Source organism: Tinamus guttatus, unplaced genomic scaffold, assembly GCF_059628265.1.
Source record: "Tinamus guttatus ecotype Peru unplaced genomic scaffold, ASM5962826v1 Tinamus_guttatus_pri_ptg000323l, whole genome shotgun sequence".
Lineage (NCBI taxonomy): Eukaryota > Metazoa > Chordata > Aves > Tinamiformes > Tinamidae > Tinamus > Tinamus guttatus.
In genome coordinates, this window is record NW_028288857.1 from 739741 (window position 1) to 811120 (window position 71380).

The 71380-nt window shown below is 40.2% G+C and overlaps 4 protein-coding genes across 4 annotated transcripts in view; 2 read left to right on the top strand and 2 right to left on the bottom strand.

Annotated features, from left to right (window-relative positions):
- Positions 1–1235: 1235 nt before the first annotated feature.
- On the bottom strand, positions 1236–7830 carry GCSH (glycine cleavage system protein H). Its single transcript, XM_088529054.1, has 5 exons — positions 7692–7830; positions 4132–4211; positions 3279–3342; positions 1961–2092; positions 1236–1365 (listed from the first exon to the last, which is right to left on the bottom strand). Exons 1-5 carry the CDS (start codon positions 7828–7830, stop codon positions 1268–1270), a joined length of 513 nt encoding a protein of 170 aa, XP_088385180.1. The 3' UTR covers positions 1236–1267.
- Positions 7831–8109: 279 nt separating this feature from the next.
- On the bottom strand, positions 8110–43055 carry LOC104565898 (polycystin-1-like protein 2). Its single transcript, XM_088529106.1, is given in 44 exon segments — positions 8110–8220; positions 8939–9070; positions 9630–9731; positions 10161–10371; positions 10871–11031; positions 11422–11549; positions 11999–12132; positions 12396–12723; positions 13644–13829; positions 14436–14576; positions 15117–15213; positions 15633–15864; positions 16631–16856; positions 17533–17749; positions 18285–18525; positions 18527–18569; positions 18572–18855; positions 19337–19483; positions 19675–19853; positions 20065–20166; positions 20892–21122; positions 21545–21738; positions 22159–22384; positions 22656–22790; positions 23818–23944; positions 24739–24863; positions 25353–25535; positions 26577–26702; positions 28020–28214; positions 28958–29103; positions 29311–29508; positions 29965–30106; positions 30642–30762; positions 31439–31646; positions 32329–32446; positions 33220–33269; positions 33792–33890; positions 34304–34708; positions 35388–35617; positions 37282–37429; positions 37867–37977; positions 38419–38604; positions 41936–42100; positions 42668–43055. Coding segments are annotated over 44 exon segments (7659 nt in total).
- An 8301-nt stretch (positions 43056–51356) lies between these two features.
- Positions 51357–64736, top strand: BCO1 (beta-carotene oxygenase 1). The gene is made up of 11 exons (XM_088529062.1): positions 51357–51490; positions 54106–54234; positions 56068–56197; positions 56903–57050; positions 57977–58124; positions 59133–59353; positions 60006–60263; positions 61498–61600; positions 62291–62385; positions 63644–63755; positions 64445–64736. Exons 1-11 carry the CDS (start codon positions 51427–51429, stop codon positions 64615–64617), a joined length of 1581 nt encoding a protein of 526 aa, XP_088385188.1. The 5' UTR covers positions 51357–51426; the 3' UTR covers positions 64618–64736.
- Positions 64737–68255: 3519 nt separating this feature from the next.
- Positions 68256–71380, top strand: part of GAN (gigaxonin) — a 24135-nt gene continuing 21010 nt past the window's right edge. Inside the window, exon 1 of the mRNA XM_088529055.1 lies at positions 68256–68422. Within this exon, the coding sequence (XP_088385181.1) occupies positions 68256–68422 (167 nt within the window). The remainder of the gene's footprint in view (positions 68423–71380) is intronic.

Sequence of the window (71380 nt, forward strand, 5' to 3'; positions counted from 1 at the left end):
TTTTTATATGTTAGAGAGTTTTCAATAGAGGTTTCTGAAAAGCCTGCAATGCATTTCAGCCCATCCAGAAGGGCTGCAGTTTCAAAAACTGCCAGAGGAATTGTAATTATACTTTCATCATCTTACATGGATTAAATAGCATCAAGTTAAATATGCTTGGTTGTAATTCCTGCTGTTTTGTGATTAGCTTCAAACCACTACTGTAAAATTGGATGGGGGAAAAAAAGCTTCAGTGTAGAACTGTTTCACCTGTACATTTTCCCCAAATCCTGGCCTGCAAAACTCAGCCTTGCCCTTAGATGTCGCATCAACTCTGAATGCACGTTTGTGAATCCATTAAATGTTAAGCCTAATGTAGTCCGCTGCTTTAGTTTACTGGTTTAGGAAATAAAAGTTCCAGTTCATTCCCATTATATCCTTATAACAGCAGAGCGCCTACTTGTTCCTAGGAAACAAATTATATGCTGAAGTATTACTGATAACACAGTTTTTTAGAGTATCTGCTGAGATCACCACAATTGCTAGGCTTAAGATGTAAAATTTCTAAATTACTCGTGACGTACATAGTTCTTGCTTAGTCCAGACAAGAAATATGTCCTAAACAATCCACTTGAGAGCCCTGATAAATTGTATCATTGCGTGATTTTTGTATACTAAAAAAGTAAGTCAAAAGACAAGGACTGTACCTTTTGTAAGGGCATAACTATTTTATAAGGTAATAAATGAAGAAGGAACACATACAGGATTCTAGTTCTGTAAAGAAGGCAAATACATAAAAATCCTGCAGAGAGGTAGCTTGCATACCTTCTCTCTTTTGGTATTATCTAGACAAATGTAACTGGGAGGTTAGGGAGACGCTGCTTTTCCACTATCATAGGAGTGATAGAAAAATATTTCAGGTAAAGATGTAGTCCACGATACAAAATAAGTCATGTGTCTATTACAGTGTTACCATATTAATGTACTAAGGCTCTGATATACTAAACTTGATTGTCAAATGACACTTGGGACATACCTATTTTAACAAATCTATTTCTTTTCTTTCCAAAAAAATAGCATATATTGGAAGTCTCAAAGTTAGAAAAATCAGGCAAATTAAAATAAGGAAAAGCCCCAGGTGGTTTGCAGATACTAAACATTTTAGTACTGCAATTATTTGTCTTGTATATGTGATGTATTTTTCAGGTTGCCAAAACTGGATTTTCTCCATTGATTTATGACAAGTTACACTGAAATATTTTGTACAGGTTTATTTCAGTATTCCAGCTCACTCCTCAATGGATTTTATGTATTTCTCATAGGCGTCTTCACTCATCAGTTCATCCAGTTCAGTGGGGTTTTCCACAGTCATCTTGATAAGCCAACCTGTAGTTAAGAAATTAGAGAACAAAAAAAGAAAAACAAACAAAAAAGAGTTGCCAATATCCTACAATAGAGACATTCATGTTACCCCCTAGCAAAATGCTCCCTGGTAGACATAGAAGCACTGCAAGGTCTTGTGCCAGCAAACAGCATTTAGATACATTGTATGCACACTCTTAAGAAATAGCCTGAGTTAGACTAGCTATCCCAAGCAGTACTGTCTCTGTCAGTAACATTAAAGAAAGGCTATTTAGAGAGAGTAAAGTCTGAATACCCTGAGCTGTTACAGGATTAAAAAAAAAAAAAAAAAAAAAAAAAAGAAATGCAATGAAGGGAAAAAAATTAAAGAAAAATTTAAATTCAACTTCAATTTATGTCTGAAAAGAAAACACTGCAAAGAAGTTGACAGCAAAGACAAGACACCAAGAATGCCTTCATGCTATTTTACTGGACTTGAACTATATTCAGTACATTCTATCTTAAGCCTACACACCATTGAATCCGTAGAATTAAAAATCTCCCATCTATCTGTGACAGCAAGAAACACTCTTAAGATCCAGGTGGTATTCTCTATTGAAAGATAAAAATCACATCTTACCATCTTGATAACAAGATTTATTGACGAGCCCTGGATTCTCTGCAAGGGCAGCGTTAATTTCAGTCACTTCCCCGGTGAGAGGAGAATAGAGTTCACTAGCAGCTTTCACACTTTCCAGGGCTCCAAACTCATCTAAAATACAGAATATGATTTAATGCTCCTAGGAGGAATATACATAATGATTTCTGTTTGTAGATAGATATTCTGATGGTGATCTGGCCAATGAAAGAAGTGCCTTTACACTGAACTTGAAAACTTTCTGGCTGAAAAGAGGCTGAAGTCTTCAGTATTAGGACAACAATCAGAAGTACTAAATCTGAAGTTTTTGCTCCTCAGTTATTCTAGGGAACTTGCAGTAGCATCTGGCTACTACAGAATGGATGGATATGCATTATATTTGGCTAGTCCTTTAGTTAAAGCCAACAGCATGATATGGGATGGCATTAGACAGAGCTGCCTCCAGTTCTTGCTGCAACAGGTCTAAATAGGCTTTCTGTGTTCCACTTAAAGTTTTCTCTACAGAACAGATACAGCCATAGTCTAGGAGTCTCGATTTTTATTTTGGAAGCACTCTCAAACGTTACATTTGCACTCACTGGAAACACACACATTAGTGTTCAGGAGCACCACTCTGGAACCATCCCACTGCCCTTTCATTTTTTTTATTTTTATATGCAGTTATGAAAACGATGCCTGGGGCAACAGTAGTCTGAGTAACTCTAAACCACAGAGAAACAAAACGGGCTGTAAGAACATGGAGCTGTCAGAAGACACCTAGGCATAAGCACAGGGAGTGAGAGAACATCTTCTGGGAGCAGTTTCCAAGTTGCTAATGGGTAGAACAACCTATAATTACAGTTGATAGCAGAAATTACTGAGTTTGTATGTTCACAAAAAAAAATAGAGCTTAATATCAATTGTTTTTTACATTGCAAACCGTGAAGTGCATGGTTGCAGAATTACAGCTAAGCCTAAGCCCTATCAAGAAGTTCAAATCAAAACATAAAAATAAGTGGATTTTAAAAACAGAGTACAAATAGAATTATTACAAATATGTATTTCAAATATTTGTTTTTTAATTAGATGCCTTCACAGTTTAAAAGGTAGTCTCTGCTAGTACAAGCAGCCTAGGATTTGTTTAGTTTTATCTTACAGAGTCTGAAAGATGTTGTCTATCTTAGAAATACCTGAGTTAATTTTGTATCCAGAAGATATATAATGTTACTAATAAACATAAAGGTTAATTCATAAAACACTGCTTTGCAAACGCTGAGTGGGGTATTATAATTATTTCATTAGAAACTATAGCTAAACTTACCATGTTTATTCAGCTTGGTCCCAACTTCTGGAAGACTACAATAAACAACATCTCCTAATGCTTCCTTAAAAGAAAAACAAGTGAATCAAAACATACATTAAGAAACTGTATGTGGGAGATATTTGATACAGTAACTTCAGAATGAAGGAAATAAACAATTTTTCTCTCTCCCTTTCTTGCCTCTTGTCTCCCAATTTAGCTCTCAATCTTTCTAAGGGTTAAACATTCATAATGCAAATCACTTCTTAAATTTATATATTTTTAAAAGCAACGAAGACAATGCCCCAAATGCCCAACTGTTGTTTATCTATAACAGTATTAATAACCATAAAGCTGATACAGTTTATTTCAGGCAGGCTGAGAAAAATATCTGCTGATCTCCTTAAAGAAACTGACTACCACTGTCTTGGCTTAAGAAATATATGTGGCACACTGTAGTTCTATTCGTAATTGTTCTTTAGCCAGAGGAGTTGCAGCATATTCAAGTTCAAGGGGAATTTGGCCTCAAAAATACATGTCAACTTCTTTGTATAATCATGTGCTTTAAAAGCCCAGTAAAACTCAAGTGATAAAAGAGGTTTTAAATTCAGCTGAACTATTCAGTTTCTCATCAAGTTCAGCTCTCCATAGGCTTGATCCGAGTGATTAAGAATTTATCAGAGTTTGCTGAAACAGCATCAACTTTACAAACAGTGTTACAGCTCTAAGTCCAAAATCTCAGTCTATACAATACACAAGTAGAATGATAATAATTTTTTAAAAAGTATCCATCCAAAGAGCAAGGACAAGAGTGGGTATGTATAAGTAAATATTGCAGGCTTGGTTTAGGAGGAGGGGAAAAAAAAATCAATACCTGTGCAAAATTGCTGATTCCTACTGTTCCAATACCATTTTCAACTGATATCCACTCATGCTTGTCTGTGAATTTGCGGGCTAAAACGAAACAAACTTGGTATTTCAGAAGTATGTGACATGGTGCTTGCTTAGAATACAATAATACATTTGCGGGGTTAAAACCTGCCTTATTATTATTATTTATGAGGTTAGTTTTTTATCTGTTTTTCCTGGAAAATACTTAAGATAACAGTGCAAATTACAGAAGCACTTTGTTCCATTCACAACATCTGCAGCAGCACAACAGAAACTCTACGGCTATTGCTGATAGCATTAACAGCTCCTGTGTCATCAGTAAAGGTGCAAAAAGAGTAGTTTGAGTTCACAGAAGTGTAAGTCAAAAGTGCACGTGTGCACTTTACTTGCAGTTGCACATCTCCCTGATGACTTTTTCCAACCTGTTCGGTAATTATTTCCACCAACCACTTTGCAAGGACAGCATTAATGACATGCTGGAAAAACATGACCATTCCAACATCTCATTCAAGGTACTGTGTATTTAAATATATCCATGAGTTGCAGGGAAGAGTTGCAGCCTAGCTATTTGAAGCAGTTAGTTGACTGCCCTCCCTGTTCAATGTTGCCCCAGATCTTTGTAAAATTAGGCCAAATTAATATTAGGCCACTTACACAGGTAACTTTTACCTAAGAAAATTTGCTCTCTGCTAATGCTGCTACTATAAAACAACTCAGAATAACTAATGTTGTTCTTGAAATTTAAAGACCCCTGTCTTTTCAGACCCTTGTGACAATCTCACAGTTTTGCATATAATTTAGGTCTGTAAGAGTCATGACAGCTTTTATTATTGAAAGCACCTCATTCTATAAAGCCATATGGATGAACTTCAAGACAGCTAACTGAAACACACTTGTCTTCCCTCACTTGGCATAGAACTTTTCTCACTCTAAGAATTTTCAGCCCGCTTTGTTCTTTTCTCACTTGCAGCAATTCCACTAAGATTCTCTCTTTTCACTTTTCTTCTTTTTAATATTCACTTCTTGCATTTGTCTAAGTAGACAAGGGGTGTTCCTGAACCTGGAGAGCTTCTTGAACTGTGTTTTAATCCTGTGTGATTAGTGACACATCAGTGCTGCTGGACCTTCCTTCGGGTTCCAAAATTCCCCTCTTGGCCTTCACTCCTAAGCTCCTTTAGAGAAACAAAACCTGACAAAGCCTTGCTTATTTTGTAAGCTTGTGCATGAAGGAAAGCAGAAGTGCTTGCTATAGTCCTGTTAAAATGTTTCCACTTTAAATCAGTAATGTTTTGAAATGTTTTAATTGTTGTGACCCTCTCATTAGCTTCTGAATAGGAACTTCTAAAATTGTTTATTTTAAAATGGCCTGAGTTTTCTAGACCTACATAGCACAATGCAAATATAGACAATTGTGTATGTCCTTTTCAGGACATTTTACAAAATATTTTGCATGCTCATTTTTCAACACAGTATCAATCAGAAAAAGTGGCAGCTAGCATTATTTAAACCTACATATATTTCTCAGGACATATTCTAATGAACAGGAGAAATCACATATCTTGTAAATCATTTTAGGTCAAGACATTAAATCCATGGATAATAGGAATGTCACTGGAAATAAGTAATGAACCATGAGAACAGACACATTTCAAACCCAAACTGAACACTAATGTTATGTATGCCACAAAGAAGCTAGATAGTACATTTTTATGTAGAATAATAATACTAAATAGGATTCAAGATTAGAAAAGAGAAGAACAGATTCTGCAGGTCGAATTTATAACAAAGCAGGCTGTCAGGACAGCACATAAGAAAAATTCTAACCACGTAACATGTACTGTAAATAAATCCAAGGCCAAATGAGAGTTAATAGGTGATCTCAAAATTTGAACTTTGAATTTATGCAATCGGCACATTAGCTAAATCAGTCTGAATGAATATGAGATGTCAGAGCATACCAAGTTTTTTCTGTAACTATTATTTTTCAGAAAAGCAGCTGAATTTACTCATGAACTTCATGACTTGTTTTGAGTCTAACTAGTGCATTCTAAACTTCAGGTATTATTTAATGTAGTCTGCCTCTATTAAATATTTTATAAAGATATGCCTGAAGAGTGAAGGAAAACTCACACTTCTACAAACAGGCATACAAAAATGTTTCCTCTCTGCCAAAACCAAGGTATGATTTATGTTATCTTTAAGTCATATCTATAAAACGAATGATGGGCATATTAAACAGTTACAGTAATGAAGAAAAGTTTAGCTCTTGATTTATCTGATTTGCAAATAATGACCAATAGAAATATTGTTTCTTTCATTTGCAAAGGCTGCAGGAGACTAGGTTAAAGGCTATCTGAAAGAAAAGAAATGACTTACTCTCAGTAGTAGACAGTGCTTTAATAGTATATGTCTCTCCTCCAGCCCTCCCTTCTCCTTTGTACTTCTGTTGTCTGGAGTACAATGGATTCTCTTTTCAGATTTGCCTTCATTCAAATCAAGGAGTTACTGTCAGAATTAACCGCATAAATGCAAAAATGCGCCAGTGCAAGGGTCTATCTTCTGCCTTAATACTAGTGCAGCTATGCTGCAGGGGCACTCATCAGACTGACCCACCGATGCGAACAGGCCCAAGGCCCTGAAAACCCGACACAGATTTCCTGCCAGCCTAATCCAGCCTGTCCTTGATGTCTGCACGTTTTTGCCTCTCTTGTTGAGGGATTCGGGGCACATCATCAACAGCACAAGCGCTGTTTGAGCACACGAAGGCAAGGAAAAGCTCCCAGGTTGCTCAGTGAAGGTCCTGGCTGGGGCCAAGAGGGGACAGGGGCGCACAATGGAAGGCAGCAGCAGCCGGAGCAGCTAGGACTGCAGCATGGCAACGAGGTCAGTTTTCTGGCATTTCAGGGGAACAAACCAGCTTCTCACGGCATAAGGAATTGGAGGAGCATCAGCGCCAAAGCAAGGGACAGGAGAAACCGCGCTACGGAAGGCAGGGAAAGAGCAATTGCCGCTTTCGGCCGTGGGATCCGGCGCAGGGGCTCAGCCATCTTGCGAGGCTGCGCTCCAGCTCCCACACAGCCAGCGTCCGCCGGCCGGGATGAACCGGCCGAGTGCCCGCGGCCCGAGCAGCGATTCACGGTCGCGTGGTGGCTCTGCAGTAACCTTGGGGCAAGCACAGAACAGCTCCGCGGAGCTCCAACAGCTCCAACGCGGCCTGCTACGCGTACGCCATCTGCGCAGGGCAGCTAAACGGCGCTCCTGGATAGACTCTTGTCACGGGGCGCTGCCCATCCCCGCAGCGCCTGGCAGGTGGGTGTTCAAACGTTATGGGACACGCACTCAGGACAGCACAGTCCCTTAAGAGCTCCGGCCCCGTTACAAGGGTCCGACGCGCGTTAGTCAATTAGAGGTTAGCAGAGAAGCGCAGGCCGCGGCCCCGGCAGCAGCAGCACCGGCTGCGCCCCCAGCGCGGCCCCGTCCCGCCCCGAGCCCCGCAGGCGGCGGCCCCCGCGGGGCCCGCACCCGCCGCTCCGCCGCACTCACCCGCGAGCACCAGCGAGCTGCTCGCCAGGCTCCGGGCCGCGGGGCCCCGCGGCGCCGCCGGCCGCAGCGGCCGCAGCGCGGGCGGCCAGAGGCGCGGCGCCAGCGCGGGCCCGAGCCGCCGCACCGCTCCGCACGCCATCTTTGCCGCGGCGGGGCGGGGCCCGCGCTCCGGGACGGCCCCGGCGCTGCCCGCGCTCCACTAAAGACAGACGCGTGGGAGGCGCGTGGGGGCGGCCGTTTATTGTAGCGTGAGCTCGTGCACACGGTAACAGCAGGACGGTATTGCTCCAAGGGCGCAGCGTCGTGGCTAGAAGCTTATAGTCTAAGGCTACTTTTTAAGGATCAGCTGCCGTTGCCTAAGCTCCTTCAGCTGTGAACAAAGCGGTTTTTCATTGCAGTTCCCAAGTTGTTTTTCACGTTAGTCCTGTTGATCATTAGTGACCGGCTTCTCATCCTTCTTGCATTTAACCCCAAAGAAACTGAAGAGCTTCATTAGCATTAGATCAACAATCTCCTCTTCTTCGGAAGCCTGGAAGAATTACAACAGAAATAAGTTACTAGGGCACCAGAAACCCACAGTCTCTGCTCAAGCTGGAGCAAGTCTCAAGAGAAGCTCTGCACTTGGCATGAAGTGAACCAAGTGTGACTCAAGGCAGAGAGTGAATATCTGCTGAAGCAGAACACCACGATGGTATTTTTATCAGACAAATGTCCCTGATAGTCTGTAGGTGAGCACATATGAAACAGAAGAAATTTCGCTCTGTCAAAGCCTGTGGGAATCCTGCCACCAAAGCCTGGAGATAGCTAGGTTACCCTCCATATGACTGGTGGTATCACTAGGCTGGATTTCATACCATGCTATCAATAGCTTGAATATGTCAGATGCTTAAAGAGATATTTTTAAAAAGAGCTGTATTGTCCTCATGAAGACACTTGGAGTTTTGGCATGGCACTGAGTTTGATGAAGCTAGGACACAAGCCCAAGGCTTTGTTTCATTTTCCTGCATTTAGTATGTGAACATAATATAGACTACGAATAAGTTTTGGTACTAACTCTGAGCAGAGTCATCTAAATGGGAATGGGCAGTGTGAATCTGCAGTATCTGAAGTGCTCTTTGTGCTGAAATGTTGACTTCTCAAGAGCAGGACAGAGTGTACCTGTGTTCATCAGATGTGGAACAGCTAAGTGACCAGTAAGCTCTGCACCAGGAGGTTAAAGAACAGCAGAAGAGCCTGTGTGAACCCACCTGGTAATGCTTCTGCTCCTCGCTGAAGGCAACCAGGATCACCGAAATGAACAAATTCAGCACCACAAATGTCATGAAAATGATGCAGGAGCCAATTAAGAAGGAGCCTAGAATTGGATTGTAGTCCAAGACCTGCAGTATTAATAAGGCAGAGCATCATATTTTGGTTATGACAAAAGGATATACACAGAAGCAGCTTAACACTCAAAAAAGGAGTTTGCCAGTTTGAAAATCTTTGCGGCTAGTAGATTATTTTATATACATGTTGTATTTATATAAATGTACAGTCATTTTTTTTCTCCTTTGGTCATTTTCATACTTTGATCAAAATGATGACTTTTTCTTTGGTCTATAAATATGGGCAATTTATTTATTTTTTATATATTCGTGTCAATATAATGGTGTGAAGATTTCATGTGCAAGTAGCTATGAAAGTATAGATGAAATCTCTGTATGCGTTTACCTAGTTCATTATGAGTACACTCATGTTTGCAATGGGATATGAGCTATATTTCATCCAATGTCCTTTCCTTTTCTCGATGAGAAAGGATGTCTGCTTTAAAAGGTTTTAGAATTTGCAAACTTAGATTCTTGCCTACCACCAATTGAAAGTCTTTCTATTTGCCAGCATTATTATCATCTGAGATGCTAATGACACAAATAATGAACTTCTCCAAGTTAGAGATGGTACCTCCTCATAGTTGAAGATTCCCAGCTGAAGACTGACCATTGTCTCTGCCGAATCGAAGAGAGTTTTGTAAGAGTCGAGCTTCCAGCCAAATATCAGGTTTGTCTGCAGGGAAAGAAAACATATCTAGCACCATAATCAGAGTACTTGCTGCAAACGCAGCTAGTAACTGCTATATTTGGAGAAAGCTCTCCTTGTTTATCACTGGAGCCCTGTGAAGGGTTTTGGTTCTGGCTTGGTTTTGGTATACAAGCGGGGAAAACACCTGACAAGACCGTAAAAGAGGCTACTGTTGCACATACTAAATTTCAATTTGCAAAGAACAGGCAGGTGGATGTTTTAGCTTGTCTTTCACTTGCACCAAAGAATCAGAGTTCAAGCAGTACATTGCAGCCATCAAGCTGCTAACCTAGGATTTAGACAGACAGCTTTGTTTAGTTTTGCATTTCAAACCTGCATTGCTTTCACTATTCAGGAACAAATCATTCAATGCGGGTGCAGAGTGCAGACAACAGAAACCACAGTGATACTCACGGCAATGGAATAGGCCAGGAACATGATTGCAATAACAGTGATGAACCCAGAGATATCACCCCAGGCCCTGCGTAGGGTTGAAGTGATCAGGTTGAGTTTGGGGTTGAGCCTCAGCAGATGCCACAGTTTTACTGTGGACAGAAGTACTAAGAAAGCAATCAGGTAACCCAGCACTGCATCAGCTGTTGCTGTTTCATTAAAGCTTACAGATCTGTTTAGGAAAAAAGAAAAGATTTATTAAACAATGCACATAGATGCCTTTGAACTGCATGAAGAACTACACTGGAAAAGTCAGTCCCTCTAGACGTGGTTTCAGCCTAGGGCTGACTTGAGCTCTTGCCTGAATGTTCCTTTCTGCGCTCCCTGCTGCATGTGCACAAAAAGTCAGCAGGACATGGCAGTTTTATATCAGCATTAGCCGGAGCTGAGAGAGGGTCAAGGATATAACTGAAATGCTGCTGATTTTCAGATAGTCTTTGTGTTTGGAGATACTTAAAACACAACCAAAGGAGGCCCCGATCTAACGCCAAAGCAAAAGATTGTACCAGACACCTGAAAAGGTCCCTTCCTGCCTACATTATTCTGTGATTCTTTCATTTCTTTCTTGTTCAACCATATTTTTTAAAACGATATTATTTCTATTCTGTATGAAACAAGTTTCTGCATTAGCAGCACTGCCAGGGGACGGGCTAGCTAGCAGTAACACTTACTCCTCTTTGTGCTCCTGGTAGTAGCTGATGTCTCGGGTCCCTAGGATTGTCCGCTTCACAAACACGGACAGGGCACTCCAGCTAATCGCTATAATGGCCAGCTCCAGGAGATTCCACTTGCTCTGGAAATATCTCCATTTCAGACTCTTCATAAGTTTTCCCTGTGAAAACAGTTTTGCACTCTTTCCATCTCCAATTCCATATTATAAAATGCACCTCTAAGGATTAGGGCTGTCCCTTCTGCAGTAAAACAGACTACTGCACATCCATGTAACTATGTCTTGCACTGATTTATCTTTTCTTTTTTTCTCAAAAGAACCATTCCTGCCAAGTAAAATATTTAATTTTATAAAATTTAAATTTATATAAAAATGCATAAAGACACAGTGTCTGATTCAGATTCCATGGGGACAAGTCAGCAGCAGCACCACTAAAGTTAAGTACGGGCCTGAGAAATAATTTGTGTATTACCCACTGCAAATGCATTTGTAAATGAGATCAGAACAGAAGCAATACGATACCTGGCACCAGAAGTACCCCTTGGATCTCACCTGTACTACCATGTAGTAGAGAATAAAGAAGAAATAAATCACTTCTGCTGCAATGACGAAGATATGGAGACTATTGGTATATGGGTAAAGCCGGATGCTTTGCAGCTCTGCACTTGTGAAGAAGGCTCCTAAAAATAACAGTATTTATCTCAGTATTCTGATAGTTAGGTCTTTCTGTTTTCATTCAAATGAAAAAAAACTTATTTTTGCTTTTTTGTCTTTATACTGCATTGATTAGCTGAAATAATTAGGAACTAACATTTTCCAGTTCCTATCGTGTACATTTTAGAGATTAAGTTTCAGTACTGTGCTTTCTTCAGCAACAGATGGCTACAGCATGAGCAAACGTGAGCTATTATGGTCTATGTTACTGTGGCACTCCGTAAGTATTATATCTACATCAACCTCTAAATGGTTTGTATATTTTTTTTTATTGATTCTGCCATTATTAGCATTATTAACACGCTTCTGTTTACTGAATAAAGAACCTGGAAAGCACTGACAACATGTAACTATGCCATGTGTAGCTGCATTGCCTGCTGTCTTCTGAAACGTGTAAGTTCAAAAAGGCTCTCACCTAGAGCATTTGTTTCAAACATCAGACTTATAATGCAGAAAAGATTCACGTTGGCGTTGTAGACTGTAAATTCAACGAACACTGCTCTTGTAAAGGCATCTAGCCAGACATTGGTGAAAAGGTACTGGAGAATTCTGCCGAAAAACATATAGCTGGTCATCTAACCCATACGGGAGAGAAACAGTATTACACAGAGGAGTTATTTCCTAATACAGAGCAACATGTTAAGAACATAAATTACATTGAAGCCATCACAATAATATCTACAATAGCCGGGCAAATCCTCAGTGGGAAAACTCAGGATGCTGCCTGAAATTAATCCTAAATAATGTAGGGGAAAGAGCAGCATTCCCACCACAACAGCTTCACTTATAATTTACTTGCATGCACATGGTACCTGGAGGCGTTCTGAGGATCTGTCCCCAGGTGAACCACGTATCCTCCTCCCCGGTAGACGGCAAGTTTGCCCCAGATTGGGTGCCCTCTTAGTTGGGCCTGACTCTGATACTGCCACGCTGAGCTCAAGTCAGAGGAGTTGTGGAAAGCTGAAGCGTTCCAGTGTTCCCCGTAACCTAAGGTGTCTTCAGTTTGGAAGGTGTACGGGGCACGGCATTCCCGAATCGCCTGCTGGAGCTTGGCAGCAATGGGGCATGTGTCTCCTTTCACTCTTACTTGTCGAATTCGGGCACTACCCACTAGCTTGGAATTGCCATCTGTAATGAATCCTGAACAGGACATGGAAATGAGCAGTACTGGCAGTATGACAAAACTCCTACTAATAATTTTTTGTATCATTTATTGTTTTGGCATAGCTTCGGTTTAAAAAAAAATCCACAACACTGTAAGCAAAATTCTTGTGAAAATAAAGCCCTTGTCCCAGTTTGAACTGAGTTCTCATGTAACGTCTGTAGTTCCATCCACAGAGTGCAGTATAATTATCAATCTGTACTTTATAGAGAAGGAAACTGAGAGCTGCAGGAGCAAATTTGCCCATTTAGAGTCACTCAGCAAAACAACTGGGTGCAGCCTGCATTCATCTGGCTGCGCAGGAGGCCTGTGCCCATCTGCTAATGCATTTTAATATTGGCTGTAAAATGTGAGCTGGAAAGTGGGCTGCACTTAGTACTGGCTAGATAGAAACACAGCGATGTTAGGAAATCTGCCTGCATGAACCTAAGCCATGACACTAATAGCTCTCCTGAAGAAAAGCTTTATAGTGCCATCTACCTACCATTCTTTTTCTAATGCAAAAAGAAGCTCATGTGAGCTAGGAGGCATATATCTTAATATCTGCAATGAGTAAAATGTAAAAAATGTAAAATTACAATACCAAACTTGGATTATATCAAACCTAAAATATCAGGTTAAATTAAACCTGGTCAGGCTGGCGGAATCAGAGATTAATTTGGTTATTGTGTTTCAGCGCACAATGTATTGCAGCCCTTCAACTACGCACATCATGGTTAGACAGTGTAGAATTACACACTGATTTTTGTTGTTTACTAAGATGAATAAATCCACAGTAGCCTTGTACACTCATAATCCCCTCCTCCAATGTAATCTGCATGTTCAAGACAGAGGTAAGTATAAAAGATAAAGTTTCAGCTGAAGCTCAAACAATTGGATAGGAACGCAGTGGCTGCACCTTTGTATGAGCCGTAAAGATTTTTGACTAAGGTAGTTCTTGCCCATGTGAAAAAATCCTGGTAACTATAGATATCCTGGAATCCATCTGTAAAGCTGTTCTCAATGTGCTTGTTTAAGTAGTAGGAATTGGGATCTCTCTGTCCATAGGCAACCAATAGCAGCATCCACAAAAATCCCAGATAGGCTGGAAAAGACAAGAAGAGACAGCACATGTGAGCCCAGAATAATAACTGCTACTGCTTAAAGAGCTGCCTTGAAAGACTCTAACCACTGCTAATGAATTTACACAAGCTGCTTGAAAGTGCTGAAGTTTATCACATTTGGAATATGAGTAGTGATCAAGAAAATAAGTGGGAAGGCTGACTGAACATCAACAGCAATGGAGGCTCTGAATGGAACTAGCATGAAGAAGTGAGATGGAACATCTCACTTTCTTCAAGTGAAATTCAAGTTTTGTTTTCTGCGGCTTTTAGAGTAAGCAAGACTGAAGTGTTAGTCACCTGTAGAAAATCTTTGCTCTTAGAAAGATGTCCTCCAATTGCTGTTTTGATTCCAACTTACTTTAAGCACTGACCTCCTCCTTTTGCCCCTTCTAATTTTCATTAGCCCGTCACATTTTTGTAGTTGCACTTTTATTTCCCCTCAGCTCAAATTGCACTGAGCCCACATGACTAGCAGAAAGCTAAAAATTCACTTTTTTTTTTCTTTTTTCAAACTCCAGAGAACATTTTTACTGTGGCAAAATATCGATATGAATAAAGCCAGATGATAAATTATTGATGGATAATACCCAGGATTTCTCTGATGAGGGCAAATGCTTTTTGCTCCTTCATGCAGTTGATTTTCATTTTCTCAACATCTGATGCAGGAGGTGGCTGGTAGATGTTGCTTCTGCTGTCCCGTCTGGCTCCAAAGAGAGGATTTGAATCACCTGCGAGTGAGAACAGGAAAACCTAGAATCATTCAGTAGATCCACTGTGTCTTGCTTTTCTCTTATTTTGCCACTGTAAGGAAATTTTAATGCCTTCTCTTACAAAGAGAGGGGACATGACTTAAACCATCAGTAGGGTAAGGTAACAATGGTGAGGGAAGCAGCCCACCAACCATTAAAGCAGGTTCAGGGTCTAGCCTGGGTATCTCTCTCTTCCTGTTGCTCAGGAAAGATGGGTAACAGGAAGAAAGATATCTCAAAACAGACATACTCAGAGTTTGAGACTGATCAGGGAGAAAACTGTTGAACAACACTCTTTCTCCTTTATGTTTTTTATCTTGGAATCGTTCTTATTAAGTACTCTGCAAAATTTATCCCATCTAGACATATACTGGTCATTTTCCTCTTCATTGCAGTAAGGTTTCTATATATACAAAAATAAGTGGTGAATTCCTGAGTTGACCTATAGGTCATGTATTTGTGCATAAAACAGTCCAAAATACCAGAGAACACTTCACTATCTTTAATCATTTCACACACCTGGGGCACATAAAGACCCATCAATGGCTGTATTTTCTTCATCCTCCTGCTCCACCTTCTTCAGAACCAGAGCAAAAAAAGCAGCAAATCCCAGCACCTGGAAAGAATTAGCTTTTGACTCACTGCATACCTGTTCCACATAAAGAACCTCACGTTCTGATCTGGATCCCTTTGAATGCAGGTACCCAGACCAGGCAGGAGAATTGTGTTTTGTGTTGCTCTTTTGTAGCACAAGCACGTGAACAAGACAACAGTGCACACAGTCCAGCTCACTGAACACTTTTGCCATTTTCCCTGGTCAGAAACTTTATCCTCTATCAAATTCTGGCAAAAGAAGGGGAGACGAAACTAAAGGAATGCAAGCAGAAGACAGTACAACGCTGTAATCTAGCTCTTGTTTTAAGGCCAAGGATTTTTTTTTTGTTTTTAAGTGCTGTGGTTATTTAAAACACCCAACACTCTTCATGAGGTGATGGTAGAATGAGTTATTAGCCAGCAGTTGCACTTGGATCTCACCTTTAAGGGCTGTGTGATGAAAAGACTTTCAAAGAAGGAAATGGCCATGGAGATGAGCCACTTGATGGAGTTCTCCTTGCCATAATGCAGCCCGTAGAGCATAGTAAAGAAGCCGGATACACCACTGGTGGCTGCAACAAGGAACCATGCAATGAACACAAACCACCAGGGCAGCCCCTTGGAAGAAGGGCCTTTCTTGCCATCCCTGGAGAAACTTGGAGTAAGGGACCACCTGGAGAGTCAAGCAGAAGATAAAAAAATAGTTCTGCAGTGGAATAGAAGGTGATGAACAAAACACAGACTTCAGGTGTAGTATGCAACATATTACAATTTAAAATCTCAAACAAAATATTTTAAATTATTTTAACTAATGCAGTTATACAGGATATATGGATAGCAAAAGATACAGAGAGCAAAAATATGGGAAAGTCTGTGGACAAGAGCTAAAATGCAAACAAGTATGATGGGTGTATTACATGCTTAATTCATGCATAATTGAACTTTGAGTTGAAATGCTGACAGAATTAAACACATGAGTGCATTTTCGCTGCTGGATATATCCCTTGTGATCACCATAAAAACCAGAGACATAGTTATTGGTGTTGTTTTCAATATTTCTAACTTAATGATCATACTTTTTCTGAGATATTTTTGTCTGCTCACTATTTTTTCTTTATCCATATGTTTTTATCGACTCCCCTGAGGCTTTGGATCTCAGTGATTGTCTTGAGTATTTTGCTATAATGCAGCACTAAACTGTAGCACTCAATTTGGAGGCAAAAATGACAGAGAGTAATGACCTGTCTTTTGTGTGCAGTACCTAATGCACTGAAATTCTGATTTGCTTGTACTATAGTATAATAATAAGCTTCTACGGCTATAATAATGCTTACCCAGCAAGTGCTATGCAGTAATTACTTTGGGCTCCATCATCCTGGCCGATTTGGAGTTCATGATCTGAATTTATTTTACTGAAAATTGGATGTGAACTAGGTTACCTCTCACTGCTGGATGCTGAGGAGCAGATCTGGCTCTCCAGGAGGTTCTTCATGTGCTGAACCTGCCGAACAGCCTGTGTGTAACTCTGAGGCACCTGAAACTTGTGGGGCCCCAGTAGTTCCAGCTCCATCTCCACGTGCTGGAGCTGCACGTACAAGCAGCGATTGTAGTCACTGTGTTTCAGCCGCTCACACACTCCCTTCTCTGGAGTTGGGCTTCTTTTTTCTGCAATTAAAGAGAAAAAAATCAGCATACCTAGCCATAGATTAAAATAGCATTCAGTACAAAAAGCAACAGAGTTGGAGCCCAAGATCAGCAGTGTGACAATGCACAGTAACATTTGAAGGGACATATACGTGCAACTTCAGTTATGGAGTTTTAATGCTCTTCTGCAAGGAAGTTGGACATACCAGGAGGGAATTTGGTAAGGCAGAGGTCCTAACACCTTAATAAAAAAGTCAGATGATACTGAGTCCTACTTTATTTTTGCCTGTCCATGCAACTTGTAGGCTCACTGGAAAAGCCAAATTCAAGTCTTAATGAAACCAGTGAGATTGTTCACTCGTCTATTATTGTTTAATTTAAAGTAAATCAACACCTAAGATAAGAATCAGACTGAAAAGATTGGTTTTGTTCTTGGTTAGCAAGAACAAAACAAGGGACAAAATGATGTAAAGCAGCTCATATTAGAGAGCCTTGATGCTGTTAGATACTGATCCTTCTCCCAAGCCAGGCTGGTACCTAATATTTCATTCCACAGCATAGGAAATAGATTTCACGGTGTTTTAATTGAATTGCCTTTAAGAGAGAATATAAGAAGAGCTTGGATCATCATATCCTATGGTCATTACCATGTTCATTACACAGGTTTCAGCAGGGCTGTCACATTGTGTCACATTACCTTGCATATCCACAGCACCTATTGTGAGAATTATAGGGTCATCCTTCTTTTTACTGTCATCATAAAACTCGTGTCCAGCTCTATTCTGCTGGCAGATGATGTCCTCAACCAGTGCCAAAAGTGTGTTGATGTTAGTTGCTTTCCCAAGGTCTGATACCGAGGTGAGTGATGGAGTCTTCAGGGCTTTAAACAGGGAGCTGACAATTCTCCTTATGTCCTAGAAAAGACAGCAGCAGCATGGCAGTGACTCTGCAGTGTGTAAACCTGCTGTGATTTGAAGGCGTCACTGCTTGGGAGTGTACAGGTTGCTAACATCTCCAGGGTGGGCCTGGATGTGACAGGCTGATTCCGAAGAGCTCAGCACGGCAGCTTTCAGGATGCAAAACTGACTGATGACCTAAGCCGAGGAAGACTTTGATACATTTTTATCTCCACTAACCTCCTCACTCTTTGCTTGTAACCACTTGAGCACAGTGATCTGGGTCCCACACAGTCGTGCAAGGACCTGCGATGTGCACAGGCAGATCTTGCTGCAGTCAGAGCTCCCCTGCAGGTAGAATGTGCCCTGAAGGTGGATGCCCCTGGCCAGGTCCTCCCTCCCTGGCCATGTGGATGCTTTACCTGGCGCTTTGCCCCAGTCTGTGCTTGGTGGGTAATTGCGGGCAACCCGAAGGGCATCTGACCGGGGAGATTCTTGCTCTTGGGTGGTGCGTGGCGGCAGAGGGCAGTGCAGAGCAGCCCTGGGGACTTGCCTTTGTCACAGCCTCTGGAGTGAGGCGGCCAGCCTGGGTGACGGGCCGGGCGGGAGGCAGGCTTGGCGATACGCGGCCGCACTTCCCTGGCTTCTTCTCTCTCCCCTGTGTGGCTGGCCGGGATCGGGTGTTCCTGAAGATCTGCACAATGAGCAGGTTGATGGGGAACATGAGGAGAGAGCTCTCGAAGCCGATCATCACCTCCTGCCAGGTGAACTCGATCTTACCTGTCAGGATCAGAGAGAGGAGGAGTGAGAATAACCCCATGAACCATCAGATCTCTTATGAAAAATCCCATTTGTTCAACTGTCCTGCTTCTGTATTCTGCTGTCTCTCTTTTTCCCTGCCCAAGCCAGGATTAGGATTATTACCCAAATCCATTTTCTGCTCTGCGGGATCCTTTGGCACTCCCCAGAACATGATGCTCGTCAGCATGGTGCAGAGCAGCAGTGAGAAGCAGCATGACACGCGCTGGGCTCGTGTGAAGGAGCTTCGTGGGGAGCGGCTGAAAACTGAGTACCAGATGTGTCCATCTTGGAAACCCTTGGAAGTCTTCATGAAAAACAAATTGCTGGGAAGGAGGAGATGAAAATCAAGAGGATGCTTAGGAAACAGAAGGAAGAATAAAGCTGCAGTTTGGGGTGCTAACCTGTTGGTGCCTCTAGGCACTATCAGAAGAAATAGTAACTATGAGAAATTACCACATCTCATGGCTTGATTGGCATTGAATAGTCATAACTCCTTATGTCCTTTTCTTTTGGCCATGCCATGGAGGAATAGCTAACCATAAACAGTTTCTGTACAATTTTTCAGAGACATTAAATATAAGGGAAGATAAGGTTGAGTTTTTGTAGATCTTGTTAGACTATCCCCTTTTAATACTAGCATTTCCACTATGGTATTGCCATTTAGGTAACAATCCTTGTCCAGAGTTCTTTGAAATCAGTGAAGGGCATCCTTTATTTTCATTTTGACCCAGTGGTTTTGTATTTTTGCACACTCGCTTTTCAGGCTCCTAAGGGCTCAAAGGTCTATAAAGCAGCAGTATTTACCTGAACTGCTTCATGTCTTGTTCTGTAGCTACTGGGAACACTTTATCGAGGACACACTCTCCAATATCAACGGCTAGCCAAGAGTTACAGAGGAAGTACCATTTCTGGTCCCATGCCAGGTCATGGACCAATACACGATTCACATACCTGCAGGAAAATTGTAGAGCAGTTTAGATTATGATTCGTCCTATTCATCCGTTAAAAAAAAAAAAGAAAGAAACTAACACTTCCTTCCTTTCCAGAATTGTGAAGAGGATGATTGTTATGCGCTAGGAAAGGAAAAATGTTATCGTTATATAAAAAAAGTGCATCTTTAATGTTTTCCAGCATACACTTACCAGGACGGACTGTGTCCTGAATTATCATGCCATAGTCTAATACTCCGCAGTTCTCCAAGAGGGAAGAGAGTGCAGAGCAGGAAAACATCCACTCCCCCGCGCTCAAAGACTGGTGTGTCGGGGTCGCTTAGATGGTGTGGCTCACTCTCTCCTTCCAGGCCGTAGAGGGTGAGAGTCACCTGGAGAACAGAGGGACAGGCTGAAGACCTGCACGTATTGGAATTCTGTGTGATTATTCCTCCAACATACTCTGGCTTCTTCAAATTTAAGGACTTTCTGGCTTAGAAGCTGCATTTGAGCCACCCTGTTTACTAGTCCCTGGCGCTTCGTTATTCATCAGGCTGTATAAGTGCATACATAAATGGCATTAGTGCACAGTTGCTCCAGTACCTTGGAGGTTGTGGCGGCCCCGCGGCGGTGTCCTGTAAACACGGTCACAAGATACCGATACTGAGCCAAGGGGTCGTTGTCTTCCAGGACTGTGATTTTCACCTGCAGAGCGACATAACACGAGCAGCGCGTTAGTAGTTCTCTAGGTACGGCTGCCTTGTCGCTGTGCGTAGGAATTTGTCATCTTGCAAACAGTGCGTACATACTTACCAGGAAACATAGAGTAAAAGGGAAGGGAGTAGGGTTGGTTGAAGACTTCCTATCAAAACAGTTTTAGGATGGTTAATGACATTTGGCACAAAAAAGGGCAAAAAACCCCCCAAAAAACCCACTGTGTTTCCCAGAAGGCTTTTTTCAGTAAAAAATGAAAAAAAAACTTCAAAGCTGTTTTTTTTTTAAGAAAATGTAAATAAAATAATCCTTTTCACTTCTGTTAAGATTTTCCACTATTTTAAGTTATACCTAGAAATAGGGTAGGCAGAAGGACGCAGAAATGAGCAGTGTGGGCACTCTGAATGTTAAACAAAATTTGATTTTATTATAGTTTCATTTTCAAAGTTTAGCAATAACTCCCTGATAGCTGAAGATTTATGAATATTCTAAGGAATGTGCAAGGGATGCCATATATGAATATTCTAAGGAATGTGCTGAGAATGACTCTTGTAACATCCACACTAGCTCTTGCATCACTTTTCACTTAGGGGCTTCAGCTTACAGAAGGATGGGCTACTGTGTCCTAAATGCTTGGAATGACATGTTCTCCACAGGAAGGGCCAGGCAAAGCAGGATTTGACCTAAATACATTCAGTCTTTTTCTGAAGACTTACTTTGGCATCATCCTGGATGTCTTTCCTTCGAGCCCAAATAACTACAAGCACATACACCAGAAAGATGCATCCTACAGTCGTCACCACCACAGGGTTGTCCACGAAAGTACCAAATAGCTCCACAGTTTTGCTAACATCAATGGCATTGGGTATGACAAAGAAGGAGCTCCCAAAGAAGGTCAGGTGGTTGCAGAGGCACTGTGTGCTTCTAGGATTTGTTTTTGGTCCTACCTGAAAACCAGAAGAGTTTCCTGATAAAACATTCTGGACATTTGGTTTCAAAGTATTCAAACTTACCGAGGAAACTGCAGAGATTGCTAAGATTGATCAGTTAGTGGGGAAAAGTGCTCAAATTCCAACAGGTAATATTAATTCTAGTATCTGGTCAGAAATATGCATTATTATACATGTCAGAATGGTTCTTCTTATTTGTATCTTCTTATATGGAAGCACATTCCAAGAAAGTAGTAGAAATGTCATTTTACATTGCACTTTTTTACTTTTTGAAAATTTTACTTCTTGAATTTTTAAAAACATTTCAAAATGAACTTATTTTATGGTCTGAGTTCAAATCTGTTATTTTTCTACAGTGCTGTGGTCAAAAGGGGTTGTTTTAAAATGTATAATATAATGTTTTATTTCTCTTTACTTACATGGCATCCATAGCTACTCCATTTCCCCTGGTGCTCATCCCAAAATACGCAGCGGGATGCAAAGCAAGTGACAGCTATAGTTAGCCTGTCATTGAGTGTAGAATCCATTCCCATATCTAGCACAACCAGGAAATAGTAAGTTCCCTCGCCGAAAAAGAGTTCTTCTGGACTAAGAACCCAGGTGTTTTCCTCACCTTGAACATAAATATTTTGGTTTCAATGTATATAAGGAAATGTTAAATCTGGAAGTATTTGGCTCTATTGCATATAACCAAATAAATTAACAGAACAAAATGAAACAAACAGGGATCAAATAATCCTTAGCAGCACATTGTTCAACGCACATTGTTCACTCTTTGGCTATTAGAGAGGGGATCCTGAAGCAAGGCAGACTGAAACACCCTTGAGAGATTTCTTTCCAGCTGGACTCCTAAACTCATGGTCAGGGCTCATGTTGCCCATAACAAGTGCTAACCCTGTAAACTTCACTTCATATTATCTGTACTAAGTGCCCTTAACTGGCTGTGGATCGTGGGTGTACATCTGGCTTCGTCTTTTGGGCCCATAAGTTCCGAATGAATGAGTGAAAAAGGCCCACTAGCAAGTTGTCTTACCTGCAGTAGTCTTCTTACAGAATAGGTGATGTTTCATATCATAATTAGTTTCGTTTGGACGATATTCGTATCCTAAGTAGAGTATCAGTGGAACATCTTGCTCAGATTCCAGGTGGATCACTATGGATGTGTTTTCTGAAGTGACATTGACTTGGAAAGCACTAAAATTGCCTAAAGTCAAAAGAATCCTGTCTTCCTGACTTCCTGAAAGCCTTGGTAGCATAATCTGTTTTCAGACAGAAAGATATTGAATACAGCAAATTACCTTGTTTCTATTATCCATAAGCACAAATCAGCCACATGGCAAAGAATCTTTTTGTTTGTTTGTTTGTTTCACAACATAGGGAAAATGCAGCCAGTAACCCTGGCTGCTTGCCTAGGCTTCTCTAATGCGTTTAGAGAATAATAATGAAACCCAAGATAACAAAAATGACAGTTCATAAACAAAGGAAGTATACAGGAAAGAGAGGGAGAGGGATAGAAAGTCTGGGGTTTACCTCAATGTTTTCTTTGAGATTGCTGACTGGTATGATCAAGCCATCCAGACCGGTAAGACTTAAACCTCCCACTGTTCCGCTGATATCAAAACTGGTGTCACTGGAGAAAAAGGGGTTTGCTGCAAAGCTCACCATCTATTAGCAAGACATTAGCAATCAGCTTTGGGTTATTGTTAATATTTCATTACATTTGCATTCTGAATTGCTGTATACCTAAGGCTTGATCTCAGACTCAAACAGTAGTCATCTCTGTAGTAGACCAGACACAATCCTTAAAAGTGATTTTTACTGTATCAATATTTATTGCTTTCCATTCATTGTAATCTTTTTGCCTTTTAGATATCAGATCATCAAAAGGCAGTTGTATAATCGCCTCATGAAGAAACTCTTTCAAAGCTAGGAACTAAAATCTATTATGATTGCATGCAGAGCATGTCTGAGTTGGTGGTACAATGAAAGGAGCCTCTCCTAACACTCAGGTAAGACAAGGGGTGTCTTTCCACTGAATTCAATAGGATCTGGACATGTCTTACCAGAGCTGGAAAAGGCAAGGCACAGCAAAAAAACACTGTATTTTACAGGTGCATGTAGGCATTTTAGAGTGGTAAATCAATCTGAGAGACCCTTAGAAAATTCATTATAAAAATAATATACAATCTGTTGTTCTGAGGAAAAGAAAACAGCATCCGATTGAGATGAGGGATGTGGGTTATCAGGAGACTTGCAGGCCTTTTGTCTCCTGCAGGATCTGCCGACCTCGAACCAATTCATTTCTATCTGGGCGCTGTTTGTTGGGTTTGATGGTGGTATGGACTTGGAGCTGTTGTATCCTCTTGGAGAAATAGATGTGAACAAATGGCAAGTGGATTTAAAGTTATTGATTCCATCACTTTCTCTCACCATGAAAGTATGAACCAGACATGTATATGAGGGGTTAAAGGGATGAGGAATTTAGGTTTTCAGTCCCCATCAGCTTATTGAACCAACCTCATGTAATTAAGAAAGATGAAGACTTTGGTGGAAAAAAAAAATCAAATGAATCTATTGGCATAACTGGAGGGCTGACTTATGTGGTTTTGTGTTCGTGAAGGGATTCTAAAACCACTGGATTAAGAAAATAAATTGCAGCTCAGATAAAATCAGGTAACAGCTGTTCACTTGCCCTTATATCCACTGTTTCATCATCAACTCCTGCAATGCTGAGGGAGGAAGCAGGTGGGAGAGTAAAGCTGGCAGAGCTGGAATTGGAGACATTAATGGATGTCCCGTCCATGCTCTCTGTTTGTAATCTGTCCACAGTTACAGTTAGACACAAGCAAAACAAAACAAAGACAGGGAAGAAAAGCATTAATAATATAGACTTTATATTTAGAGAAAATGCTTCCTCACTTCATAAGTATAACTTGTCTAATAAATTATTTCTAGTTCTGCCAGTAAATGCTTAATATATTATCTGTCCCTGATGTAGTACTCCACAAAGTATCAGCACAGGATCATCAAAAAAGAGATAGAATTGGCATATCTGGATTTTAAATCTTACCCAATTAGGTGTATTTATGTGAAAGATGTACTTAGTCTCTATGAAGGAGCTCTTTTTATGTGCAGTTGAATGTAGTTGAGAATCAAGTTCTAGGTGAACAGTTTAGGAAAGATTATAGGATAATGCTTGTCAGGCTGCTCACAGCTATGTTTGCTCCTGCCAGGCTGGTTACAATTCTATGTAATATGTCAGTAATGACAACTTGTAAAAGGAAGAAAAACCTTCACTAGCATAACATGAGTTTTTCATGCTTTCATAGGTAAGTGGCTACTGTCTCATGCAGGAATAGTAGTAAGTTCTTCTCTGGTCAGATATGACACGAGATGGCAGGAGAATTTCTAAGATAGCTTTACTGAAGTTAATTGGAGTCAAAGCTGTTTTTGCAGTCAATAATTACAGCTTCAATGTACTGCTGAAATGTCATTATGCTACAATCTTTGTGGGGCTCCATTTAATGAATAATATAAAGAATATTTGGGAAACATCTGAGCAGCTATCAGGCATTTAGGCACAAGGCCATCACTGAAGCAGTATTACTTGTACCTGTTAATATACATTGTGGCAGAAGGAGTGGTAAGGACCATTGGTTCATCATCTGGTTCTTTCCCAAACAGAAGGGCACTCTGTAGATTTTCAACTGTATTCAAGAGCTGGAGTGACACTGAACTCTGAAAAAGGATTAGAGGAAGAAACTTGTAATAAAGCTCTTTAGAATCAGCAAGCTGCACATTATTTGCTTTAACCTTATGTGTGTGAGTAGTGGAAACAATAGTGAATATTCAGTATCTGTGGCTACCTTGAACAGTGCAGGTAGAATCACAACTGGAAAATATCCTATCACGATCAGTCAGCTTGTTACCCATTAGATGCCTTAAACTGATCTTGTGTTCTCCAGCGCTCTGGCCTGTTCAGCTTTAAATGTATAAAATCCAAAGAGGTTTCTTGCATTTTCAACAGCAGACTGTTCAGTCTAACAGGTCTAACTGGGGAGAAGTTTACTCTGATACTCAATTTAACTCCACCATGATGTTGCAAGAAACATTACCCAATGTCAGTTTAAAAATACAAGAGGCAGCAGAACTCTTAAAAGCCCTCTGAAGCATGGAAAAGGTTCGTACACAGTCCACTAGGAACTGGAGCAACCAAACCAAAATTACCTGTTCTGCCTCGAGCACTGAAGTATTCACATCTCTGTTTTGTACAGAAGCTTTAAGCACATTGCTAACTGCATTAAATAGGTAGTTGGCTGCATCCTTTCTCTTCTGATCATCTCTGCTGTCCTCTGTGTTTACAGTAAGCAAGGAAGCACTGACGTCTTTTAGAGTGTTGCTGGCTTCTACCTGCATGGGAAAAAAGCCAAACAGTTTATGTGTATTGGTGCTACAAATGACAGAAGTGACACATGATCTCATTAAGGCTCTTACTGAACATTACACCAGAAGTAATCTGTTAGGACTATTTGTGGTCAAAGCTGTTTTAATTATAATCATTTGTGCTTCTCAAACACCAGTAAAGATGAGGTATTAAAGATGGTATACTATCATGTAATACAATCTGAAAAGTCAAGCCTGCCTCTGCAGATGCAATCCGTAAAGAGGAATAATATGTGAAGGAAGCTTATCTATAAAACACTGGGCCGAGATATGGTTTACATCTTACAGTAATGTAATAAATAAGGTTATTTTGTTTGGTGCTGAAATTTTGGTCCAAAAAATACAACTCTCTTGTCAAGTGCATATCAATATTATTTATCACAAAGCATATTAGACTACCAGCAAGTAATACCTTTGTCCTTGTGCTGCGGTAAATACCAAAGAAAGATGAATGTATGATTTTCCTTTTGTGCCCAAACACAGCCATTGATTACTTTGTAATTGTGAAAGTACTGTATTTTTCTTAGCTCAGAGCGGTGAGGAAGCCAGTCACATTCATTATAAGCTTGGCCATGCCCATTCCTTCAATCTGCAAATTCTTAGCAGCCTCAGTGTAGAGTGCATGGAGAACGTGAGCAATTTCGTGGGCTTGCTGAAGTTAACCACATAGTGCTGAAGAGCTCCCAAGCCATTTTCTGGCTCAGGTGTGTAAGACAGAAATCAGGCATCAATTTTACATCCTCTGACTATAAATTATATCACAGAGTGTAACTGGCCAGTCAGTCACAGCCTGGATGTAGTGGTTGCTGAGACAGAATCTATGAGTCCAGATCCTTTTACTCTAAGTAGTAAAAATGTATTTCCCTCTGGTCAAGACACACATGCTGATGAGGTTTTAAAGCTGAGTAAAGAACATTTAAGTGTAAGGCATTGACACTCCAAGGTCAGTGGGATGCAGTAGAGTCTGTACTACTTGTGGAAGAAAATCTGAGATTGATTTCTTCGTACCTGTGCTGAGATAGAGAGCTCTTCACTCCTGTAAGTGATTTCTTTCAAAACTTCTGACATCTGAAGGGCAGTTTGCACTGATGTTACGTTAACAGCAGACAGAGTAGTCAACATCAACCCTCGGAGCTTGGAACCAAACGGATAATTCAGGAAAGGAATAAGATGCTCATTAAGACCATGTAAATAGTGCCACATATTTAAAGCAAGGTTTGCTGTAAATTATGAGGTAGAATAAGACTTTACAACAAGCATCATTTGAACTGATGTTAGATCTGCTGACAAGATGCCACGTGCCTTACATACTGTGTAATCACAACTATTTTGTTACCTCCCAGCTCAGAGAATTTATGAACTTAACAGCCATTAACAGCTAGGAGAGTTACTTGAGAGAATTTGTGCTTGTGTGTGTGCATTACTGTATAAATGCCACCTCCAGATGAATCTTAATTGAAGGATACATTAAATTTCTCTAGATCTTTTCATCTGGGCACTCAAGCACTGCACAAATAAAAGCTTAAAACTGAAACACAAACTCATAACCGAAAAGAACAATCTAAGTTACCTGCCATCTAGTACTTTGGGGGAAATTTAAATAGAATATTTCTCCCACGGAAAAGGCCATTCTAGCAATATTTAAATTGTTTGTGGAAAATCAGGTTAACTTCTAGTTTAAAAATACCATGCTAATTAGTTTAATCTTTTAGTTTTGGTTAAAAATGTTAATGGAATTCTTCTGTTGATCTGAATGGATTGTAAGAGTTTGCAGAGGATGGGATTCAAATTCTGACTTTTTGATTAGATTCCTTTTTATTTTTTAATATTTTTTTCTGTTCTAATCACAGACATGGGATGAGTATCTTTAATTCAGGACCATCCAATCCCTTAGTAACTTGTCATGACAATAGCTTCCCAGTTCCTTATTCCCTGCTCCAACTTCACCCTCGCCCTTTAGAAGGCCCCACAAACAGCCTACAAATGTAGTACAGATGTCTATTGTAATAACTGAATGTAAAATAATGAAACTCTAGCACTTGACTCAATTTTATGCAGAATGCATTGAATTCCAGAAGAGATATTCTCATATCTGAAAGATCTCAAGTAGTGATGGGCAGATATTTCATAATTTTTAAACATCTCTAGCCATACCAATGACTTTTTATATTCTATCAGTGCAAATGCAATAAAGCAAGTGGCCATGGGATAAGGTAATGTAATAACAATTGAGAAAGAAAACTTTTACAGATGGATTGTAAAGAAAATCATTTGCTTGGCAAGTAGCGAAAAATAGCTGAACCTGTGCCAAATACTGAGGCAGATAGTAGAAACCTGAAACCTCTATTCATGTCAGAAAGTTATATCCGGCTTGTTACGAAAGAGTTGCCAAAGAATGTGAAGAATACATTATATTACATTCTCCTGCAAGAAAAAAAGTGTCTGGCTGACCTCTTTTCGTGTGTCTGTCTGTAAAGATGTATTAAGACTTTCCTCTTGGGTCTCCTGATTAAGAACTGAGGTCACAGACTTATACAGCTGGAACAGACTCCTGCTGCTGTTTCCATCTTTGAGAATGATGTTGGCCTTCTCGGATACGATGGTCTGCAGGGTCAGGTTCCCCTTGGTCATATCTGCGTGTCCAACCTGATGAAGAAATCAGATATGCCCCTAACATTGGCAGGGCTGTTATAATCACTTTTGCACAGCTTCCAAGATAGTCTAGATATTTGATAATAGCTAGATAGTATCTAGCTATTCTAGCTAGAGCTGGACAGAAACCTCATTTGTGTTTCCCATGTTTTCGTTGTTTATTTTCAGTTAAATTTGGTTTTAGACTGATGTTTGTCATCTTAGATAAAATGGGCCAGCTTTAGAAATACCCAAATATAGGAAAATAGCTCAATTCCAACTGTTTATAAAACAGTTCTATAAAAGATTGCTGTCTTTTTAAGACGAGTCTGATTTCATCTACTTGACTAACACATTTGTGCAAGAGAAGAGAGAGAGCCTAATTCAACCCTGCTTTTTCCAAGCCTCACTTCATGGACTGCCATTAAAACCAGCACAGTGATGAGCAGCACCTCTAAGCGTGAAGCAGAAATGTGTGGATTTTTAGTGGCTAATAAGGGTCTCATTACTGGAAACTGGGACAGAAGCTGGGAGTTCTCTCAGCCGACACAGAGTAACTCCAGACTTACCAAGTATAACTTATGCTGCCCAGTGTCCCGAGAGATCATATTTTTAGATCATATTTCTTCCTAGACAAGAGACTGGTAATTATGACACAACCACAGGGAAATAAGAAGTATACCATGGGAAGTCCAAAAGTGAATCGTGGTTTAGCTACCAACTTGAGGCACCTTGAAAGAAAGCGATTTACTGCATACCTTCACAGAAGCGTTAGTTTGAACTGTCTCCCCAAAGTTGTTGCTAACAGTGATTGTTATTTGTAAAATGAAATCATTTTCCTCTTCTCCAAGTGGAAGATAAACTGGGAAGAGTTCGGGATCGGGGCCACAGTGCAAGAGAGAATCTGGAATGAGAAAGATGGGGTTACCTATCAGGCAGATGGGGCTACGTGTTCTCCAAGATGCTTGCTCTGGGCAGGCCTAATTAATTGACCCTTTATTAGTCTCTCTGAGGAGTGACAGCAGCTGTGCCTTCGCTTCTGCTAGTGACTGTAGCGGCGCTCGCTAGAAACACAGAGCAGCCCTTGGTCAAGGTTCACGTCAGGACTTACTTGGTTTCAGATAGAAGCAGTACGTGAGCTGCCTGCTGCGGCGGGGCTGGCACGGAGCCGCTGGGCAGGCCCTGCAGGAGACGGCGAAGGTGGTGAGCACCGATCCCTCGCGGGGAGCCACGGCGCAGGCCGGCGCGGCGGGCGGCGGCACCGTGCTCACCAGGAAGCTCTCCTCGCCGTAGCCGCGCGGAGCCATTGCTGGGGAATCAGGGAGCAGAGCGGCGGAGACAACTGTCAGCAGCACTGCCCTTCGCACGGGAGCGTTACCTACCCTAGCAGGGATGCTGTTCATTTGGCCACTGGAGACATCAGTGTGGGCCAATCGGAAATGAAATCCCATTGCTAAAAACGTCACAGCAGGAAAAGAACTACTAGAAAACATGGAAGTGTTAACCTTATGAAGTAAAGCTGTGTTATTCCATCAAGTACCTAGTGTAACATCATTTCCAAATGAGCCTTAGCAAAATTATTAACAGCTCGGATTGAGTTGATCTTACTGCACTATGGTCCACAACAAACTCTTAATTATTTTAAAGAACCCCACTTATAACAGTGCTTAACTTGTAGAATAATTTAACCTGTTTAGGCTCCATCTGTGTAATGCACTGTGTGATGGCAGAAACTCTAGCTCAAATCAGTCTGAAAAACCCCTACCTGTTACTTTAATCTGAAAAGCTTCTCCCTGTGTCTGCAAGAAAGAGCTGTTCATTGTCAGCCTGGATCTGTTGCTCTGCAGCAAATTCAAAGAGCTCTGCCGGAAGCCAGGCAGGCTGCAGGCTGGAGGGAGGGCTGTGGGCTAAAAAATCCGATAGAAAAGAGAAATGGCATTAGAGGCGGCCTGCTGTGATTTCTGCTGCGATTTCAGGTTAGACATTTCACCAAAACTGCATGCTAGCTGGTAAACAAGATTCCACTCAACATTGCCAGGGGTTTTGCCTCACCATGATTCTGTGGTTAGACAAAACTGTACTGAGAAGATGAACAGAATATTGATGACATGTCAGTTCACATGAATTTATTATAGGTACTTGAATAGATAACTAAGACATGTAGATAGAAACCTTTATAAAAAGCATGTGTGCATTTGCGTTCCTCTCTGTACATATACAACCATCAATAATGGTAATTACCAATAATGTAAGTTAAATAATAATTCATGGTGTTTCTGGGGAGACATTTCACTGTCAGGAACAAGGTATCAATTAGGTCCCTCTGCTATTGTCCTTCGAAAACCTTCCAAATGACACAGGATTGCCCTGAGAGCACATGGCTTTCCCTCAGGCTAGATGGTTATTTTTGTGCAGTATTTCTGACAAAGCCAATGCTCTTACCTTGGTTTGGAATGTGTTATCTAAATACCAGTTATAATATACTGCCTGGGAGTCCTTCGGTCCAGAGACACTCAAAACAACTTCCTTGCTAGCATTTACTGGCTTGCAATTTTCCTCACACCTGTAAGGATGTAAGACAGCAGTTATGAGTAGTAACTGTACAAAATGTCCTGGTACATGATATGGATTGTTTTACTCTCATTTGAGGCAAATCTGCACAAGCCCTGCAATATGAGACAAGTGACACATGAGATTCACAAATTGAAAAATATTCAAATTAAAAACAAGAAATTCAGGAACCTTCATCTCATTTTCCACAGTAACTGAGACCCACAACCAGCAAACTCTGTCTGTTCCAAAACAGATTCAGGCTCTCAGCTGAAACATACTGCTATTTGAGTTCTGGATTGATTGTATTAATAGATCAGTGCAATGCCATGAGGCACTAAACACTCGAAGACCATTTTTTTAAGGCAGTAAGAGGTATCCAGGTGTCCAGCAGGAGTATCAGAGATATCTTAGGTTTTTTATTCCCATCATTTCAATTAGGTTTGCATCTGAAAATCCCCAGGACTGAATGGATGAAAAAAACTAACTAATTAGCAGGAGTCTGGACTTCAAGACACAGCAAGTCTCATGTTCTATTTTAATTCCTATGATGGGAAGGAATCTATATATTTACAATTATCAATAAATTATCAATTTATTAGTATTATTATTAATGATAACTGCAACCCTACTCTAGAATTTTATAGTAAGAAATACTAAATAATGAATATTATGTTCTAAAATCAGACCTGATCTCTAGTTGCAGTTCTTGTTTTGCAGTTACATACAGACATTGCTCGTCTTGCCTCTCTTCACTTCCATGGTTCCGCACTGAGACTCTCAGAGTCACTGCTGACTTTGGAGGAGGAAGGCAGGCTGGTGGGACGTGCACTTCACTTTGGTTGACTAGGATTTTCTGCTGCTGCACACACTCATTCCACGCAGGCCAGCAAGCTCCTGTGCAAACATTTCCTTTGTAGTTAGAATGTTCGTAGCATAGATCTTGCCTGCCATGGCTTTCCAAGAGCTTTACAGAGCAAACAGTTTTCCTTAACCCAGTTTACAGAGCGGACAACCAGAGTTCAGACTGACTTCTTCAAAGTAACCTATGAGGTCAGGGATAAGGATAGGGACAGAACACAGATGCCCTGAATCCCAATCCAGTTCCCAGCTATACATATTTTGCTTTACGTTGATGATAATTATTGCTTTTTTTATTGAGGCACATGTACCTTGAAAATGCCTTACTATTTAAATCACTTGGGATTAGCTCTTGGCAATGAGGGTGAGAGCTTAGGACAGGCAGATCTCAGAAAAATTGAAAACCAGGGGTAGCCACCTTTGGGACAAGAAAAAAATGTGAACTATGCCATGTTATATGTATGTCATATATATATATTTACCTATACACACAAGTATACGCTGTATGCCACATATATATTATATACCATAAATAGTTGGTCACTAAACCAGGCTGAGGTAGAGTGTCATTATTGCTTTACAGTGAATGGGAAACTCTTTTAATGCCAGGCAGAGACTAAACCATCCGTTACTCAGATTTTCACCACTTGATCTGCCAGGACAGTGAGTTTGTCACTCAGCAAGCAGCTGGTGGAAAAGCTTCAGGAAAGGCACATACCGCAGGACCAGAGGAAACTAGAATTATCACTGTTGTCTGGCCAGCCAAGTGTAACAGTTGTGAAAGGATCCACATGGCGACTTGGTTTAATATACATTTTGTTTTTTCTTTTGTGATCCTAAATGGTAAGTAAATATTCCAGTTAAGACAGCAGCATGTATAAACACATACATATCTTGCTTCTTTGTAATGAAGAAAGCCACTGTATGCAGAGCTGTATGCAATTTAAATGATCTTTCCTTGACCAGAGGCAATATGAGAACTATGGAAATAGATGCAGATGGCACAGACAAATCACATATGGCAAAATATTCCCCCACTGTAAGTGGCTTAGGAGCCCAACGTTCATTTTCAAAACCAATATGGGTACTTAGAAGCCTAATTCCCACTAATTTTATGTTTTTGGACCAAGACATTTAACCAATGAAAAATCATTTTTCTTCTAATACATCACTTTTTTTTTTTTCCAGAATTGGATACATTACAGCTGTAGAAAAAAGCAAAGAATAAGGTAACTGATTTTATCATTCTATGCAACCAACTGTGATGAACCCAGTTCTGAATTGGGCTGATATTAGGCCTCTGATGTAATGCAGTCTTACAGCCAGTCTATAAATCATGACATCTGCTTGTGAAGCAGGACTTCCCCTGTAACAGACATCTGTCTGCTATAGTTGCAGTTAAAAACTAGACCTTCAAGATGATAACAAAATATTGTGTTTGGCCATTCAATGATTCAATTAAATCTGGCAGATCTATAGCACAGCAAATATAGTCCATATTGCAGTGTGTTACAAATACTTCTTACAAATATTTAATGCAATGCTTCCAGCACCTAGAAGAATTTCTCAGCATTAAAATTTCAAAGTAAAAATATTAAATAATACTTACATTTGTCTTCTGGGTATTTGTTTTGGAACTATCTTTTACATTAGCAGAATCTGTTTAATGCAAAAAAAAAAGATCAGAATAAATTAATACTAGCTGTAGAATTGTTGTACAAAGAAAAATTGAGGGAATCACTGTAAATATCTCAATTGAATTAATACCAGAATCACTGTATTTGTGATATATTCTGCTGTCGTAAATGTGAGGGTGAGCCATCTAGAAGCATTTAATGACAGCAGTTTATGTGATTATTGTTATGCAGATATTTCATGATCTCAGCTATGTTCCAGGCCACAAACTTCACTAATTATTTCTAGGACAAACAACAAAGATGCAGTATGTGACATACATAATGTGATGCTGATTTATGACCACTTCAAAACTGTGATGCTGATTTGTGACCAGTAAAGATACTTTCGTTAGAAACAAACGTTCACAAAAGTTTTAAGTGCTGTTGCTGGGAAGAAAGCAATTACTAGATGCAAACTATGAACAGTAAACACTCCCAGAAATGCTCTGATTGCAGAACACCACATATGAGATAAAAAATGGCACTGACAGGATAGTGTAGTTACCTTCTTTAAGGGAACTGTTTGCCAGCACGTTGATGAGTCCAATATCCACGCTCATGTTGGAGAAGGCATTCATGGCCACCACTTTTACTAGGAAAGTACCTAGAGAAGATGCATAATCAATTAGGAATAGCAGTGCACCAGTCCATTCTGCTTGGGACCTAAAATCCAGTTCCTAAAGAAAACAGTGATTCAGGAAGGTGTATTCATGTGTACAAGAATTAGGGGTGGGGCCCTGAAAAGCTGAATTCTGCTCACTATGTCTTTTTTATTGCAAAATTCAGGAGAAGCCTTCTTTTTGGTCCCTTTAGGAAAAACAACTTGCACTTTTAATTCTTTTAGATTGGTTATAAGTCAATAAGACTGTGTTGTCCACACTTTCCTGCAGACCAAGTCTGAGCAGTGAAAAAAGTTAACAAATCCATGCTATAAGTTATTGCCCCCCACCCAGGGATGCCGTGATGGACTGTGTGGACTCCTGTGCACAGCTGTGCACAGCTGTCTGCATGCTGTACCTTCGGAGTACACAGGTATGCTGTATGTTCGAGGCTCCCCGTGAGGGCTGTCTTCCTCATGAGAGTTTGTTTCATTGGATCCCACAACCTCAAACTTCAGTTTATCTGGGGCTCCATGAGACACAGAGACATTTATCTCTAAATTCTCTCCCAGCTCCAGAGTGTGAGAAGCTAATACAGCCTGAAGACCAGATACTGGCTCAATGAAGTGGACAGCAATGCTCTTGGAGAGTTCCAATGTGGTTTTGTTACTGGATGCTCGGATTTCCAGCTGATGTATCCCAGGGCCTAGTAGCTCTTGCAAGGTACTGTTGAGTGTCAGATTGTGAGGGACAATTCCTTCTTTTGTACTGGATTCAGTGATTGTCTTGTTATCTGCTAATATAACGTAGGTCACTTCATTACCTGCAAAAAGACAGTTCAAGATTTCTCACAGCTTGCCTAACAAGCCATCCAACTCTAGCTGTCTTGTACAACACTAAGATACACTAAGGTCAAAAGAATACTGCAGCAATGCAATTACTTGGACTAGATTTGCTTTATTTGGTTTTGTGGCTCTCTGAAAGTCTATCACATTTATTTCCTGCTGAGGATCTTAAGGCAGTCAAGAGAATTCAAACATATGCTACTGAATTTTATCTTTTAAGCACGTATGTGGATTCCAGAAGTGAGAACTAAATATGTATCAGCAAATATGACCTGCTCAGTGTGGAATCATCTTACCTTTGTTCAGTGAAGCATTTCTGCAGATGCTTCATATATGGAAATACTCCTACTGACTTCATGTGGATTTGCATGATTGAAGTTATGCTCATGCTTTGTCAGCTTTGTGCAGGGGCAAAAGGGTTTATGCTCATGTATGAAATGCCGTAGCAGCTCTGAGAAGGAAGGTCTTCCAATAGGCCTCAGAGCTTTCAGTTGCAGGAATGCAACAGCTAGAGCAAAAGCATTTGCTAGCGAAGATATTGTTTATCGGTATCGTGTCAAAAAAGGTATTGTGTCATAAAAATCAGCTTCTTTTTATGGGTAACATACCATTTATGTTATTAGTCTGCCACTTAAACATGCAGAAAAATTACCTTACCTCCACTGAGTTCTACTTGAATCCATAACAACTCTCCATATAGAGTGCGGCAGTAAGAGCTGTTTCCAGATTCATACTGGCTATAGCACCCAGTAATGCTAAGTTGATCCCTCTTATCCTGAACGGTCACCCGTTTCTGAGCTGTCACGTGCCATTCGCTGGTTGTACATTCCACAAAAACAGTAAACTCTCCGGGAGATGAATATGTGTGTGTGACGTTGCTGACCAGCCTAGGATACAAAGAGAACTTGTTGCAGAGGGCTGTCCTGAGAAGTCTTGAGCACTGTGTGATAAGAGTGGTCACAGTTCCCAAACCTCTGATCTGACTCAGCTGTAATGCAATCACTTTAATCCTTGTGTGTTTATGTAACATTTTTAGGGTTAAAGATTGATTCTTTGTTCCAGCTATGGAGTCGTTAAGACTGTATATCTGGGGTGGACATTCCAGAAGCGTCTCTGGAGATGAATACACGTTGCTGTGAAGCAGGTAGATTACATTTCAGCACCAGTCTCCACCAGACCTGGTTTGTGTCTTGCTGGCCCTGAACACAGACATATGATTGTAGATGCTACCCCATGTAAAGTTGCCCTTAATTTCTACCTATTTTCCATATTTTATTCCCTGATTTACCTTCTCTTAGTTACATCAGTGGGAGCTGAGGCTGTTCACCACGTTGACAGATTGCTCCTTTGCTTTTTTATTTTCATGTGCAGCTGCTTCTATACTTGTTCATGCTAACGAAAATGTACGTGCCCTGCTGGGTCTGTTGCAGCTCCAGTAGTAGTAGCAATAGGAGATGAATGGATAAGGAAGAAGCCTGCTGTAGCTGCCAGGATTACTAACAAGTATAGAGAGATGCTAAAGAGAATCTAAGGATATTCTTCTTGAATGAGATACACCATGAAAGGCAAATAAATAACATTCCTGATATTTTTCTTTCTGAACTACTTATATTCTTATCATAGTGCAAGTTAACAAATGCAAACAAAGATCAAGACTCTTGATCATACATATTTTTCATTAGCTGTTTTAACAAGGAAAGTATTTAATTCAAACTGGACTTCAAAAACCTGCCAGTGTCAAGACAACACCAGAAAAGGTATCAAAATGGATACAGAAAACAGGTGAACATGACTGGTAGCCTTTTAGGTGGTGAAATAGTAGAGTTAACTATAAAAACAAGACTCTGCTTGCAGCTAGCAAATACATTACACTTAAAAGTTCTCTAAAAGAAAAATCTTTTTTCCTTTTTTTAAAAAAATTAAGTTCTTTACAGCTATAGGCCTTTATCTGTAGTTCTGAAAGAGTGTCTGGTATTTGTAGCACATTAGTAATTTGTTTTTCTTTCCTTCTACTCTTACTTTCCTCGTTCAGTCAAAAGAGGATTTCATTAGTGGACAAATACATTTCTAGATTCATAGAGTTTCTTTCTGAGCACTAGGACAGTACAAAAGAGCAGAGAAATGTTTGATCTTTCAAAGACACATTTTTCATTGAATTAAAATAAAACAAGTAACACCCATAATCATATAATTCCATTATATTATTGTAAATGTTATCAAATATAAAAATATTCTTTAAACTGAAAAAAAGTTTCTCTGGTAGTTACTGAAAGTTTTCCAGTAATTTTGTGCCTTCAGGATCTGTATTAAATTATATTAGCAGGAAATAGGAATCACTTATTACAGTAAGCAGAGGAAAGTATGTGGTTGGCAGCTTGATATAAAATTGTATATTAATTTCACACTGACTTGCTGCAAAATCCAGCTCTCTTGTATCTATTCTTAATCTAGTTAATTTTTAACATCTCATTTAAGACACACAAAGCATTCAAAGAAATGCAGGCAGTGAAATTTACTGGTTGTCTAATGATGGATAAAAGATGTATCTTACATTGGAGGGTAATAGGGATCAATACTGTGTCCATCTCCAGTGCTAATGATGCATGAGAGGTTGCCAGAGTATGGAGAGAGCATCCAGGTCAAAGTGAGTGTGATGTCCTCAGAGGCAAAGCTTGCCCCCCTTACAGCCAGCTGCAGACCTGCAAGACGTAATGCCAGAGTTCAGCGCCGTTGCTTGTCTGCATTTCATGCATAATTAAATTAATTTCCATATAGTGTTGAGAGCTAGTTTTCTCCAACACAGAGCTGATACTGCTACCACTTTGAATGCTTTAGTGACAATTATTCTCCAAAACTACTGGTCAGGATTCTCGTTGGAACATAATTTCAGTCAAGGGTGTCAATGTGTCTCAACAACCTCCTGGCTTTGTAGCCTTATCCGAAACCCTGTGGAGCTGTCACTTAGGACTGTGAGACCACAGTTCTATGTCTTGAATAGTTTTAATGGTCACTTTCTCCAGAGGACCATGCTTCCAACTCTTTCTTTGAGGATGGACCAGCTATTTTTAACATAATTGGCAACAGTCACAGTGTTACAGCAAGATGTAGAGCAGGTTTTTGTGTCCACAGCACTTACCTTCCTTGCAGTAGTACTGAATAGACAAATAGCTTCCCGAAGCTGGACAAGGGTCTCCAAAGAAAGAGCCATCTGCTGCCACCTGGCAGGCCTGGAGACCGTGGCACTGTCCTGGAAAGAAGGGCCAGCTTAGATGCACTGGTGTTTTCTGTCTTTGGCTATCACGACAGCTCAGAGGAGAGGTGATTACAGAAATAAAAAAGGCAGGGGGGAGCAGTATCTTGTCACCAATTTCTAGACAAGCTCCCACAGCACTCTTACTTTATTGTGTTGCTTACTGCTTGTGTTTTTCATAGCACCACTCCACTTTATAGGAACACAGCTGAATTAGAGATGTTCTGCATGTGCCCCTGTGCAGCCCCTCTCTCCTCTGCATGGCTTTGCTCCCCCAAAGCCCCCCCTCTCTATAGAGTTTCCTGTGGGAACCTCCGGCATGTAAGAAGTTCTTTGCAATCCTGTCCACTGAAATAAACCTAGGTAAAATATTTTAGGGAGCAGGAACTTTAAGATGCTTATTCTGTGCCTCTGACAAGCAATGCTACAAGCTCTTACCTGCTACTTCATCCTTGACACTGATCCAGCTACAGTCTTCGTCTGTATCATACTGGAGAGGCGTCTCCAAAACACAGTAGTGAGGGGTCTTGCGCCCATAGAAGCTCTCTCCAATTTCAATAACTTCACCTGATCCACACTGTACAGTGGCATTGTAGTTATTACAAGCAATGCTCTGGCCAGATTCTTATGGGGGAAAAAATAGATTTCATTAAAATGAGGACATATAGCTGAGGCGTCTGCTCCTTCCACCTCCATTGGCACTAGATTTGTGTATAGCAGGGTAGCTGATCTTAACCTGGTCGTTATCAGGACACGAGACTAAAGTACTGCCTTTCTGGAAGGTAGTGCTGAACTAGAGCTAAGCTTATATGTGTGTTTTTTTTTTAATATGTGACAAAGAAAACAGGAGGATGTTTCTCAGGCTTTTTGTTTGTTTCCTTGTTTGTTTGTTGTGAGATTGAAGTACATCAAAATTTAGAATTAAAAAAAAAAAAGCAATTCTCCAGTACATCTTTTTTGTTGTTGTTGTTCTTGAATCTTTCAGTAAAAAAAAAAAGAGGAAATTGAAGAAAAGAACAACAAATCATGCATTTTTCCATTTTTTGAAATCCAAAAATGGTTTCTACTGCCTTAAAAAATGTGTGGACATCTTTATTACAACAAAATTGTAATTTAAAAAGAATGAGCATGTTTCTGTGGGAAATATTGAGTCTTTGACCTGTTGTACTGAAAAGTTTAAAGCTTTTCATAATTTCCAAAAGAGCTCTGTGGCAGAATGTGCTCTGCATGGTCTTCAGGTAACTGTTCTGGAGAAAAGTTTGCGTATTAAATATGACAGCAGATCCCATTCCTGCTACAGAGACACCTTTGTTTCTGTGCAACATTCAACTGGTTTCATGCAGAAGAACTGCTCAAATGAGTAAGGTCATATCTCTAAATGCATATAGCTCATTCTTTGATTAATCTGGGACAGCCAATTATCTTTCAGAATTTGCAGTACCCTGAGGTAATTAGGATATTTAATGCTCTGAATGGGAGGATGCAAAAAATACTTGTATATAGAGAAGAATAATATTGTTTCAGCAGTCCCAGGTTTAAATACATGGCTCTCCAACTGCTCTTTTGATCATTCTCCTTAAATACCTCCATTAACAGTGCCAATGTGTGCACACTGCAGTAATTGTGCGTTACTGTTATTTAAAGGCTAAATCTAAGCTGCTGTAACTATAGCAACATGATCAGTTTACAGATTAGAGTTCTCTAAATAAGCCTGGAAAATAATTTGTTGTTAAATTCTAATACAGGCTATTATCTCTTGCTTTTTTAAAAAAAATTCTTTTCTTTACTCTGTGTAGAGGTTTCCCATAGTATTTGCTCTACATGCAAAAATGTACAAACCTGATTTATATTCCCATGTGCAAACCCTAGTTCAATAGGTATATTTTTCCTACAACAAAAGTGTTAACCTAAAGAGCACCAAAGGTCCAACCAAACAGTGGAGCAGACGTAATAAGGAGCAGTGAGCTGAGGGAAGAGAACTTCTTGCTTGAGGAGAGAAACAACGATGGAGAGGCAAAGGAAGGATGATGGCAAAACATTTTCTGTCTGGTCTGGGCACATAGACACATCACAGATGATCAAGTGAACAAGGTTAGCAGTAATGAGAGAGGAATTCAGTTCAAATAGTAGCACCATGTGGAGTTGAACTGTACGTCTCAGCTCAAGTTTGCAATTCAGACTGAAACCAAGAGCCACAGTAGCTGTGCTATGGCTCATGATAGTATTAAGTGCCATCATGCACATCTGACAGGAAGAAAAGCTGAACGTTGCATGAACTTTTAAGAAACTAATGAACACATCTCTATTTTTCTGCAATGTTAGCCACATGTGCAAACTGATGGGAGAAATGGGGGACTACTCTAGTGCTAAAATATGTGTGTGTTTTAATGGACATGGACTGTAGATACTGAAAACAAGGCTGTAATTCTCTCCATTTGTTCTCAGGTTCCTGGGTAACGGAATGATGGATGTAGTGGGGAATATTGTTGCTCATTAATGCAAACTCTCTTTTAATTTAATAGGCTTTCAGTCAGATCCTACGCTAACAGATGATAGCTTCCTTAGACAGTTGTCTGGTATGGTTGTAACGGAAAAATGATTTTAGTCTGGTTTTGTAAGGAAAATAAGCTTAAAAGATGGTGCTGTCTGCCAGTTTCTTCTCTCCAGAGTATTTTTAATCTGTTAGTCACCTTCAGCCAAGCTTGATGTATGGATACAGACCTCCAAACACCCTGAAAAACTAACGAAAAATGATAGTTGGGTAGAAGAGAGAGAAAGATACTTTAATATAACTGTAAGGAGGAGGCATAGGAGGGATAGCCCTACTTTTTTCTATTTCATGGTGTAGGATTCAGCTGGCCAATGTGCCCTGCTGTTGCTCTGAACCAACTGCAGAACTGCATGGGAGGGAAAGTATTTGGAGAGGCAGGAAGTGCTGGGGATACGGGATTGAACAGGGAGTTATAAAAGGAGGAGAGGGAGGGATGGGGAAGGGAAAATCAGGGCAGGAAACAAAATTTTATTGGTTCTGCTGGTTATGGCACACCCTGCTAGTTATGTCAGAAGTGATACAGCACTGGACCAGGGCAGTGCTAGAGCTTGTGGTAACCTGTACTTGCATCCTGGATTCAAGGACTATTTGTGTTAGTGAATCTACAGCCTCCAAATACTTGTGACCTTAGTTCTAGTTACAGATTAAAATGTTTCGCTTACGTGCAAAGTGTGAGAAACACAAATTCCCCTCATATCTGTGTTGAATGGGATGATACTGCCAGCATTCCTTTCCGGGACTGCTTGTTCCAAGCCAGGATTTAAGGGACCTATGTTATAACACTGGAACACAATGTCTCTACTTATTCTGCCTAGCTGCTAAAATGCCGTCAGGAAATGCAGGTTCATGTCTGCTTCTTGTCCCGGGGAAACCCTCAAACTTCACCTGATGGAAGAGCCTAAGAAGAAACCGGCAACTTCTGGTTAGTCCAAGCTACTATGACTAGTGTCTCTGGAAGCCTGACCGTGCTTTTGCTTCTGTTACAAATGGAAAATATTTTGAGGGGCTCAGCTTGTATTTGTGATTAAGGATAAGCTTACAGGACCGACATACAGTCCTACCTAGCTCAGGTAGCAGTGAGTTGTGGCAGATTGTTCTTGCAACCATGCTGTTAGGCACTATTCAAATTGGCTTAAACTGCCTAGGTAATTTATGCGCGTCTGCTGCTCCAGATTTAGATTCACCTTCAGCACCCAGTGATTTCAGGGTTCTTCCTTTCTTTGGATCCGATCTTACATCAACAAACTGGAATAATAGCACCTGCTGGGGTATTATGGATTTTTGCATGTTCACTTTTAATAAACTTTATTGCAGTTACCTCACAGCCACTTTGAAAGAAACAGTTAATGCACAGTTGTGAACATTATATGTTCACTTCTCTGTTCCAACTGTTGTGTATCTTACCAAATTCGCAAATGAAGCCAAATTCCTGGCTGCAGTTTTCAGTCATACCCCACTGATGCTTGGCATTCTTCAGGATGTATCCACATGTGGCTGAGAAGGGAGATGGCTGATCCACATACCAGTTACTGTAGCTTATATTTGAAGTGTCCAGCCAAATCACTGACCCTGTGAACAAAGTAAATCATGTCCTGAATGTTTATTTTCCACAGTAATACAATTAAAGAGTCAGAACCTGCAGAGCAGGCTTTTACTGCACTTGTGCAGAAGTAGTTTGTCTGAACAAATAAAAATGTATTTAATTTAATTTTACATTTATTCTGATAAAACCACTAACTCAGAATTGCCACGAACTCAGACGATGCCAATTCCCACTATGTTCCCAACCTCAAAACTCTACCATTTCTCTTGCAGCAGACCTTACAACTCAATAGTGTGAGGAATTGATTTGGCTTGCTCATCAACATTAACATTAATCCAGCACATTCTTCCCCGTGGTTTAGCAAGCTGATATAATTCATCATTTGCTCATATAACCACATGACCCAGTCGAAAGACTGACAACATGGAACAGGAAAATGAAGCAGCTATTTGAAACATATTAATATAAATCTGAAGTTATAGCAACACAAAAATGGCTTTTCAGCAGCCGTCTGTAGAGGGATTGATTAATTTTTTGTCAGATTAAGCATCGTGTACTGATACAGTACTAAATAGGATTACAAAATCACCTACCGTCAGAAGTTTCATTCAGCAAGGAGTTTGAGATCAGTCCTATCCACCACTCCTGGTCCTCAGAGAGATGTTTTTGCAAGAATTCTTGAGTTTCCTCATCTTTGATAAAGACAAGGTGCCCCCCTCCTCTCTCGCACCAGCTCTGGGCACTTGTGAAGGTGCGCTGCAGCCTGATAAACTCATAGCATGAATGGTTGAAAGCTATCTGGTACTTTGAGCAAGGGATTCCTTCCCCGACAGTTGCCTCCTCCCCAGCCCAGCACACAGCAGCAGCAATTAGAATTGCAGTTGCAAGCCACATTCTCAGCTCTGTGCCCTGTGTGGCACTGCTCTTCCTTATTGCTTCACCTCTCTTTTTGCTGCTGTCTTCAAAGGCTTGAGGTGTCATCCTTGTCATGTCATCAATATTTCTCCTTTGCTGCTTGCAACAATAGCAGCAACAGAACATGAAGCAGATTGCTTTTAATATATAATAGTGATTACGTCTGAGGACACACATGCCAGGTGTTGATGCTAAGTCACTGCAAATAGCCATTGTGAGGACCATTGTATAAATATTTCCTTCAAAATAAGCCAGTTTGCAGAGAGGTCATTAGAATATTACTTTCCTCATGAGCAGAGAAGATAAAGTTGATATATGTTGCGACTGCACACATGGGAAGCTGAGATAACGCTCATCTGTCAAAGGAGTTATTGTGTGAACATTAAAGCTCGAGGTTTTTACGACAACAGTGAAATATAATAGCAAAAATGAGAGGAGGAAAATGAGAATTCACAAACACAAGGAATCATGAGATGGAGTACACATAGTGGCCCTCTAGATTCTTTTAAATGTTTTGGATTGCTTTATTTTTAATAATTATTATTGTTTCAATATAATTATCTGAGTTTCTTCTTTTGGATGCTATTGTAATGTCTATAATTATTGTATCAAATTCATCCTGCCCGTCTGTTTACACATAACCAGGTTAATCTCTGTCCCCCAATTAAGCCTCATTTTGAAGTGCTGTTTCTGTTTAGAATTTCACACCCTATGTGAAATGTTCCTGCTCCCTTTAAAGCTAAGCTGCTGAACTGTATATGGCTGCATTATTTATACCTGCCAGAAGATAAAAGAGAAGGCTAAAAGTTAAAACAGTCATTTAAAAATTATTCTGCCATGATCATCAGAACTGCTTGCACATTCCAAAGGCTGCTGATGGATTTTGGGAAGCCAGCCCAGCAACATTTAGAAGCTGAAACCCTTAAATGCTTCTGAATGTCCTTGCAAAAGACACCCTCAGGTTTACAAGGCCATTGGATCAACAGAGACATGGTACAAATAGGAATCCTTAGCTATTGTGATCCTCCTGTCCTTAGTGTAACTCCATTAATTTGATATTATTATTATTAATTTATACCACTATAACCTGACGCTGGAAGAGCACACATGTATATTTATAGAAGTATCAGAGGGCCCTGCTGCAGCATTTCAGAGCTGCAGAAAGCAGTGATTTGTAGCTGAGTTGCTCCAGTGCAGAAATGCCAACTGTACTGCACTATTGACCTGATGTTAATGCACAGTATCCCAGCCTCTGCTACTGCTCTATTCTAATGCGTCAAGGTTTCTTGCAAAGTAAAGTATGCACACTGCATCTAGTAAGCGTTTAAAAATAATCTTCAGTTTCCAAACTGTTCTGGACTTCCAGTTCATGGTTATCCTGCTCAGGTGGATAAAGCAGGACGGTGCTCTCAGCTTTCAGGAGGGTTTTTTGTTTGTTTGTTTTGTTTTGTTTGTTTGTTTTGTTTTTTTTTGTTTTTGCTTTAATGTGGAATCTGCTTTTTTGTCTGATTACTAGGAAGGGCTAATAGAGCAGCTGAGATTCAGACCTGCTGCTATGTGGATGAATCTGGCCCAGTTGATGCCATCCCCTACCTAGGGCAGACCCTGTAACCGTGATTATCATCTGTATCTGTTGGGAATGCCCACGGATTAAAACTCTCTTTTAGGCTACATCCAAAACTTCATAGGTTTCAGTTTGGCACGCCCCCAAACTGAACTGTGTTATATTCAAACTATCACCAAACTTAGAGCTGGGAGCAGCTTCTGTTCGATTACTTGACCACTGTATATTTTCATGACATTCCTTTAAAGTGCTTGCTTCTCCATGGGCCGTGCTGACCTGCCTGGCTTTGGAGAAGCTGGCGGCCAGCCCTACCATTTTGGCCTTACAGTTACGAGAAGCATGTCTTGTTTCTGAAAACAAAGGTATGAAGCAGAATGTACTTAAATGGATCTTACTCAGGGATAAGGAACTGTGGATTCCTGGTAAGTGACATTGACTCTCGCATTTGTGATGGATGATTCTGTAGCATCTTTCAGTTCTCTCTCTACAGTTGGGAATTTGACTACATGAGCCTACTGCTAAATATGTCAGAGCTGGAGGTGCCACAGGCTATACTCTATGGATCCGCTCCAAAGCCATTGAAATTAATGGAAGTCTTGTCTTTGGTTTAAATGGATTTTGAAACAGGCCCCAAAAAAAGAACAAGTAATGTTTGGAAATGTCTACAAATAAAGCCAAGATCTCCAAGTGAGTCCACTGTTAGTAATTTCTATAGCAGCATGAATTTTTTTCCTACAGTTGCTATAAGTAACTCTTCAACTGCCAACAGCAGATGGAGAATGGAAGAAAGATAGTTTCTCTCTTTTACAGTGTCATGCATTTAGTGTCACTAAGCTGTGAGTCAGTTTATTCTACTGTTTACCACAAGGAAGAGAAAAGCATTTACAAAAAGAAAATGCTATTTTAAAAGCATCAATATCAGCAGCAGGAAGTGAGAAAATTCCTGGAAGCCCTTTCAATCATTATTTTAAAATGGCCTGATTTCAAATAAACAGTGCTTCTTGAATTTAGCATTCTGAAGGAAACGTGCTTTTTACATTCTTCTTCAACAGAAACACTTTTGTATTTTAACTGCTTTCGTATGCTAGAAGTCACCATGGAAAATTCACAGTATAATTTTTCACCCCCCTAGTTGCCTTTGTGCAGATGGTTGAGGTAATTTAAATAATTTAAATCATTTAAGAAGTTATTTAAACAGTCACATACGCTAATGTGCTGGAGAGAAGCCTGTGCCTAGCTGTGCAATGGCAGCTTGTGAGCTTCAGGGGGATCGTGGAAGTGCTTAGTGAAGCCTCTCCTTGTCTCCGGGGTCTCTGCAGGTGCAGAAAGCTGCTCCTGTCCCCATGCCTGTGGAAGTGCAACTGTCCCCAACAGGGACTTCAGGAAGCGCTGGGTGTCATGTCAGTTATAGACTTGGATTCCACAGATCCATTCGCTTGCTGGTTTTTGTTTGCCTTTTGCGTAGTTCAGAGGGACTTGGACAGACTCACAAAAGAAAAGTCTGCAGATCAGCACTGTTTTAAGAAATTGCGAACCTTTCACTTAGAGCCAAGACTTGTTAATCCTTGCACAGTTTTAACTGCCTGCCTGAAAGGCTGATGTAGCTACCACCCTCACAGCTCATATTAGGTCCCACTGACTTAAACTAAAACATATTAACCAGCTAAAACAAGACTTGCAAAGCAACTGTGTTTTGTAAGCTTTGACTAGAAATCAGTGATAAAATTTCTTAATATTTTCACACCCTCAGTCCAAGCTACGATAAAACTATGAATAACTCCTTTGTTTGTGAATTCATCTGTTAGAATAAGTGTTTCATTTTTCCCAGAAACGCTTTTAGAGGGCCCTGCAGATCTCTTACAGGGTCCTAACTTGCCCTTGTGAATTACACTGCATGGTGGCCATCAAGAGGAAGTTTATTTGGAAAAGCACTGTGCTATGTAAAACATCACAAAAGACAATGAGGAATTCCTCAAGGGATCCTTCTACTTCCTGTTGGAAGTAGAGGCAGGTGAAGCGAAACAAAACTGAATCATATGTTGTTATAAGTTAATAGATGTAAAAAAATATTTAAAAATATGTCTGAAGTTTTGTCGATCAGGGTGATGAGTACATGCCATGGTTATCTAACCTCATACTACGTTAGACATCTAGTACTGAAAAAATGTGAGCCTGAATTCTTGTCCCACATAATCAATAGCTCTACAGCTGGAGCTCAGGCTACCCTGAATCCCACTGCAAATCTCCCCATGACCAACTGCTCCTATTAGGAAAAACCAGTTTGTTTGTTAAGAGTTTATTATTTCTGAACTTGGGTCTATCTGAGGACAAACAATTTCAAAGTTTCTCTGGGCTTTTGGAGAGCTAGGGGCAAACAAGGAGGAGATGCACTTTACCTCCACTGACTTCAGGGTGGTCCTGAGTTATCCCCTGATTCAAACTGCATCATGACAGCCTAACAACGTCCTGTGCTCCAAAACATCATTGCAGCACAGCAGAATATCTTGACAAGGGTCTAGCACAGGCCAGAAAGTAACAGACTTGAAAAGTTAAGAAGTGAAGAGGAAGTGGGATGGAACAAATCACAAGCCCATTTATTTTGGCTTTTGTTCATTTGCTTGGAACAGAAAAAAAAGTACTCTATTATAGGAGGATGATACCATCCTTACATTCCTGAAGATTACTGAATGCTATGTATAGATTTTATCAGGAAAACAAATATGCCTCTATTGAATATTCATATGAATTGAAAATTAGTTTATATAGGCTTTGAGGTAGAAAAGAAGATGATTTTCGGGTATCGCTTCCTTGAGACAAGATGGTGAGAGGCCCTTTTTAGTGCATGTCGTGCACTTCTGCAGTGTGAAGAACTCTGTTGAAAAGTTTAGTTTGTTGTTACCCAAAGAGGTCCGAAGTCCTGAGTACTCAGCAGACTTTCTGGAATGGGAAGGAGAAAAGCCCCTAGCTACAGCTATTCCTTCCAGCTCTATGGATGGCTTTAGAAGAGACCATCTGCCAATCGCTTTAAGAAGGTGGATCATGATCATGCTCCCTGCCTAGCTGCTCTCCCAGGCCGCTTGTTCCGATAGTGAGACCCAGCTCCTTGCTGACTCAAAGAGCTGTTTTTGTTGTTCTAATGTCTAATTTTCCATGTGGCAATATAGTGAACTTACCAGTGCGGCTTGCCAAGGTGCAATGGAGATGTTATCTTGTTTAGAAAAACAAGAAAACAATTCTGACAGGATGGCTTATCTTTATAGGACACAATTAATTTAGACATCGTGCCTGGGATGATGGGGTCAAGATACAGATAAGTAGGACTACAGTCAGGTGTTGCTGGGTCGGACATAACTTTTGTTTACAGAGTGTGTATGGTTACATTCTAGCACAGATATTGCCCAGATAAGTCCCTGAGGATCTTCTCATAGGAACTGTCTTTTCGGAAATATCAAATATTGCTCCAGTCTGTTCAACTACTATGTGGCTCATGCCATAATATATTCCTCCTTCCCCAACCAATTCCTACATTTTATTGCATCCCATGGCAGAACTGGTACTATAGGGGAGGAGACAAGAGGTGTGTCACGTACGACCACAGCACCGATGGAGCCTGTTACCAACGGCTGGAGCTACCCTTGAACCTGCACAGAAAGGAGTGGAGCTTTCGGAAACATCTGCTGACACCTTAGGCCTTCTTATCATCGTGGCTGACTAAGTGGCACAATTTAGATGTGTTGTTGCCTTAGTATCTTAATAGGAGAACTATCCTAGGGATTCAAGGTACCCTTTTCAGGTGAAACATTAACCGCTGTTACATAACGAATGGACTGAGTTGTTCCTAGTCTATACAGCGAGGTAGGAAATTTGTGTGAGTCTGACCCCTCCATCCCAGCGTCACAACTGTCCTGGGGACTGTGCAGTCACTCCCGTAAGGGCAGCACTGCTCAGCTGCGCGAGGCAATCCGGCTCCCTTCTCTTGTTTGTTTTATTTGATATTGTTATGTGTTTTTCATCTGCTTGTTATGAGATTACTGACCAAGAAAACAAAAAGCAGAACAGGATTACAGATTGTTTCCATTAATAAGAACAAAGCCTATCTCTAAAACAGCGTCCCTCATCAATAGATTTCAAAGCAAAAAAAAAAAGGTCAGCTTCACAGTCCCCGTGTTAAGCAACCTGCAACCCGTGCCACCTCATGAGCAACATGAAACAGTTCTTAGCTTTTCTTTTATGTTCTACCAAAGTTGTACAATAGGTTAAAAGGTAGGATAATGTAGAACAACATTAATTTGTCTTATGGTAAATGTTTGTAATGCCATTTTTACAACCTCGGTCATGGAACCTAATGCTTACCTCTATATTGTCACTATGCCCATTAGGAAACACGTTGCTGACTGTATGGCATATTAAATATTAAAACAAGTAAATAATCTGGTGATGTTGAAAGCTGCAGGTAAGGTTGTACAAGTCCTGTGGTGAGGAAGTTTGTGTGGGTACTGTTTGAATGTCTAGTGTTTAAATGTTTGGGCGTTTACGTGTTTGGGTATTGTGCTGACTGCGTGAGCTCAGCCTGGATAGGTGCCATTGGGGTTGGAACAGCAGTTTGGTACCTGAGCATTTAAACAACGTTAATTCTAAGTTAAATCATGTTTTATTTAAATGATCAAATCAGTATTCCTGTGAACAAAATGAAAACAGTAAAAGAAATAAAGTATTTTTATTTATTACAAAACCTAACCATATTAAAACCATGTTAAAACCTCCAAAACTTATTTTGATTTCAAGAAATACTGACAAACCTGATCAGGCTAATGTATTGAAACTATCATTATATAATTTGAATAAACTATATTAATAATTTGTATATATAGTTGCACTTGGACAGCACAAGAGAATTATTCACACATAGTGATGCTGTGTGTGTTTCTTCTGAAAAAAGATCATGTCAATAAGACAATATTTAACAAAGATAAAGGTTAGAGCTCACATGTCCTGGCACAGTGAGATAGCAATCAGTATAATTTCAGCAAGAACTACGCTAAGTTCATATCTGCTTTAATACTGGAGTCTTTATATGATAATAACAGATTACGATAGTTAAAAACACTTAGCACAGCTTAAAATCGTACTGAAATAATTTGACCTTTGTTATTTGGCTTGAATTATAACTTCAATTTTATAATAGACAGACTGAGATTAAAGTAAATTAATTAAGTACTTTATTTCAATATAGAGATAAGGAATAATATTGTTATCTTTCTGCTTCATAAGGCTTCTCGTATAGATAGGCCAGAAGTAGAAGGGTAGACCATGGCAATTACATTATTGTTATATTGTTATAATAAAAGCTTAATTTAATAAGCAGTTAGAGCTGTGCAAAATGCTTACATATTTACATAAACAGAAAGCCAACATGATTACAATTTTACAATAAAGCAACAGGATTCTTAAGGCTACCCTGCCTTGGGAAATTTTGTTTTTGTTTTCCAGCAAAAGTAGAACAAATCTGTTTTGAACATTAGAATGGCTGCTGGTGATAAGAGATTTTAGACTTTGAGAGATTTTTTTCAGAAAAAAAAGCGTTCAACACTGCTTTTTCTTTATTAATACTAGAGACTCTAGCAAAACCCACATGCTTTCTTTATTATCTGCTTTCTTGTTTTTGTTATCTCCTGCTGCTGTCAGTGCTTTCCAAATAGAGAAAAACATGTCCTGTTTGGAAGATCTGCCAAGGTGAAGACAAGCAGACAATCAAACAGACAGTGGGTAAGGAAGAAAGAAGCAATATATAAGTGTAGCAAGTGAGTCACAGCAGTCAAGTGTAACATAAATTGTGTTTTAGATAAAATAAATATGTCCATGTCAGTCACCTTTAAGACGTCATGTTAAAACGTTTTGGGAACAACAGTGATTTAGCTAAAAAATAAGATTTTAGGGTAGCCTCACATGAAATTGCATAATCTATAACTGCACAGAATCTTTTTATCCTTCATGTTCAATGGAGCCTATGATTTGCTCTGCAATCACATGCTTTATATTGAAATAATTCTTCTCCTAGAGGATTTAAAAATTAACATTGAACTCAGTTAAGTACCTTATCTCGAAACAAAAGCGGTCAAGTTAAAAATCCCCCTTACTTTCAATGATCCCTGCCATGTTCACACAGCGACCCCAGAGAGCCCATAACTGGGTTCTCTCTGCATTCAGGTCACATATGGGAGAAAATATGATAGTGTTTTTATGTGAGAAGGTGTTTAGCTCAGAATGTGCCACTTTAAAACAGTTCGTCTGTAAAGAAATAAAGCACATGTGACAGTTCAGTGATGGTATTTTGTTAATTTGTGGAAAAGTCCAATTTAAATTTATAAAGGATAGAAAAGAAAGGAGAAGATCCTGATCTGAAATGTTTGTGCCTCCCCAAAAGTCAAGTTCAGAACCGCAAGTAGAGATTTCTTTTACTTTTCTCTCCCTGTTTCCCAAATGGGGAAAGCATCCCTAAATAATATATAAAATTTATCTAAAATGCTGAACGTGACGTTTCAGATTCATTAATCCTGACTCCTTGGGTGCGCGTGACTGCTTGAAATAGGCTTATTTTGAGCAAAATGGAGTTACATTTTTCTTACTCTTCCTTTGAAACAGAGAAAGAGTTAATTTTAATGAGAAAGTGCAAGAATTGTAGCATATGTGTTAGAGATTAAAGATCGGCTATTATAAATTGTCAATCTATAAGCCACCAGCCACTAGCTAGCAGTGCACTTTGACCTTGTCCTTATATGTAACAGGAAAGAGCTGTTCTTAGCCCAGAGAGGACGGGACCACTGCGACAGCAGGAACAGCTGGCTGCTCATGTGATTTTTAATTGCAAGAGCAATGGAGGCAATATTTGGTAGAAATAAAGAAGAACATCCAGAGCCCATAAAAGCTGAGGTGCAAGGTAAGTGAACAAAAATAATACTTATTAGTACTTTGGTGCTTTTAAATGTGTAAATACTGAAACACCTTTTCGCTCGAGGCAACCCTGAGAGGGGAAGTTGAGAAAGTGAAAAACGTAGGTGAATTTTGTTTGAAGGACTGAGCTCTCTGATCTTATTTGTGCCCCAAACTCTGGGATTGTTTTCTCAGTTTATGGGAATTTCTGTGTACTTTTCCATAAAGTCTATTTGAAAAGGATTCACTGAATTTGGTGGCAAAGGACGAAGTCTAGGGATTTAATCTGGTGACACCTCCCCCCCATTCTCTGTTCCCAGTTTCAGTTTCTGCTCTCTGTAACCCTTCTGTAGCCTCTCGCTGTTTGCTCTTCCAGCTGAGCTCATTCTTCCTTGCTTCCTAGCATGGACTGTCAAAACTGAAAATCTTTAGCCATAGTAAACCCTAGCAAAACAGCTGCAGTAACTGCTGCCACCGTGTCCTGTTAAAAACACAGATCCGAAGGTAGTCCCATAAAAAAGGCAGAATATCCTCCACAGAGATAAGAGTAAATGACTTGAAAGATGATTACAACTTGTGCGACTTTGTTACTGTTCGGTTCAGTGACTGACTTTGAAAAGATTTTATTTCAATCAGACAAAATACCTTAAAAAAATTGGAGTGTTTCTGTGCTTTTCAAAAAACTTCAATTCCAGGGGAAACTTGCTTTTGTAACATTTGGAATTATTTTCAATCAAAGCCATTTACTATATCCAATCTGTACAGAAAAATGGTCTATTTCAGCAAAGACTCCATATTTCAGAAATTAAAATAGATTTTATAAAGAACTTTTTCATTCTTAATGATGACTCAGTATTTACTAATTTTGACAACTAGAGGGAAGCTTGAGTTCTTTAAATATTTAGCTACCTCAGGGCTCCGCAAGTATTTTGGCTGGTTTGTTATTCAATATATCCACTGTAAATATGACCCCATACTACTAACGTCAGCCATGATTTAACCCTTGATTTCCAAAACCTTGTACCTCCATGTGATTGTATGAGACACCTCCATTGCTATGATAGCTAATAGTCTACTAAATATTTAGAGATTTTGGGGTGACTTTTGTGGCTTCACACAGTGTAGAATAGTATCATTATTGCTACTTTATATAAAAGTCTAAAGCAAAAGAATACTAGGTCCAAACTTTTAAAGCTTTGCAGGTGTTTAGGATGCTGATTGGTACCCAGTGTGATTTACAGAAATCCTTAAGCCCTTAATTGCCACTGGGATTAATTTTCATCTGAAACCCTTATTACATGCCCCTTTTCTCCATGCTTTTTATCTTTTTTTTAATGCCAAAAATACACTAGATTACACCAGAAGTTTCAGAAGCTGCACCAGGTCTCCTGTGCTCCAGGGCACTTTCTTCTCTGTTTCTCTCTCCCAGTGAATTGTTTTATTGGCCTGTCCTGGAACTTCTTGAACATCTTTATTCTGGTACCCAGAAATAATTGCCATTCAATTTTTAGCCCTAGATCCTGCAAGATGTTGTTTGAATTGCAGAAATTCTGTTTTTCTTGACTGATGTGCCCCTGAGCAGAGAATAGTTTTATTGGTTTCAAAGCCTGCCTGTGTACAAGGCCTATTACATTTTTTGCTGACTGATAGGAAAAAGTGGTTGCAACAAGACCACGTGCAGTCAGCCCAAACTCAGCAATGGCTCAGACAGAAAAGTTTGCAGGGACATGACCAGAAGTTCGTGTTTATTGCACAGATTTACAGTCATTAATAACATTGGTAGGCGTACAAAAGACCACACTTGTACCCCACTGCAGGTGCATGTAGTGTTAGAGAAATAGCAGAGACAACAGTATTCTATTTGCAAATAACAGAAAACGATAGAAAGGGAAGTGACAAGAAGAGAAACACTTAGATTTTAAGGCATATAAACAGTTGAAATTTGTTCAATGTTTGAGTTTCTCAGCTTTGCAAGCCCAGTGACGTTCCTTTAATTTTGTTATAGTGTGTGTCAAATGGTAGCTTCATTTATTCCTTGAACCAATTTGGTGGGGAACATTTTGTATTCAAACCTTGACAGAACTTAGATGTTTTCAGCGTAATAACCTTTGTTTCTGTTTGAAATACCAGCAATAAGATTAGTGTCACAAAAGCACTGCCACAGTGACACTACATTATGCTGTGCAATTTAATTAATGAAATTGTTCCTGGAATTTATTTAGTCTGAAGTTTGAATTGATATATTGAAGGCCAATGCAAGTCATATCATATATAAAATATATTCATTTCTGGTAAGCCACAGCTTTTCCTGGTATGAGTAAAAGGGCTTAAATTAATTACTTTAAAATCTGAATCCAAGAAAGAAAGGTCCAGCTCTATTTACTTCTTGATATTTGGCAAATTACATTCCAGAAATTCCATGTTTTTGGTGCAGAATATTACTAATGCTATGTTTTTGAGCGGGTCTTATTTTAGTTAGCCAAAAGTCCAGTATGCTCTTAAAAATCTTGACTTACACCCATAGTGTGTCTGCCTATGTGAAGTCTGTGCCCTTTGGAAGATTGTCCTACAGCATGCTCCTGGCCTAGATGAGCGTGTGCTGATATGTCCTGTTGTTTACAGGTGAGTGGCCTACCTGGCTGCAAGGGATACTTCTCCGAAATGGCCCAGGGATGCACACAATAGGGGACACTAAGTATAACCACTGGTTCGATGGCTTGGCTCTGCTGCATAGCTTTACATTTAAGAATGGTAAGTGGTTGCACACTTAAAAAAACTTTAATAATCCACGTATTAGTGTATTATGTTGCTAATTCTGATTTTATTGTCATTAAAATGTTTCCAGGTAAAAAAAAAATAGGACATGCAAGCTCTATTTGGCTGATTAGTCTGCCACAATTGCCAGTCCAGACAGGCATGCATTTTCCTGTAGCTTCTTTCTGAGAGGAAAGGACTGTGCACATCTACGAGAGGAATGTCCAAAAGGGGATATAAATGTACTAGCTTCCTATGTCACCAGATTCTGAAGCTGCCCTAATTTGCTTTAGATACCCAATCACTCCAAGTGCCCATTAAAGAAGAGCAGCTACTGGATATCAGAATCTCTTGGACATACCCCTGTCTTGCAACTACAGCTTTCCTCATCTGTGATGAAAGGAGGTGGTAAAGGAAGTGCTATCCATGATGGTTCAGGGGGGCAGACTGTGATGCGAGAGGAATTCCTTCTGAAACATTTCCTTGTTTTAAGACCAGCTTTGAGTCATGGAAGCAAGCATTACAAGCAAGACCACAGCTCACTGTCTATGCTAAATGGGGGCAGGAATTGCTGCTCCAGCAGTGCACTGTGTCTAAGAGCTAATTCCTGCCTCTCATCTGCACAGCCAAGTGCATGCGAGGGTAATTGGCTTTGAGGAAAGTGTCTCTAACATCCACTCTCACAGTGCTCTCACTAGCAAGGGGAGCACCTCTCCAGTGCTGTTATCCAAGATACATTATGTTGTCCTTTTCCTTGGAGTGCCAAAGTTCAGTACTGTCTGAATTGCAGAATAGCCTTCAACAGCGCTGAGCAGTCACAGTGAGGCAGCCTTTGCCTTGCACCCAGTGCAGGAAAACCTCTGTTGTTTCAAACTACATCAGCCGAAAGAACCATAATAAACAGAGGTTCTTCTGCTATGGATGAACAACCTGGTTTCAGGGAACACTAGCATTCCTCTTTTGGGATTTGGATGTATCTATTACAACTGCCAGGAGAGAAACCAGGCCACTGTGTCACTCACAAACCAAACCTCACTTATGTATTCATAACACCCTTACAAGCAGTCCTCCTACTTGACACACTCATGAAGTGAAAATAGACATCTCCTCTATCTAAAACAACATGATTTTCTGTAAATTTCTTGCAACTCTTTTACAGTGTGAGGCAGGATGTTTTACATTGTGATTCTCCTTGCAAAAAGTATATACCGGTATATACACTGTGTATACAGAACTGTGTTTTACCCCTGCCATCCTCCATTACTAGTGTGTATCTTTTAGTCTCCATTTCTTCAGTAGGAGGCATTTAATGAAGCTGCAGGAAGTACTTGCCTAACCAGCTCAATGTCATTAAAAAAAAAAAACAAAAAAAAAAACCTATAAAGAAATGACCAGCCATTTTGTTTCCTAAACTGTCAGTACTTCCCTAAACCCAAAAGAGCTCAGCCCCTTCAAATGCAGAAGTCCAGTAGGTGCGTTAACACAGACTAGCCTTCAAACAAGTGTTACTCTTATAAACAACAGACTAAATTTTGCTAATATCCAATATTTACCATTGCCTGCACATAGATGTCTAATTAAAAATTTTAGCATAGATTGTTTTGGTTTACTGGAAGATTCCTTTTGTTTCACTAGTTCCACAGGCGTGTTAAAATTTGTTGGGAATCGGGGAAGCTGGACAATCTGAAGTATTTGCTTTTCAGCTGCCACAAATCCGGTTCAGCTTCCAGAGCTGAAGTGGCCTTACAAAACAGGGATGCAGGGGCACAGCAGCAAATGTGCTAACGATCTCAGAGTGAAAAATGACTGAACCTCTTTGGTCTTTGTCAGGTGAAGTTTACTACAGGAGTAAGTATCTCCGAAGTGATGCATACAGCTGCAATGTAGAAGCAAACAGAATTGTGGTGTCTGAATTTGGAACTATGGCTTATCCAGATCCATGCAAAAACATATTTGCCAAGTAAGCAATACTTCTTCCAACAAGATTCTGCTATCTACTTCTCTCTCCAACACAGATGTCTTTCTACTTGCTCTTTGCACATATTCCCAAGTATTAAATCTATATCATAAACTTTGAATTGCCAAATATTGATAAGATCAGGAGATAACTCTCCGAACCTCAAACAACACCAAGCATCCTATAGGTTATTCTAAGACAAATATTTTTATTTCACTTTATCAATATTTTTTATTCACTACTGCAAGTATTTTTTGTCATTTTGGAAATGTAAATATTTTCCTATTTAAGTGTTTCACAAAATTTTATAAATATGAAACTTTTGAAAGAAAGAAGCATCAAGAAAAGAAGAAAAAGATGAAAAGATGAGTGTGTAATTAACTCATCCTCTTTAAATACCTCACAGCTGTCAGCAGAACTGGATGTGGCCCTCATTTATGCATGGAAAAGCAGTCACATGCATGTCCTCAATCCTAGGTCAAGCTAAGGGCAATCAAGTCCATCACCTCCATCCCAGCTCTTGCACAGGGAAGAGTATGAGGGACCAGAATAGAGCCCCTGGGGCATTGACGAACCCAGCTCTTACTGTGCTACCACGATCAGCCCGCTCTGCCCACAGTGACTCCGGCTTTGCACAGGGTACAAGTTAATAAAACTTCTGCTTCTCCCAAGGACTAATGAACCAATATGAAATTTGCCTTTGTACAGGGCTTTCTGTTACTTATCTCACACCATTCCTGAGTTCACAGACAACTGCCTGATCAACATTATGAAAACGGGGGATGATTTTTATGCTACCAGTGAGACTAACTTCATTAGGAAAATTAATCCGCAGACTCTGGAGACCCTAGAGAAGGTATAAATGACTGTCTGTCATGGTTCCTTATCTGCTAATGAATGCAATTTCAGACTGACTCATAAGGCTTCTTTAACATTGGCAGGACACAAAATGAGAAGGATGTTTCTACTGTTTTATTAGTGACTTTTTTGAAATCAGAGTAAAAGAGAGATAGTAGAGATCATAGATTTTTTAAGGATTTGCGAGTCCACAGTACTTTGCGCTGTTCAAAGTATAAATCCCAGGCAGGTGAGGGAAAAGCTGGGCTTTTGACTATTTCATTTGTACCTAATCTCGCAGGGTTGCAGGCATAATGCCATATTTCTTGCTTATGACGGACATCTGATTATTTAGGATTATTCCCATTTTTATGCTCCGCTGGTTAACTTTATAACAAACCAAGTGATTTACATAATTAACCATTTATTCAGTAGGTCAATTATATCACTACTTTTCAAGTACCTTATGCAAGGTATTACTTAATTATTAAAAGTAAATCTTGACATACTAAAATATGCATTGAAGGGCTTTTTTTTCTAGCAAGATGTACAATTTGAATAAAATTTCCAAGTTTTAAAGAGAATAGATTTTTTTTTTCCTAGAAAATTGCTAGACTCGCAGCCCTATTGAATAAATTGTGTTTGGGATGAAATGGGCATTTGCAGAATAACATCTTTAATCAGTTCTTCTATTGTTACAGAGTTGCAAGGGAGAGATAAATCTAATTCATTCCGTAACTTGTTATTGCCTTAAATTAGGAATTGATCTGAGAACCTGCCTAAGTCATTTGACTTAAATGTTTAAACATCAAGCCTTTTTTTTCATGTGGGTACCAAGAGAAGGCCAAAAAGTGCTAAAAAGCTAGTGGACTGCATAGTGTTAGCTGCGGTGTTCAATATTCTTACTTAGATATCTCCAATATCTCCTGTTGTGTCATGTGCCAGGTTGACTATAACAAATATGTAGCTGTAAATGTGGCAACTTCTCACCCTCACTATGACAGTGCTGGAAATGTTCTCAACATGGGTACTTCCATTGTTGATAAAGGGAAGACAAAATACCTTCTATTTAAGATTCCTTCATCTGTGCCAGGTAAGATAGAGCTTTTATCAGTATTTCTTAGAAACTTGTTAGCAATTTACTTTTTTCTGAGATTAAGTGGCCATGGTGCAATTCTTCTAAAAAGCTATTGTGTTTATTTTCTAGCTGTTAACTTAGTGTGAACTTAATGAACTTAACTTGTTAGCTTGTCTGGGCACTGGCTATTAGAGAGGTTGCTATTAAGTACTGCATAGGCAGGGTACTACATTAGGAAGGACTTTACTTTTAGAAGACTTTGTCTCCATTTGTAGCTTTCCACCCTGTTTTGTGATGTGTGGATGGAGGATGAACAGAAACAATTTTATCTATCAGGCAGTGTCCTGCAATTTGAGGTCGTAAATTTTATTTTGTCTTATAAAAGAAAATGCTTTTAAAATGCTGATCCTGAAATTTTAGGGAAGCATAATCTCTAACAACACCTGATTTTAGAGTTCATTGCTTACTAACCTGGCTTATGCTAGGCCTTGCTGAGACATTGTCATTTTTTTCCACAGCAAATCACTTCCTTTTTGCCTACAACCCAATCCTATCACCTTCTTTGTTTAATGCTGCTAATGTGCTGTATGTCCCCTTGCCTGAGTGATCCTTCCATAGTTGAAAGAGAAGTTCCCCATTAAGCCTTTCTGTCTGAGGCAGAAAGAAAGTCAATAAAGATCAAATAGGAAGTAAGTCCATGGCCACAGGGGCAGCTGAGCCCTCTTGCAAAGCTGCCAGTTCAGCTGAACAATTTTCTCCTCTCTGCTGGACCTTCTGAAGAGAGGAGTGAACGGAATCAAATACTGAGGTGTGGGGGTATCTAAAGGAGTGTGCCTTTGTGGTCTTACTACGTGGCTTCATTCAGACACAAACTTCCCTGCTAATTCTGCAGGAGGGAGAGACATGTTCTTAATGGGAAAATGTCAAACAAATTGCAAGGAATGTCCTCCATATGTAGGAGTAACAAACGCAACCAGATGCTTGAATTTAATATAAAAGTACTTTATTTTTATTTATTTTCAGAAAAAGAAAAGAAGAAATCTTGCTTTAAACACCTGGAAGTGGTGTGCTCCATTCCTTCTCGCTCGCTTCTCCATCCAAGTTACTACCACAGCTTCGGAATCACAGAAAATTATATTATCTTCGTAGAGCAGCCGTTCAGACTAGATATTGTCAAAATGGCAACTGCTTATATCCGAGGTGTGAACTGGGCTTCCTGCCTGGCCTATCATAAGGAAGAAAAGGTATTTTTTCTAAAACCGAGCAAGAGAGTCAGCCAGGCCAATATCCCCTTCCATGCCCTTCTCTCTTTCATCTGGCTCATTAATTTCAGTAATCCCTTTTTTTCACTTCAGTTGCTGACTCTCATGATGCACATTTTTTAGAAGCTGTGTGTTTTTGAATGGTATCCCTGTATCCAAAAATTTCTGAAATTCTGATTCTGAAATGCTTCAGAAGGACGATACTATTTGACATTATTTGGCCTCAAGAGAAAATAGTGTGAATGAGATCTGCTCTAGGTGCAGGGTATGAGATGGAAGAGCCAGGTTGGTAGAGATCTCTGGATCCAACAAAAGGATGGTCTTTCATTGTGGAAACTGAGGAAGAAACAGGCTGGGGATTTTCCAGGTTTTACTGGAAAACTTCAGTCCTCAGAGCAGCCCAAACACAAGAAGGTGCAGAAGTGCTTTAAACTCATTTTACTCTTGCATTTTTTTTATTTTAAGTTAGTATCACTTGTCTCCTAGCAGCAAATTCTGAATTCTTAACAAGCTTCTGTTGAAACAAACAATGCATTAGATTATTGATGGCTTAAAGTACAATAAAAGTTCTAATAAATGATTATTTGCTGATTTTTGAATGGTTTTAACTAGTAAATTGTTTGCTATCTTTCAGACTTGGTTTCACTTCATAGACAAGAAGACTAAAAAAGAAATACCCACCAAGATTTATACTGATGCTATGGTGCTTTTTCACCATGTTAATGCTTATGAAGAAGATGGTCACATTGTTTTTGATATTATTGCCTATGCAGACAATAGCCTGTATGATATGTTCTATTTAAAAAACTTAAATAAGGACTTTGAAGAAAACACCAAGCTTACCTCTGTGCCAACCTGCAAGCGATTTGTTGTTCCACTGCAGTATGACAAGGTAGAAAGAAAATGGCTTTTCTGTCTGCTCTTACATCATTAATTTAAAATACTTCAATGTGAGTAATGGGTGATTATTAGTTGCCAACCCTTGTGTACAAATTCCTGTTTCTTTAAAAATAATGTGTTTATGAAGCACGTAGGAGTTTTGTTTGCTTTGTGTGAGAAATGGCAGTGAGAAGTTGGACACAGCACTACATGGATCTGGGTTCTGATATCTTCCATGACAGAGACAGGGCTATGTAGCATACATAATTTTCTTCTCCGTGGGAGTATTTGTAAAATGTTATTAAATATGAGCAGATATATCAACTTGGATGCTGATTGGCAAGGCACGCATGAGATTGAATAATTGGTCCCTTCCAATTTACTGGAAACTGGTAATGTACTCACACTCCCAACTGTTGCAATCGTTTTATTAAAATTAGAAGATTTCATTGAAGCGTGAGATTTACCAGCAAGAGGAAAGATCTTATCCTTAAATGTAATTTAAAACGTCACTTTACATCATTGTTTCCAGGGAAATTTTTATACTGCTCGACAACTTCAGCAAGTTTCTGCCTGATGCATTTGGAATGGGTAGATAATACCTTTTCTTACTATGAATCTTGCCTACTAGTACTCAGACAGTACTATTCAAGCTATGAATGTAGCTTTTCTTTAAATTAAATATTAATGTTTACTCATTTTATAATATAAAATAGCATCACTTTATTACATAAGCTACCTACCTCATTTTATGCTTCTTTAGAATATCACTAGAGTGAACTATAGGCAAATTAAAAACAGGAATGCCTAACACTTATTTTTGCACTTGATCTATATCAGGTGCAACAATGTAACTTCTGATGACTTTTAGTAAGCATTTGATATCTGACTCGACTCTTTTAAACCCATCTTCCTAAATTAAATTCACAAACTATGGAATCCATTTACTGTGTTTTTCAGCTGTGTCCACAAAAGCCATTTATAAGGATTGAGTGAATCACTCACTGTGATTCAAAAAGGTTAAGCTATGCTCTGTTAAAATCATATGAGTATACAAAGATTGCTAGTGAAATAGTCAGAGTCTAATCTTACAGCATAAATGCCAATGAGGAGCAACTTCTTGAAATGGGATTATTTGTTTCATCACAAAAAGAATGTATAAATTAATATAAAATCTCATGAAAAATCTAATCTGGAAGCATATTTTTAGAAACACGGTAAGTTTTCAGCATATGTCTTTTTTTCAGGATGCAGAAGTGGGTTCTAATTTAGTCACACTTCCATCTACTGCAACTGCTATAAAAGAAAAAGATGGCAGCATCTATTGCCAACCTGAAATATTATGTGAAGGTGAGATATTCAGTAAACAAATCCCAAATATATTCTCTTCCACATAGGTGCTTTCTGATATTGTCTAATAGCCGTTGGCATATGAAAGATCTTTTTAAAACTAAAAGAAACAAAACTTTTAAATAACATGTTTTGTGTAGATAGCGATGTTTTTCTCTTCCTTACTTTCCTCCAGTGAGTGACTCCAAGGATATAAGACCCTGGATCTGCACAGTAGTTCAGAAACAATTCGCAGGCAGAATTCAGGAGTCAAGGTTGTAAATTGGGGCATAAAAGAATTATTCTTACTGAGATTGATAATGGGACACCAGTTCTAGAAAAATACATATTTGAAAAGATTAAAATGTCATCCTAACCCTGCAAATTGTTGATATCTCTCTATTCTTACCAATGACCTGAAAAGCCAAAAGGAGGACAAATTGCAAAGGATCTCAGGCAAAAAAAATATATATATTTCAGAGCTTTGTATGTCTTGGTAATCTTGAATGAATGAAGTCCAAGGAATGCATCTCTCAGATACTTATCAAAGGTGCAATTGTTGAAATTTCTGAAGTCTGTTTTATGTTGGTGTAAGGTCCCAAGTTCGATCTTACAGCTATTAATATAGCTTGCAAATCTACCTATAAAGAGTAACTTCAGATAATCTCTTTTTCTCTTGTTTTTCTAAGTCTTGAGTTTTATTTCATCCAGGGATAGAGCTGCCTCGCATCAACTATGACTATAATGGCAAGAAATACAGATATGTTTTTGCAACGGGAGTCCAGTGGTCTCCAGTTCCTACAAAGGTATATTTAACATTTGTAAAGCCAGGAATTGTGTTTATAGAACACAAATCAAATTTAAGCTGTTATAGTAGGCCCTGCTTTATCAGTTGGGTCCAAAATACATCCCAATCTGCAGAAATATATGCAAAATCAAGATCATGTGGTTCTGAGGCCAGAAATGAAACTGCCAAATCTTGGTTGTCCTCTGAATACAACTGAACCAGAAGCAACGTTTTTCTTTCTCTCTTCTCTTTTTTAACAAATTAAAGCTTCTAAAAGACCACAGTACAGTTAAATACTGTGTTCATAAATATAGCTGAACACAACTGTTAGCTTAACTGCATGACTAAACACAGCCTCACCGGGCCAAACTAAACAGTCTCAGTAGGCCAAACTATCCACCAGTATAAAACAATATTTCTTCATTTTATTAACTTAAAATATGGAACATTATAATCACTTTTGTATGAATGATGCCAACTTTTCAGGAGACAGCCTAAAGTACAAATAGATTAAGATGCAAAGTATTTTTAATTGAAGGTAAGAGTGTTGTAGAGACAAAGTCACTCTATAATTATTGTTCCATCAGAAGTGATTATAAGGCAGAGCAATTTGAGTTCACTGTTGGTTCTTGTATATAATTATCACAACTGATGATGAAATAAAGTTGGATTTCTACATGATGCAAGAAAATTTATTGCAGCATATCTGACAGTAGCTCAAGCAAATCAGCAAGTTTGTGATTTCCAGTACAGATAATCCCAGCTTGACTTAAATATAATCAAAATTGGTATTGAAAGTTTTTGTTTCACATCAGAGGATCTTTTATGAATGCAAAGATAGCAACAACCATGTCTGATGACAAAGGCTATCAGGTAAATGGCTGTTGTCTTGGTTAGAGAAGAAAACTCAAATTTTTCCATGGGTTGAAATTCAATACTTTCATTTTTGTATGAAAATGTTCTTCAGATTAAAGTGCAAATGGGAAAAGAATAAAACGGCATCTGGATGGGCAGAGAGAAGGCCATAACAGAACCTAATTGAAAATGTCTTGGCTCCCACCAAAAAATTCGTTTGGCCCATTAATGAGAACAAAGTCTGTACTCTGCTCCTTCTGTTAATACCAGTATCTGTGTGGAAATCTTGACCCATTGCTTTAGTCTCCTAGCATTGGTCCCCCATGCAAACACTCCATTCCTGTTGTATCTTTGGAATAAAGCACTAACTGGTTTTCTGACTGTATTTTTTCCTTTTTTTTTTTTTTGTCACAATAATTTAGATTGTAAAATTTAATGTCCAGACAAAGGAAACACTTCATTGGACAGAAGACCACTGCTGGCCATCTGAGCCCATTTTTGTTCCCAGACCTGATGCAAAAGAAGAGGATGATGGTAAAAAACCTGACAGCATTCCAAAAGTTGTCTACATTTGGCTACATTTAATTTTACATTATATCTTAAAAGCTTCGTTGTTTTCAGATATCACAAGAAAGTTGGTTCAGTGATTGCTGTTTCAACAGAAAGATTTAAATTGGCGCAAACCATTTTACTCCTGCAGCCGAAAGGCAATGCATGAGTAAACCAAAATCAGCTTGAGTAAACTCCCAAGACAGCCATAAACTATAAACCCAACGCTGTTCAGGACACTCCAGAGAGCCACTGAGGCTCGTATTTATCAAGAGCTTCGAGCAGCTGGGGCCTTAGGAAGGCAGATCAGAACACGAAGCAGAACTGGAAGCATCCCGGTCGTCTCCATCCACTTCTGTTCCAGGGCTACTCCCTGCAGTAGCTGAAGGGATGTGCCCCAGGCTTCACGGCTCAGTTGCCCAACAGGAATGCCAGGGACACAGCTCAGGGTTTCGTTACTTCTGGCCTTCCTAATATACGGCAGACAGACCAGAAAAGGGCACAGAAAAGAACCGCTTATTCCTTCTTTTGCACTCAGTTAGACTTCATCTAGTAGCGCTTTGAGTTTGCATCCTAAAACTCTTAGGAAACAGGAGGTTTTTTTCCAGATACAGTTATCTTCTCTGCTTGATTTACCTTGTATATCCTTCTAATTCTTCATTTATATGACACAGGTGTTGTTTTGACCTGCATTGTGATGTCTGATCCAAACAAAGCTCCCTTCCTACTTGCTTTGGATGCTAAAACGTTCAAAGAATTGGGCCGAGCCACAGTAAATGTAGAAATGCACCTGGACCTGCATGGAATCTTTATACCAGAGAAAGATATGAAGACTGAACCTGAGTAAAATGCTATTTAGCTGATCAAACAGACTGAGACCACTTTTGTACTGAATGTGGAATAATGTCCCTCTCACCATTCAGGACAACCTTATTTACTGACAGGAAATTACTCTATATGATCTCTTAAATGCCTATATATAATATCTTATAAGATATATCAATGCCTACTCTTACAAATAATGATATGCACAATTGGTACACAACTATTACAAAAGAAGAATCATCAGGATTAAAAAAGTTCTAATGTTGTATACAATTTGTGGCACAGGGAATAGGAGAGAAAGGTAAAAATAAAATTTTGAGTAGAATTTTTTTGAGCAAATGAAGTACTGCATTTATAATAGGATACATAGCATAAGTCATGTTGTCTACAGCTCATATAATTTTTTTGGATTGTTTCAAGACTGCAGATCCTGGCGAAGGTTCCTCACTGACAGAAAACCTCAAAGAAAACTATCTGCTATGTATCTGCTATGATACTAATAATTCATGGCAATGCATTTTGTTGGTGCTTGATTTCTAAATTCCACTATAACCAAAGTTAAGTATTGTACTGAGGTGCTATCAATTTACAACTTAAAAAATCCTCTTTGCTAATAGTTTTATGGTATATATTTTTTTCTTTTTATGATGACAAAAATAAATAACTTGAAATAGAAAATATGGCTTTATGTCGCATTCAATTATACATTAGCAGTATTCAATCCTAATGTTATAAACAGTTTGTATTTAATGACTTTTGTTTTCCTATTTCATATATATTTACTGTTGAAGAAAACTAGCTATATATCTATCCATACAGGGTTTGATCTGTATGTATCACATCACACACTTTGGGCATCTTTAGCTCTTCAATATACCCAGCATCCCAACATCTCTGCTACTCACTCTATATTACAGGTAGGAGAAAGAATGAAATTGTTGTCATTTACCATCTCCCCATGAGATGAGACCCCGGACTCTGGTGACTTGTTCACGACTAGGTAAAATAACTAAGGCAGGGCAGAAACTGAAGCAACATCTCCCACAGCTCTTGTTTGCACTGTAACAACTCTACATCCCTTTCTCTGCCTACATCTTTACAGTTTGTAAGGATAAAGAATATACAGCATACTTATAACGTAGGAAGTGTCACCATGGTCTGAATATAGAAGCTAGAGTTTATGCAGTTTTGAGCATTCAAATATTTGTGTATTCCATAACATGGAAATATGTCTGACGAAATAGTCATCTTTGTTGTTTTCAAGGCATATTGCCACTACTATTAGAGATAGCTTTATCATCTAAAGATTAAATTTCTCTTTATCTCTATTGTTTATAAATAACACGGAAGCAGGGCTAAAATGGATGGTTTCTGACATTGGGAAAGTACCACTTAAAGAACATTGGCTGGGAGGCTGCTTTGTTTTAACCTGCAAAAGTTTATATTTTTAAAGCTGCTATAAAGATTTCTGGAATTATAAGGCACTCATAAATCAAATGTCTGGCTGTTGTTACAGACCTCCCTTTAAGAGTTTATCTTCAGAATTTGATCTATAGAATTCATTGTTTTACATTTTTGGATTACCATGAGTTTGGATACAGGAGATACTTGGCCTCTGAGAAGCGAATTCACATTGGGCAGAAATGACAAAATATAGGAACATCTATCATAAAAATAAGTCAGATTTGTTATCTAGCATCTAAGAAAGCAAATATATGTTATGTTCATTTAGAAAGAATGCTGAAAATAAATTATAAGAGCTTGTTTGAGGTATGATATTGGTACGATATTGAGGTGTGATAGCAGTTGCAATAGCAGCCAGATGAAACATTTAAGGTGAAGATGGTAACACACAGTATCATTCCCAGACTGATGGCTCCCAAGGGCAATGCCTCTAGGTTTTGCTGAGTGGCTGCAAGGCTTGGGGTTTTTCTCTGTTTTAGCAACATGACAGATGTTGGCGAGTCTGTCATTTGCTGTGCTTCCCTGGCTACGAACAAAATCTTGAGGGACAGTAGGGCTTGAGTCTTTTGCACCAACGACACTCATAAATTTGCACTGTGAAACCAGTGCAGTTATCGTAATGGCACAGAAAAGAATCTAGACACAGTGACTGCAAATAAAATAGTGCGTGTCTTCGATAAATGTAAAAGAAAACAAAACAAAACAGGAAATTGTTGAGCAAGAGAATCAGGCCATAGGTGTACATACATATAATTACTTCAAAGATGTTACAAATGGCCCTCTGGTTGTTACCAATGTTTTTCTTTTATCAATGGGTTTCATTAAATGGAGCAAACAACAAAACATAATAATTAATTTGTTGTGTCAAAGTGGATATTATCTGTCTCATTGCCCCGTCTCATTGCCCCAAATACTCAGCAGGAGCAGAATCAATTAATATGACCTACTTCCTAAATATATATACATATATAATAATAATAGAGAGAAAAAAAATAAGAAGAAAAAAGAGAAAGAAATACCAGTGTGCTTTCCTACATAATAATCCATGCACGAGGCACGGAAACAAGCCAGTGTTTTTCTTTTTAAATAACCAGGCTGCTCAATGGCAGCTTTCACAAGAGCTTAAACCTCTGCTCCCTTGAGTGTGCAATTAGCAGAGCACTAATAAGGGCAGGCAGGCAGAACACAGGGTTTGCCAGGATGCCGGATCTCTTCCGCGCTCTCTCGTCGGGCCCTGCCTGCGCAGAGGGCGGGAAGGGAAATTTTCCATGGAAGGCTGCTGGCTGTGCCGCATGACGGCTCCCAAGCCAGGAGCGGCCTTCCATGGAAAGTTTCCCAATGGCACGCTGCGTTTCGGCTGCCGGCGCTGCACCTGCCATGGGAGCAGGGTGGGAAGCAGCCCCTGCTTCCCCTAAGCACAAATCCTATCAAACTGGTGCGGGATGAGCCATGAACACCGTTTTTACGTCTCCCTTTCAGATAGATGTATTTTTAGATGCTGTGCCCCATGTCATTGCCTTAAAGAGGCCCCCGCCACAAAAGGGTGCAGGTAGCTCAGCTGGGCCCTTGCGGGGGTACCCGTCCCTCGCACGAGGGCGGTTTTTAGGCCAACGATGCCGCTCGCGGCACCTTCAGCTCCACACGGGTCCATGCCCTCCCTGCCTGGGCACACGGGAACAATGCGGCCTGGGAAGCGCTTCCATGGGCGCCAATTCCCAGCTTCCCTACTCGGGTACAGGATGCCTGTAGGGAAGGAGCAGGTGGAATCACGGCAACTCCTCATGTGCCATGAAGTGCGGTAAACACGTGACCCCAAACCTTGTGAACATTCCTCTAAAAGACATTTTTTCCCCTAAAAAGGGCCAGCACTGCACTACCAGACCGCCCTTCATTTATTCCCATTCGCTTTTAATTCTTTAATATAGCTGCCCAGCACCCTTGTGTCCAAAAGAGGAGGGAAAAAAAAAGTGGTTTAAATGATGATATTTTGAGGGGAAAAAAACGTCTTATGCGGGGATACGGTGACGAATAAGTCACGTGTCACGTGTGTCCCCCCCGCCCGGCCCCTCCCCTCGGAGCCGCCCCCGCCGACACGGCCCCGCCCCGGGGCGGGGCCTGGCGCGGGGTGATGACGTGAGCGCGGCCGCGGTGCGCGCGCGCTGAGCGGCGCGGGGCGGCGGTGGCGGCGGCCGCAGCATGTCGGGTCCGAGCGCCGTGTCGGACCCGCAGCACCCGGCGCGGCTGCTGCGCGCGCTGAGCTCCTTCCGCGAGGAGAGCCGCTTCTGCGACGCGCACCTCGTGCTCGAGGGCGAGGAGATCCCCGTGCAGAAGAACATCCTGGCGGCCGCCAGCCCCTACATCAGGTGCGGCCGCGGCGCCCGGGCCGGGCGGGAGCGGCGGCGCGGGGCAGGGCAGGCCGCGCTCCCCGGGCTGCGGCGGGGGCAGCGCTTTGCGGGGGGGTCTCCCTTTTTGGGGTGTTTCCAGCAGTACCCAGGGCAGGTTATTGGCGTCCCCTGCTGAGTTTAAGCCCGCTGGCTTCATCCTCTCTCCTTTTCCGTCGCGCCTGCAACGTCCATGACTCGAGCTCTGTTGTGGCGCCGGGGAGCTGGCGGGTGCCCGGTGCCGAGGCCCGGCCCGTGCTCAGCCCCGTCTCCCCGTCCGTGCTGGCCGCTGTCCTGGGCCAATTCCAGGGAAACCTCCTCCAGGAGGTGCCCGCGGCCCTGCCCGCTTCCCTCCTGCGCTCAGCGGCGAGGGCTCTGCTGCCATAAAGTGGAAAAAGTACCTCCCCATGGGGAGGTTTGGTAGCGCCTATTCACCTCTCTGTGAGAGTAAATAAAAGGTTTTCACCAAAGTAAGAGCAGCAAGAGTTTTCAAAATGGTGCTAAAAAGCTGAAATACCAGTAGTCATTTTTCTTTCTTCACTTCCTGTCTTGGGTTGCCATTGTGGTGAAAGGCCGACCAGAGACACGAGGCTGCAATAAATCTGAGCAGCTGATCCAATACTCTTCAAAATGCCAGGGTATTTTTTAGCCCATTGATCATCATGACAAGTACTTCAGATGGTCCTGTGTTATATCTGAAGTTAGTGTCCCAGCACAGATTCCTTGGCTGAGGAGAAGGGTTTGGGATAGATGGAAAGAGGTTGTATTCTTGGAAAAACCGCCACCCTGCTGTTATGTGTTTACATGAGCTGTGCCATCTTTTGCTATGAAAAGGCTACTTAATTAAAAGATGCCCTAGATTATTTTACAGAAAATATCTTAGTCACAGAATTTCGTCTTTAAATGTTGCGTTTTGTCATTGACCTCTGACAAATGTTCTGGGAAGCGTGAGCTGACGAAGCGTGTGTGAAGAGTCAGAGGCAGACATAACTGCATTAACAACAACAAAACAGTCATTAGAGTTGTGGTTGTTTTAAACTTAAAATTGTTCAGGTTCAGATCCCATCAAGGAACTCATTAGCTATGTGTGAATGTAGGTTACATGTATTTATATATAAATACCTATTTTTTTCAAGCTTACTCATCACTTCTGCTTGTGCTCGCAACAGGTAGTGAGCCATAAATATCACATACCAAGTTTTCCTGTGGCGTGTTAAGGAACACACCTGTCTTGCCTACTTCTGCAGAACCCTATTTTTACATATGCTGTTTGTCTCCCTTCTTTCTACCACTCTGGGTCTTTCTTATGCCACCTGCTCATATTATTGGGCACAAATGGTCAAGTAGGGTGCTCATATGGGAGATGTAAGTTTCTAACCCCAAATTAACAGTCCTGTGGCTCTTTTTAGAGACAGCCATCACCTTTAGCCTGTTCTTAATTTCTGCAAATACTTAGTGCCATTTAGCATTAAGAAACTTGTTTTGGCCATTTTTAATAAAGTGACTGATGTAATTTTTATGTAAAAAGTTACTAGAGGAGATCTGTGAATTAATGTTAAAAGCATTTGGTGGCTAGATGATTTCAGGTGATTTCAAAGCATGCTTTGGTACTGTGGTCTGTTTAAGCCTTCAGTTGTTAATTAACTTAGGTTGCTTTCACTTCAAAATTCCAATATAAAGCTCAGCACATCTAGTAGCTAACTTCAGAGATATTATTGGGTAGAATGAGTGGCTGTGGGAGCTGTGCAGCTGGCGGTGGTGGGATTTGCTGGCTCTGTTTTCTCTTTCTGGCTCTGTCTGTGTGTGCCCCGGCTAGGGGCAAGCGGGGAAGCTGCGCAGGGTTCGCACAAACGCCTCGTTTAGGGTGTGAGTGGGAAAATCGGGAAGCATGGGATTTTCTGAGGGGGCGGCTTGGGTGTGAGCGGAGTCTGGGTGCTGAAGGATTTGTGTAGCTGCAGCGAGAGGAGCGCTACCTGTTTTTAGGTTTGCGTGGAGGTGTTTTGGCTGACTAGTGAGTGGGACACTTGTAAATTACAGTGGTGTGGCTTCCCTCTGGTTATTTGGCAACGGGATTATCCACAGAGCTCGAAAATGGCAGCCTCAAAGGGAAGAGGAGGGAGGATGTGAAGATGAAGCAGCAGCATGCAGCCGTCTTACCAGTGTTGCAGGTCCCATCTGTCTGTCTTCTCCCTAGGCTAGTTCTGCAAATACAGAATAAAATGCTGGATTTATGGAAAAAAAAAAAAAAAACACTCTCTGGGGTACCACAAGACTTTACTTTTTGTGGTAGTGTGTTTCTTGAGCTTTGCCTGAGTTGCTTAAAGCCGTGTCCCTTGCAGCTCCGAGGACAGTGAGCTCTTGGGCTGCTGTGTAAATTCCCACAGAGCTGCCCTAAATGTGCTGGCTTATCTCATCCTTCCGGCTGCCTCCGGAGCAAACCCGGCTGCCTGCAGAAACCAGAAGTCTCCCAGCGTATCTCTAACATCTTGTGGTCTGCTCCCGAGCCTGAGAAAAGGAGAAGCCCAAATGAAGATCCTGCCCTCAGACAGACGTGATTTGGCTCAGCAGGATTAGGCTGTGCAGCCTGGAGAAGTTAAACTGGAGCCTGTGTCTTTTTTTTTTTTGTGTGTGCTGTAACAAATCAGCCAGAACCTGTCCTTTTTTTCTTCCCTAAACACAATTTTTGTCCTGCAATATCCCTAATACAGACAAAACTCCACTGCCAGAGTTGTGTTGGTTTTTCACTTATTTCATTTGTGAATCTGCTATGAATTACACAGGCGTAAGGGAGCTTTTGGCAGGATAAACTGTGTTTACACTGGGAATTTTGGCATAGGTAGTAGCATATATCCACAAACCTTTTATAGGATAGGCTTGGTGCAAGTATTCCTGGTATCCTCAGCAGTAGGGACAAATGCTGTCCTCCAAACAGGTCTGTTG

Coding starts and splice junctions, on each gene's coding strand:
- GCSH (XM_088529054.1), bottom strand. CDS start 7,830: ATGGCGTGCGGAGCGGTGCGGCGGCTCGGGCCCGCGCTGGCGCCGCGC. Junction 2,093..3,278: donor GACCAAGCTGAATAAACATG/GTAAGTTTAGCT, acceptor TCTGTATTTTAG/ATGAGTTTGGAGCCCTGGAA. Junction 1,366..1,960: donor TAAATCTTGTTATCAAGATG/GTAAGATGTGAT, acceptor TCTTAACTACAG/GTTGGCTTATCAAGATGACT.
- BCO1 (XM_088529062.1), top strand. CDS start 51,427: ATGGAGGCAATATTTGGTAGAAATAAAGAAGAACATCCAGAGCCCATA. Junction 61,601..62,290: donor ACCTGAAATATTATGTGAAG/GTGAGATATTCA, acceptor TATTTCATCCAG/GGATAGAGCTGCCTCGCATC. Junction 62,386..63,643: donor GGTCTCCAGTTCCTACAAAG/GTATATTTAACA, acceptor ACAATAATTTAG/ATTGTAAAATTTAATGTCCA.